Here is a 52,286-nt window from a genome sequence, read left to right on the forward strand (position 1 = left end):
CACAACAACTCTACCGGCTCCCAGAGCCCACCTGCGGCCTCACCTGGCCGACATCCTCACAGTGGTGGAGTGCCCAAACCAACTACACACACTAACAGGCTACACGCCCAGCCATTTCCACAACACTAATGCACCCATCCAAATACCATTCTTTCACCCGCACCACAGATGCCAATATCCAACCACAATTTACCTATACCCTCTACCTAACACTTACACTACCCTCCCCGGGTATTCATGATGGGGGTCCATCCTTCCCCCATTCACACCTTCGCACCATCCACTCCACTCCATAGTTTCCACCATACTCACTCCACGACCATCCATTCCAATACTCCATATATTCCATACCATTTATTTCATACAACCATTCTCCATTCACCTGTAGTTGCACACCTGTGCAATCTTACATGGTGCCACCTGCACCCTCCTTCCTTCCTGGACCATTTGGTCAACACAACACTCATCACCATCACTCACTCATACACAGCTCCATACACCTGTCCAGTTGCACACCTGTGCAATCACACCTGTTCCTCACACACTTTTCACAATATACTTCTGAATACACCTCCAACACTCACACGGCATCATCTGAACTACCTGTTGCCCTGCTAACTTAGTGCTCCCCGTCTTCCCTTTAAACTAAGCACATACCACGTCATTATCATCCACTCTAATCTACCTGCGTCCCCACTACAGGTATCATTGTCACTAACTAACCTTACCGTTACCTAAGGTCATCTTCTAGGTCCCTACACATTATCCAAACCCTCCCGGGCTAGTTTTCACTGCCATAAACCCCATAAATCTAGTGCTCCTTTGCCCCCGGCTGTGAGAGATGGCAGAGTTGCCATCCCATCACATCGGGTATCTCAAACTATAAATTTTGCTCGTCCAAATCCAACAAATCAAAAATTTGCCAATCACTACCAATCGTCTGCCAATCCTCACTCTGCCAATCATCAAATTTTGTTTTTCTAATTTCGGGGCCAAAACACTATCCTCATCATCAGTCTTCTCACTAGCGCCTCTCGGTGCGCCAATTCACTTCTACAGCCCGGCTTCGCACAGCCGTTTTCTTCTTTTTGTTTCTTGTGAGTTGCGGTTGTTTGGTTGCGGGTTGTTTGGTGCGAGATGGGTAACTGTGACGTCAGTGAAAACAAAGGGTTGTTGCGGTTGTTTGGTTGCGGGTTGTTTGGTGCCGGCGGCTGGATGCGTCTGGCACTCGGTGCAGGGACGGAGGTTTACCCGGGCCGAGATCCCACGCACCATCCCGGCACGGAGCCATCCAATGGCCCGATCTCGACCTGCCAGAACGCCTCAACAAAAAGGGGTCGCCGTGACGACCCTTCCTATCGAGCTGCCCGCTCCACCTAGTGGAGCACGGACGCGGCCGTTCAAAGCGCGGCCCGGCGTGGATCGCGTACGGCGGTTCTTTCGAAACCGCCGTGGTTCGGATCCCCGCTGGTCCTCGCGGCACGCGAAGCTGCCCGGCACGCACCGAGGGCCCGATTCGGCTATATGTTGCTCTAACCGCTAACCCGGTTACCGTCGATGCTTCACCTGCATGCTCACATGCATACGCTACCCCTTTCACCCTCACCGAGCTCGGTGCTCCAACGCCGCCCGTACACCCCGCGTACTTCGCTATTGTACTCGTTCTTTCGCTCACAGACTTGGTCACACACCCGACCACCGCACACCTTTGCACACACTCGTCGTTCGCACACCTCACCAACACACCTCTTCGCACCCCCTCCTCGGTCACCTCCTCGGTGACAACCACAGGTGTGCTCTCACCTGCACACCCAACCACGTGCCTCACTACTAACTCAAGTGTGCATTCCCACACACGCTCTACCATTCCAGGTGTGCATCCTTCCATTCCAGGTGTACATCCTCTCTCACCTGCCACAACCAACTCACGCTCCGTGTCACTCTTACTACTCTCACCTCCACACTCGGTCGCGCACTCACCCTTAGTCTCGACAGCGTACTCTGTACTCATGCACCCGTCCGTTACACACCTTTCTCGTGCACACTCTCCTGTTACACCCTCCGTAACACTCACCACAGGTGTGCATTCTTCCTTACTTTTGACAGCGCACTCTTTCCTCATGCACCTGTCCGTTACACACCTTTCTCGCGCATCCTCTTGCGCACACTCTCTCGTTACTCCCTCCATAACACTCACCACAGGCGTGCATGCTTCCGTTACATCCCTTGTAACACTCCCTACGACGCGCTTCCATGTGCTCCCTCGCACACGTGCTATGACCGACTCACTCTCGACAGCACACTCACTCCTTGGCGCGCACTTTTTCCTCACACACCCCAGAGTCGGACATTCTCACACACCTCCTCTTTCGCACACCGTACCTGTCGCATACTTCACCAACGGCCTCTCACGAACACCCGGGTCCAAACCAACCCCCAAGCCGACTGAAGCTCCCCTCACACCATATACATTTCCGCGTATATCGCCACTCACCTCGGCACCTCGTCTCCGCACCTCCTTCGCCACCTGCAAACTCTTTATTTGGTTAGCGAGCACACCATCACGATTTGAGCACCGACCTTGTACATATTCCATTACTTCCTCCTTTATCTCCCTCTTAGTTTCCCTCCGTCTCTTCTTAATTTCACTCACCTCCTCTTCCACTTCCTCTAACTTTTGCTTCACCTCTTTTATTTCCCGGTGCGTCTCCTCAATTTCGTCCTCTAAGGCTACCTTGACCGTTTCTATGTGCGTCCTCACCTCCCGGTCCTTCGTCTCCATTACTTCTGTCACCTCTTCCAACCTCGTTGTCAGTCCCTCACGTACCATCTGACATTGCCTCTTCGTCGCTATCAAGTCGTCCTTGATGTCTCTTTGTGTCGCTTTTAACCCTCCTAGTACCGCAGTGTTCTTTTGTACCTGCTCCGCTAACTCCGTCTGTCCCACCGTCAGCTGTTCCACCTCCTCCGTCAGGTCCTCTATTCCCCCTTGTAACCTAGCCGTCCCATTTCTCACCTCTTTCTCCATACGCTTTTCACCTTGCTTTACCTCCTCGCGTACCCCCGAGCCCTCCTCGCCTACACCTCGTCGTATCTCCTCCTTCGTCTCCTCCATCTCTTTTGTAGATGCCACCCTCATCTGTCCCAATTCATCCCTCTGAGCATCCAATTTACATTCTAACCCGATTTTCACCTCCTCTATCTGGTTCCCCATCCGTTTGATTTCCCGGGCGGATTGCTCCCCTACTTCCCGCAATTTGTCGTCCATTGTGTTTTCTAACCCCCTTAACCCATCTTTCACCCCCTCTATCTGATTCTCCTGGGCAGCCATTCTATTTTCCACCCCCGTTAACCCATGTTTCACCCCTTCTATCCCATTGTCTAACCCCTCAAATTTCTTGTCTAACCCCTCAAATTTCTTGTCTAACCCCTTAAAATTATTGTCTAACCCCTCAAATTTCTTGTCTAACCCCTCAAATTTCTTGTCCAACCCCTTAAAATTATTGTTTAACCCCTCAAATTTAGCTTCTAGCCGTTCCCCCATTTTGTCCATAAGGGCCCCCATTTGTAGCAAAAAAAGGTTCGAATCCACCGGCGGCGCTGCTACGGTCGCGGTCGCCATAGCCATGTGCGAGGCGCCATTTTGCGCGCCCGTAACCTCGTGCGCGAGAGCGCCATTTTGCGCGCCTGAAACCTCCTCAACCACCTCCTCATTGCCCTCCTCCACATACATTTCCCCTCTCTCGTCCTGGGTTACCCCTAACCCCTCTTCTAGCTCACCCACCTGCATCCGATCGCCTTGACTAGCCATGGCGCGATTTCAAAATTCGGGTTTGTCTTTAAAACAAATTTCGGTAGATTGTAATTTTGAGCGCGTTAAGCGCGCTTCGGGTCCGATCCCACTCCTGACACCAATTGTTACGGACCGCGGATAAGATGTTGGTTTGCCGAGCGGATGGCCCCGCGGCCCTAACAGTTACCCCGACTAACCCGATTCCCGAACGTTGGCCAAATTCGCGCCACAGATATTCAATATGGAAAAGACAAAAGCGACACGGATGTGAAGAAGAAGAAGAAGACGAAAAGGTTGGAAATACTACTAAATTTATTCCTATTATTTACATGCTCAAAGTAACCAAGGAAGAAGGAAAGATAAGAAAATAATTTACAGAAGAACTCAGAGACACAGTGCAATTATTAACTTATACAAGCTTAATTAAATACCCAGGGACAAGACTCACAGAACAAACTCACGTACACAAAAGGATGGAAAGGCAGGAGGTGGATGGCTGGAGGGAGAGGAAGGTCCAATGGGTCCTGCAGCACGATCGGCGCGTTTAGCAGCCGCCGTTCCTTCGCGGCCCTGCTCAAAACTGCCGTCCAGGCCCAAAGCTGCTGTTGTTGCTGCTGTGGCTGCCGCTGCTGCTGTGGCTGTGTGGACGTCGCGTGCTCCTTTCAGGAATCGTCTCTCTCGTCTTGTCAAAGCTCATCTGGTCCAACCACACGTCTCCACAACAACGTCTCCCTTTCTTCTTGCGAGCGCGCTTTTATAGCGCCTCAGGCGATCAAACCGCCGGCCTTCAGGACACGCCCATCGGTCAGCTCGCCTCGGCCCTGATTGGTCGGCACGGCTCTCTGGCTCCGCCCTTGATGACGATGGGTGGGCACGCCCTTCTTCCCCGAGCTGAGCACATGTTCAATGGCGGCTTTGGGGCGAAATCAGCAACCCACCGCTGTAACAAACCTGGCAAACTGCCCAGTGCGGTTGGCAATGGAGACTTGGAGGGGATGTAGCTGGAAATGGAGATTTTGGGAATGGGAATGAAAGGGGATCTATCTTGTTTCACTTGGTGCAATGGAGTGTCATCTTAATGGAAGACAAGGCCTTACCCTAATACACATAATAAAGATATAACTATCAACAAAGGGGGAAATCTATGATTGGCTGACGTGATTGTTTATGACCTAATTATGGGACGCCCTTTGACCTTTATACATAACTGGAGTAAGGAGGGTCCAGAATAAAGCACTAATAATAAAAAACACAATAAAAAAAACACAATCCTCATATCCATAACAATATTATTATTATTTTGCTATGTATGTTACGAACGAATGGAAATGTTATTTGTAATTGTATTCCCATCCCATTCATGGTTTCTCTGGTCTGTGTTTAAGATAAGTTGTTTCACACTGACTGTAATAAGTTGAATCAATGAGCAACTTGCTAATTATTCTGTTGATGGTGCTTACTTGCTTACTTACTTGCTGGATTTTGGACTTTGCAGGTGTTCGGAAATTCCAGTGAATAGCCTCGATTACCTTGCCGTGTGCCTTGCGTCATTGGTCGCGCCTTACTTTGGAGTTACTGATTAATTGAAAAGTAAGTTGGAAATGTTTGTGGATATGCAGGGTGGGTACAGAGTTATATTAAAGTCAAAAGTGGATGGTGATTATAAAATATGATTGAATTACTCAGAAAATTAGGTGGGGGTGATATAACTCCTTTGGTCGCAATTCAAAACTAACAATTTGCAGTTTTCTATGTAATATTATAATGGGATTTGAGGTGACATAGAGTTGAGTAGATAATAAATCCCGTCATCGTAACTATAAGTTATGTTTTCTTCGTTAAAACTTCTCAGTTTTCAGAGGGGTACTGATTATATTTAAGCATGTTCCTTTTTAACTCAACTGGACTATGTCCAGCTGGGACAGTGTCCGTCGACACCCAGTGTCCGTCGTCCGTCGTCCGTCTGTCTGTCTGTCTGTCGTCTGTAAACAATTCGACGTCTACACTCTAAAAGTCACAAATATTGATCAAATTTGATGAAACTTGTTATGCAGCATCTTTAAGACATAAACTAGTTTGGGATTGCATTTGGGTGTTGCACGGCCAAAAATGGTCGTGGCAGGACGGCCACATTGAAAAATCAATTTTTGTCAATCTGGTACTTCCTAATGAAGCTAGAAGGCTGAAACTTGGTGTGTAGACAGTATGTAACAAACCTCAACACATACAATCACGTGAAAAAGTAAGTACATCCCATGTAAAGTTTTGACTTTTTCAACATATTTCAACATACAGCTATTTGATCTTCATTTCAACAATATTGACAGATAAAGGTGATATAACATAACAAATATCATGAAACATTTACATTTTGTAGTAAATTGTATAATTTAAATAAACATAAATGCAAATTTTGCATGTGGAAAAAGTAAGTACACCCTTGGCTCTTATAGGTGGTATTGCCCCGTTTGGCAGAAACAACCTCAAGAAGGCGTTTCTTAAAACTGTCTACCAGTCTCTGACATCGACTGGGAGAAATTTTTGCCCACTCCTCCATGCAGAATTCTTTCAGCTGTGTGATGTTTGCGGGGTTTCTTGCATGCACAGCTCGTCTCAAATCCCCCCACAAAATCTGGATGGGATTTAGATCCGGGCTTTGACTTGGCCATTCCAGAACCCTCCATTTCTTTCTTTTCAGCCATTCCTTGGTGGATTTACTGGTATGTTTAGGGTCATTGTCATGTTGCAAGGTCCACCTTCGGTTGAGCTTCAACTTTCCGACAGAAGGCCTCACACTATCCTCAAGCACCCTCTGGTACAATGAAGAATTCATAGTGGATTATATGATGGTGAGCTGCTCTGGCCCTGATGCAGCAAAGCTGCCCTGGCCCTGATGCAGCAAAGCTGCCCCAAACCATAATATTTACACCACCATGCTTTACAGTTGGTATCAGGTTCTTGTGGTCAAATGCTGTCTTTGGTTTTCGCCAAACATGTCTTCTGGTACTGTGGCCAAATAGCTCTACCTTTGACTCATCTGTCCAGAGCACATTGTTCCAGAAGTGCTGGTCTTTGTCTCGGTGTTCATTGGCAAACTTTAGTCTTGCCTTGATGTTCTTTCTGGACAGCAAAGATTTCCTCCTGGCACACCTCCCATGTAGATCAAATTTGTGCAGCCTCTTTCTAATGGTAGACTCGTGCACTTTGACATCAACAGTGGCAAGAGCTACCTGTAGTTCCCGTGATGACATTCTGGGGTGCTTAGAGACTTCTTTCAGCATCTTGCGGTCTGTTCTCAGGCTGAACTTGCTGGGGCGGCCTGACCTGAACAAGTTGGCAGTTGTTTGGAATCTTCTCCACTTGTCGATGATCTTCCGGACAGTTGAATGATTGGTTTCAGATTGTTTGGAGATCTTTTTAAAACCCTTCCCAGACTCGTAGGCATCTATAACCTTCTTTCTGAAGCCCTCAGAGAGCTCTTTTGATCGAGGCATGGTGACGCCGCACACAACAACAAAGAGCAAACCAAACTAAATGTCTGAGGTTTAAATAAGACAGGTTCCTCCAAGATCCTCTCTGACGATGTTCTAATCATTTGCACCTGAGCTGGTGCACCTGATTCTAATTTTAGGTATTTGAAGTAGTGATAAATGTCGGGGTGTACTTACTTTTTCCACATGCGAAATTTGCATTTATGTTTATTTAAATTATACAATGTACTACAAAATGTAAATGTTTCATGATATTTGTTATATTATATCACCTTTATCTGTCAATATTGTTGAAATGAAGATCAAATAGCTGTATGCTGAAATATGCTGAAAAAGTCAAAACTTTACATGGGGTGTACTTACTTTTTCACGTGACTGTATAATAAATTCATGTCTGAAATTTGAGAAAAGTAATTGTCGTTTTACTTTTCACGCCTCACTTAAAACTCAATTTTTTCTAGTTTCCTGTTTAAACATGAGAAACCTTCAACGTTACTGTACCTCTTTAGCACATATAAACTATATAGTTTGTGGTTCTATTATGCATATTCTAACCATATGGATGTTCAGGTTCCCTGGAACCTGTAGTTTAATTTTTGTCATATAATTATTTGGCCGAACTCAATGAGGATCAGTTTGTTACTTTTTTTTTTTTTTGCAGTACGTCGAGCAAAAAAGGAAGTGGTCGGAGGATTACGTGTGGTACGGGTTCACGTGTTTGACGGAACGGGCGGAAGTCAGCGTCCTCAATGCATGCTTTTCAATGTCAAGTTGAGCAACTCCAGCCTAGCACCAGCAAAACTACGGGAACACTTCAAAAAACTGCACGGCGAGGGGCAGTACAAAGACGCAACGCTGGATAAATTCAAATTGAAGAGAGTCCGATTCGACGTAAGTGCTACCTTGCCCACTCTCGGCTTCATTCCAATTAACAAACTGATCCTCACCGCAAGTTGTGTACCTGATCGCAAAGCAGGGCAAACCGCACACCGTTGGCGAGACACTCATCAAACCGGCCGCGTTGAAGATGGCCAACATCATGCTGGGAAAAGCTGCTGAAAACAAGTTGTCTCTCGTTTCACTCTCATATGACACCATCAGATGCAGAATCGACGACATGAGCGACGACATCCTCGCCCAGGTAGTTGCAGATTTAGTCGCGAGCCCAACAAAATTCAGCCTTCAACTCAACGAGACCACCGACATTTCGAATTTGAGCCAGCTCATCTTATTTGTGCGTTATGTCAAAGAAGACGAGATCAATGAAGACTTTCTGTTCTGCAAGCCTCTCGCAACAACGACGAAGGCAGCTGACGTGAAGAAGCTTGTGGACGACTTCTTCAGAAACAACGGCCTCTCGTGGAACATGGTGTCTGCAGTTTGCTCGGACGGAGCTCCAGCCATGCTGGGATGCAACTCCGGTTTTGGAGTGCTGGTGAAGGCCGACGCACCACACATCATCGTCACGCACTGCGTCCTGCACAGACACGCGCTGGCATCAAAAACCCTGCCTCCAAAACTGGCCAATGTTCTGAAAATCGTCGTTGAAACTGTGAATTACATGCGAAGCCGTGCTCTGAATCATCGCATCTTCAAAGAGCTGTGCAATGAAATCGGCTCTGAATTCGAAGTCCTTCTCTACCACTCTAACGTTCGATAGTTATCACGAGGGAAGGTCGTGAGCCGTGTTTTTGCTTTGCGTGTAGAATTAGCCCTGTTTTTGCGAGAACACCAGCATTGCCATGCAACGCACTTCCAAGAGTCAGAGCTCATCCTCGCCTTGGCGTACTTGGCTGACATCTTCGACGCACTCAATCATCTCAATTGCCAGATGCAGGGCGGTGGAGTGAATGTCATCGAATCTGAAGAAAAGCTGAGCGCTTTCCGAAAGAAGTTACCGTTGTGGAGGCGGCGAAAAGAGAACGACAACTTCGCGAACTTTTCGATACTGGATGAGTGCGTGAGCGGGATCGAAGACGAGTCTGAAGTTGGAGGCACTGCTGTACCGGGGGAGCTGAAGCGAGCGATTGCCACGCACTTGGATGAACTGGGAAAGTCATTCGACGGCTACTTCCCCGACCAAGAGCAATACCCAGCATGGGTGCAGCAGCCGTTTACTTTCGACGTTGCAACGGCAGATGTCAACGACCAATACCTCGACGACCTCATCGAACTTCAGCAGAGCCAGACTCAACAACAACTCTTCGGCACAACAATGCTCTCAATGTTTTGGTGCCGCCAAATGGAAGGGTATCCTCACATCGATAAAATTGCCCTTGAGATCCTCACGCCGTTCGTTACAACGTATCTCTGCGAGCATGCGTTTTCGAAACTGGTGGACATTAAACAAAGAAAAGGAGCAGGCTTGCATGCGAAAATGATTTGAGCGTGGCCCTTGCCAAAACAAAACCACGCATTTCCCAGATCGCCTCCCGAAAAGACGAACAGAAAACGCATTAAGATGCAATTCTTCTTAATTTTTTGGTCAAATTTGAGGGGTTCCGCGAGTGTTCGGTGGGTTTTGTTAGGGTTCGGCGCCTTTAAAAAGATTAAGAACCACTGCGTTGAACCAACACCAGGAAAGCGAAATGGGGGATGTCATGTGGGCTGTGAAGCACAGGCACAGCCCCTATAAAAGCGTAAGCGGAAAGTGAGCGGAAAGTGAAGCATTGAAGGCCGGACCTGTGTCTACGTATTATGTACGAGGCCGTGCTGAGTGATGTGTTCTGTGCTGTTCATTAAAGTTTTTCATCTCTTAACTTGACACTTGAGTTCGTCATATTACACCTGGGTCCCAGCACAAGTGCTTCGGACCTTCGGTCACCACAGGGCTTTCCCAGAACCCGGTGCTTCCCCTGCCCCAAATCACAACAAATGGCCGCTCCACGTGAGTCCACGGTATCGGTATCTGGGAAGGTAATGACAAACGACGCAGTATAAGTATAACCCTTGCCAAGAAACTGCTTCAGCAGCACCAACGCTCTGTAAAAAAAAAAGTACGGTACATCAAATCATATCTAATATAATGGAAGAATATACACAGATAAACACATCAATATGCATATATACACGCATCTACACATACATTTATATGAAATGTGTATTCTGTATACATATGCAAATAAATATTTGGTATCAGCTTTGATTCAATGCATGCTGGCCATGTCAGTTAGTTCGTGGTAGATTCCTCAACATTCGATCTTGGTTTGAAAGGTTTCTTGCATTTTTCCAGTACAGTTTTGTATTTCGGTTGTTAGCATTTATACGTTTGAAAATGTTATTCTCCTTGGTTGGTTTTGAAGAGATTATACAATTATTTTAGAGATTAATAAAAGAACGAAGGACACAAGAATGAGAAATGTTTTCAAGTCACAAATCATTTGTTAAACGAATAGTGAGAAAAGAAACCCAAAAGGAAGTTGGTGGATTAAGTGACGTTTGAGCGGAATGAACGAAGTAGGGAGAATGAAGGAAGGAATACACCCATATATAAATACACGACTAAATAAAGTGTTTAGTTCTCGGTAAAATCGATATTATCATGTTACTTTTTTTAAGATATGTGTGGAAATCCATTACATCTGAGCGTTTTTTTTTTTGTTTTTTGCTTTTCCAGTCAGGGTCCTCGTGGGGACGAGTGCCTGTGAACATCCAATTGTGGAAAGATAATAAACTACAAACGTCGGATTGCATCGATTTGGAAGATATAACTTAATATTTTACAAATAAACTGATGTTAGGCCGTAAATCGTTTCATAATGTGCCGAAAGGACTTTTTTAAAACCACGATGAAAGGTTAACGAACAACAACAACAACAACAATACCAACGAAGGACGAAAGAATGAGTTAAGACAGTTTTCAGCTCTTCCTGTGGAATTGCCATGGCTTATCCGACTTACGGACAGGTAGGCTTTTGGGTAAGGCGACACGCATTCATTTATCTAAGACAGGCACATTCGGACAAGCTCAAAGCTTTTAACAAAGATAGACACGAGTTTGTCCAGAGTGGACGAGAACACGGAAGCGAATGGCTCAATTTGTAGATGATGGGCGCTGCCTGATTAACTGGACCGCGTCCATCCCTCGCTGCATATATAGTATAGTAATAGTTGCGTTGGCGGGAATATATTCGAGGCTTCGGTGTCTGGAGAATTGTTTAACGCAGAGAGGACATGTGCCGGGCCTGGCCGCCTGTGCACTTTGAGTCATGGTTGGATAGGCTGGATTTTCGTGACGTCCTCGCCACAACCATTGTTAGGAAATGACAGCTCCTCGTACACGACAAGGGCCACATTTTACCACGTGGTCGAACACGTGACCCATGAAATTTCCATATTCTGCTGAAGAAAAAATCTCTGCGAAAGTTTCGATGGCGGTTCTACGCTGCAATTCCGTTATATATATATATATATATATATATATATATATATATATATATATATATACACACACACACACACATGTATTAATTTATTTATATACATTTATTTATATATATATATATATATGTATTTATTTCTATATATATATATGTATTTCTTTATATATATATATGTATTTATTTATATATATATATTTCTATATGTATTTATTTATATATACTAGGACGTGCCCGTACGTGGGTGCCCGTTCCGTGGCCAAAAAAAAAAAAAAAACAATTTCCAAATTTAAATCAAGTGTACCTCCCTGTCTTTGCTAGCCATGACATTCGATGCCATTGACCATTGCCACTCCTACGCCACGGTGAGGCGACAGGGTAGGATTTGTAGGAGACCTGAAAGTGCAGTGTCAGTATGTATTCCATGTTCGAATTGTATTAGTTTTAAAATAGTTAAAAAAAAAAAAGGTTTGCAAAGCATATCAGCAAATTGAAACAGAATTGAAACAGAGCAGAATTCGTTATTATTATTATATCTATTACTACAAATTATTACAAATTATTACATTACAAATGTTATTCGTTAATGTTAATTCCCTGCCATCACCCTCTGCCATCACCCTCTGCCATCACCCTCTGCCATCACCCTCTGCCATCACCCTCTGCCATCACCCTCTGCCATCACCCTCTGCCATCACCCTCTGCCATCACCCTCTGCCATCACCCTCTGCCATCACCCTCTGCCATCACCCTCTGCCATCACCCTCTGCCATCACCCTTCCATCACCCTGCCATCACCCTCCCATCACCCTGCCATCACCCTGCCATCACCCAGCCCCATCACCCTGCCCCATCACCCTGCCCCATCACCCTCCCATCTCCCCCCCATCACCCTCCCATCACCCTCCCATCACCCTGCCATCTCCCTCCCACCACCCTCTGCCACCACCCTTTGCCATCACCCTCTGCCATCACCCTCTGCAATCACCCTCTGCTATCACCCTCTGCCATCACCGTCCCATCACCCAGCCATCACCCTCCCATCACCCTGCCATCACCCTCCCATCACCCTCCCATCACCCTGCCATCTCCCCCCCACCACCCTCTGCCACCACCCTCTGCCATCACCCTGCCATCACCCTGCCACAGCACCCTGCCACATCACCCTCCCATCTTCCCCCCATCACCCTCCCATCACTCTCCCATCACCCTCTGCCATCACCCTCTGCCATCACCCTCCCATCACCCTGCCATCACCCTCCCATCACCCTGCCATCACCCTCCCATCACCCTCCCATCACCCTGCCATCTCCCCCCCACCACCCTCTGCCACCACCCTCTGCCATCACCCTGCCATCACCCTGCCACAGCACCCTGCCACATCACCCTCCCATCTTCCCCCCATCACCCTCCCATCACTCTCCCATCACCCTCTGCCATCACCCTCTGCCATCACCCTCCCATCACCCTGCCATCACCCTCCCATCACCCTGCCATCATCCTCCCATCACCCTGCCCCATCACCCTCCCATCTCCCTCCCAAACAAAGAATAATAAAAATTGTCTACATGTACATTGTACACACCTTTATGTCGTTAGCACCACTTCATAAGGCACCACGTACGGGCTTCTTCTTTGTTTCCTCGTCCTGGGCAAGAATGCGGAGGCTGCTGGAACTGCCAACCCTAGAGGTCGCCACGTAGAACTGGCAATGGCTGAAGAAGGCCCTTGGGCAGAAGATCCCAACATGGTGTAGCGACTGCCAAAAGAAGTTGTGCACTTATTTTGATGAAATCTTTTCGTAACAATTTTTCTTCAAGTAATAAATAAATAATAAGAATTGTCCACATGTACACACCTGTATGTCGTTAGCAGCTCTTCATAAACAACATTGCTGAGGAAACGGCACTTCTCCAGGAGATCCTCACATGGTGTACAACTGCCAAAAGAAGTTGTGCACTTATTTTGATGAATTCTTTGCGAAACAATGTTTCTTCAATCAATAAATAAATAATAAGAATTGTCCACATGTACACACCTGTATGTCGTTAGCAGCTCTTCATAAACAACATTGCTGAGGAAACGGCACTTCTCCAGGAGATCCTCACATGGTGTACAACTGCCAAAAGAAGTTGTGCACTTATTTTGATGAATTCTTTGCGAAACAATGTTTCTTCAATCAATAAATAAATAATAAGAATTGTCCACATGTACACACCTGTATGTCGTTAGCAGCTCTTCATAAACAACATTGGTGAGGAAACGGCACCTCTCCAGGAGATCCCAACATGGTGTACGACTGCCAAAAGAAGTTGTGCACTATTTTTGAAGAATTCGTTCGAAACAATTGTTCTTCAATAAATAAATAATAATAAAAATTGCCTACATGTCCATTGTACACACCTTTATCTCGTTAGCACCTCTTCATAAACAACGTTGCTGAGGAAACGGCGCTTCTTCTTTGTTTCCTCGTCCAGGGCAAGAATGCGGAGGCTGCTGGATCTGCCAACCCTACTGGCCGCCACGTAGAACTGACCATGGCTGAAGAAGTCTCGTGAGCAGAAGATCCCAACATGGTGTAGCGACTGTCCTTGGGATTTATTCACAGTCATGGCAAAGCAGGGTCGTACCGGAAACTGCCGACGCCGCAGAGTGAACGGGAACATGTTGTCAGATGGACTCAAGGTTATGCGTGGAATGAGCAATGTGCGTCCAGAATTGACACCCATCACAGATTGTGCAACCAACAGATTTGGAAGGATCTGAAGTATGATGTACCTTGAGCCATTGCAGTGCCCGCTCTGCTGGTCGAAGTTTCGCAGCAGCATGATGACCATACCCACCTTGAGAGAGATACGATGAGGCGGCATACCAGATGGACAGAGGGTGTTCAGGAACTCAGGCGGATACAAATGATCACCCTCAGATTCCGCTGTATCGACGCTACAGCAAACATGTTCCTCCCCTGGAAATATGGTCGTCATGTAGGCATTTACCTGATCGACTTCAGAATTGGTCGGACATAGTATAACACGCTCGCAAAGCCACTTGGGGTTGCTAATGTTGTTATGCAAGTCTTCGTACACCCAAGTGACAATATCCTGAAGTTTTTCACCAGGAAGAATGAGCGGTTCCCTGAGCTCAATAGCAAATTCACCCTCTTCTGGATTGACAGGAATCTTCCCTTCACCCAGATCCAGCAGGAATTTTGCAAAAGCAGATTCGTCCTGTTGTTCTCCAGCACCCTGCATGATCCTCATGTTTACTCTGAGACGAAGAATCTGCACTTTTCTCCACAGGTATGAGCTCTTGAAGCACCTTCCAACTATGTCAATACGGCTACCGTGTGGCACAACAGTAAGGATTTGCCTCCAGTCACCACTGAAAACCATTGCGATGCCGCCAAATGGTTCCTCGGAGCCCCGAAGCCACTGGAATGTTCGATCTGCTGCTTCCAATGCGCGACGATCCATCATTGAAACCTCATCCACCACCATCAGATTAGTCATGCGTATGAGTGCTGCAGTGGTGTCATTTTCACTGATGTTGCAAGTGGACTCATCAGTGAGAATGAGAGGACACTTGGTCCTACTATGGAAGGTGGCCCCTTTAGGCAGCAGCGTAGCTGCAATACCACTTGCAGCAGTTGCAAGAGCCACTTTGCCCATTGCGCGCACTTTGTTGAGTATATGAGACAATGTGAAGGTTTTCCCAGTCCCACCACTTGCATCAACAGCAAGCATGCAGCCATGTCCGTGTTCCACACTCCACATCACTGTATCGACAACAACGCGCTGCTCGTCATTAAGAAGGCACTCTGTTTGAGCGATGTGAGCCTCAAGTTCTCCTATATTGTGCACTGTTTCGTGCTCGATGACGCGCGGAATGCGAGACTGGAAATGAACTGGGTCAGGCTCAGGAAGGCCAAAGGTCCTACTGAGCGAAAAGCCGTGGCACTCAACTTTGTTCCTCAGCTCTAGTAGCACTGCACTCACAATGCGTCCATTTGGAACATTCACACCTGCAGCACGCATGAAGTCCTCGCACAGCACATACTTGTGCCTTTCCCAGAACTGCACGTGGTTGCCTCTGAGAACGAATATGAGCATGTTGGCAAATACTTCGCGGACTGCAGGGCCAAAAGCAATATTTGCAGCCTCTTCCATAACAGAATCCACCTCCTGGTCATTGTCAACGATGCCATATGCAATGCAGGCTGCCAGATAGGTCTCCATGACCCTACCACCAACACGACGGAGATCCAGAAAGCATGTGGGGCCAGGCACGCGGTACAGTAGCATGCGGAGATAGTACAACTCGGCAGTATGGGAGTTGACGGGAATAATGGGGAGCCGCCCAACCGTATCAGCCTTACGGTTATCCTGGAAACTCAGCCTTCTCTTCCGCAATTGAAACCTTTTCCTCAAGTAGGTGAAGTGCTGGAATACATCTGGATATAGAACAAGACGCATGTGTGGATGGAGATTCATGGCTTCGAAAAAGGCGGTGAGGGTTGTTGCAGGGGGTCCTGACTCTGCCACGTTCTGTATGGCACCTTCGTCAGTGAACGTGATCACCTGCTCATCCTGTAGATGGAGTGCCAGCATCTCGACTGGTGGGTATTTGCGTTGAATGGGGAAATCGTATATGCGCCAGTATCCCTCAGATGCGGTGATGTAACGCCCTAGTTCGTAGCGTGCCACTTCATCATGTCGTAATGCCTCTCGCATCCTCTCATGAGGCTCTAGTCTGACCAGGCACTGGTCCGGGCCCTTTTCAAGGTATTTGTACAGGTACTTGACACAGGTGACAGCACAGACGATCTCAAGGTTGATGTGAGCATCGTACCTGAGGACAATATATGGATTGTAAGGCACAACCCATGCATTGTTAACTAATACGTTAGCACCGCCTCGTATTGTCTTCATGATGGGATCACCAGGTGCTGCTTCTGCCCGTCTTCTGTACAGGGGATAGGAGTCATCAGAGAAGCTTGTCGTTTGACGTAGGGCTTTGGGATAGTCCTTTGTGCACTTCCGGTCTGCCATGCAAGGGCTCAAGATGTTCCATTCCCCACAGGGGCCGTGAATCATGTGTGATGTCACAATACGGTGTAGTTCCGGATTTGTGAGGCTGTCAGGAATCTCAGCAGAGACCACGCGATCGACATCTGCAGGTGTTCTGGGCTTGTCGCGAGGTACCACGGTCAGGAGCATGTGTATATGGGGAAGGTGACGCTTTTGCGTTTCCTTCACCATCACGTAAGCGTCCACATGCCCCAAGATGTCATGCTTGAGGAGGTCTGCGAGGAGTGCTTCCACCTTCATATGAAACACCCGGGCGATGATATCAGGTCTTGCATTGGGTGGCTGACCCTCAAAAACCGATGCTTTAATTTCTGGCCACTTTGGGTTGCAGGTGAAAGTTAGGAAAAAGTCTGGTTTTCCCTTGACTCGGACTAAAGCCATTGCATCCTGAAACTCTTTGGCATACCAACGTGGCGACCCATAAATTGACGGAGGCAGAATGGTGAGGCGTCCAGGTAGCACCTCAGCATCACTGTTTAACGCATCAACGATGATCTTATACTTTTCTGCCTTAATTGACTTCTGGTTGCAGCGAATCCAAGTGAGACGGTGTGACTCAATTTTTGCCATCATGTCGCATACGTACTGCTGTGTCAACCTTCCACCACGAAGCAGTAGATTGAAGTGATGAGTAGGATCACGTACTTGTAGATGGTAGCGGTAGAAAGTTGTTGGCGTAGTCCCTGCCAACTCAGTGTGGTACCCCTGAGAGCCGCAGGGTAGCAGAAGTATGTATGATAGTGGGTCATACGCTGGATGCATGGCGTCTATTGTCTGTAAACCTCCTCCCCTGAGGTGAACAGCGACTGCCAGCCTTCCAAACTGCTCAGTTGTCATAGCCCCTGGAGCAATGACAGCCACATCGCTGTCTGCTGAGGGAAGGTTGACGGTACCATGATGAAGGTCTCGGCGCCGCGTGCGACCTGTTAACACAATATTCAGTTCATTGGCGCTATCATTATGAACCACATACTCAATGGCTGATTTGAATTGCTGGACGTATGGGTTGCACTCATGAATGGCCTGTTGTGCTCTTAGCAAAAACTGTTCATTCAGGCCACTGTTCGAGGTGTGGGCACGACGATAATCCAGCTCATGGGCTGGATCGTGAAAGTAGATCTGAGCAAAGCGTGGGGTACAACCCAGATCGGCAAGAGGAGCACCAATGTAATGGTAAACCTTACCTTGTATGCGCACTCCAGGATTGAAGCCAGGCATACGTATCTCTCGGACACCGATACTTGCCATTGCCAGCGCGTTGTTGTACTGTTTCGCGTGCTTCACAAAGTCCTGGTTAAGGAAAAGGTTTTTAATAGCATCTGGAGGTTGTGATGGAATTGAACCGGGTTTTGGATTCGTAGGATCATGCATAAGAACGACCTTGCCGTGGTTGCAGCAAAATCCTCTTCTCTCCTCATGCCACACCAAAGCAGCACAATGCGAGCATTTAGGGCATTGAAATATTGAGGTCCTGCTCAACGCGTGCCTGTACTCACCATGAAGGACCTCTCGGAAGAAATCGGTATCATCGAATCGAGCAAGGTTGCGATTGTCATGGTGAGCCTGCTCCAGTCTCACACGGTGTACAGCCTCATGACGCAGGGCATCCCTTACTTGCCGGTCTTCTCGCTGGTGAGGGATTTCTTCAGCACGACGCCTTGTCATGCGTCCAGTGTTGTCTGCCAAGCGAGCAGTCCGATCTTCATCCGTTTCAGCTGCACGACGCCTTGTCATGCGTCCAGTGTTGTCTGCCAAGCGAGCAGTCCGATCTTCATCCGTTTCAGCTGCACGACGCCTTGTCATGCGTCCAGTGTTGTCTGCCAAGCGAGCAGTCCGATCTTCATCCGTTTCAGCTGCACGACGCCTTGTCATGCGTCCAGTGTTGTCTGCCAAGCGAGCAGTCCGATCTTCATCCGTTTCAGCTGCACGACGCCTTGTCACGCGCGTAACGTCGCGTGTCAAGCGAGCAGCGCGTTCTTCAGCAGTTTCAGCTGCACGACGCCCAGTCACGCGCGTAACGTCGCGTGTCAAGCGAGCAGCGCGTTCTTCAGCAGTTTCTTCTGTACGACGCCTTGACATGCGTCCAGTGTTGTCTGCCAAGCGATCAGTCCGTTCTTCAGCCGTTTCAGCTGCACGACGACTTGCCACGCGTCCAGTGTTGTCTGCCAAGCGATCAGTCCGTTCTTCAGCCGTTTCAGCTGCACGACGACTTGCCACGCGTCCAGTGTTGTCTGCCAAGCGATCAGTCCGTTCTTCAGCCGTTTCAGCTGCACGACGACTTGCCACGCGTCCAGTGTTGTCTGCCAAGCGAGCAGTCCGGTCTTCATCCCTTTCAGCTGCACGACGCCGTGTCACGCGCGTAACGTCGCGTGCCAGGCGAGCAGCTCGTTCCTCGTCAGATTCCATTGCGCGTGCACTACGTGCAGCTTCGTTCCTTCGTTCGCGTAAACGACGACTCGATTGGGGCATTGTCTTTATCTACAATCTATCTATAAGATAGACAGTAAGTAATAAGTATATAGCCGGTAAGTATAGAGCACTTCCGTAAGGCCGGAAGTGAAGTCTACACTGTCCGGAAGTTCGCATATCGCATATCTATCTATCTATCTATTAATGCCCAATTATTCAATTATCGCCAACGTATTTTGGTTTTTTGCAATTTAATCGCAAGGAAAAGTAGAAAGAGAAGAGGGGGAAAAAGAAAAGCCTTCCCTTGCTGCAAACAGCTGCTGCAAACAACAACAACATGGAAGGCTGCACTGTCCGGAAGTTGGCATATCGCAGTTACGATTATTTTAGTGTTAATGGCCAATTATTCAATTAGCGCCAACGTATTTTGGCTGTTTGCAATTTAATCGCAAGGAAAAGTAGAAAGAGAAGAGGGGAAAAAACGAAAAGCCTTGCATTAACGCATTAACGCTTGCATTGCATTAACGGTTCGGCACACGTGATAGCTCGCTGCTCTCTGATTGGTTGAAGCGTTTTTTGGACATATCTCGGTAAGTAATTGTCCGATTAATATGAAACCTTGAAAAGGCACATCCTCGGGTCCCCAGCAATATACCTGGCAAGTTTCAAGTATATCGGACCCGTGGTTGTCGAGAAACAGCGGTCACAGACAAACAAACACACACACAGACAGACACACACACACACACACAGAGATTACTGGAATTATAGATAGATATATGTATTTATTTATATATGTATTTATTTATATATATATATATATATATTTATATATATATGTATTTATTTATATATGTATATATATGTATTTATTTATATATGTATATATATGTATTAATTTATATATATATATGTATATATTTATATATATATATATGTATTTATTTATATGTATTTATTTATATATATATATGTATTTATTTATATATATATATATGTATTTATATATATATATATATGTATTTATATATATATATATATGTATTTATATATATATATATATGTATTTATTTATATATATATATATATGTATTTATATATATATATATATATGTATTTATATATATATATATATATGTATTTATTTATATATATATATATATATGTATTTATTTATATATATACAGTATATATATGTATTTATTTATATATATATATATGTATTTATTTATATATATATATATGTATTTATTTATATATATATATATGTATTTATTTATATATATATATATGTATTTATTTATATATATATATATATGTATTTATTTATATATATATATATGTATTTATTTATATATATATATGTATTTATTTATATATATATATGTATTTATTTATATATATACACAAAGAATTAAGTTAAGCACCCCTACACAACGAATTAAGGTAAGCACCCCCTAATATATATTCTTTGTGTATATGTATACATTGGCATATATTCTAAGGTATGTGAGATCAAATAATGATTGGTATGACATTAGCAATTATCCATTGATGAAATTGAGTGATCAAAGTGAAAAAAAGTGATTGGTTGAGTCAGTGATCCGATCACGTGGGTCCTACACACGTTATTGACGCAAAGATCGCTAGAGGTCTTCTCAGAACAATGACTGTACGTTAGAAAACATAAACGTCATCCACACTGTCCGTGATGGACCTATAGCTCCATACTTAAATTGAGGTGAAAATATGCCTAAAATTCCCAAAAAATTTCACCTTAAATTATTCAGAATAAAATATTGACAACGGCATGATTGTTATGTTTTTATGTGACCATAATATCACTTCTCCAGAAAATATAGCAATATCATGGGTATATTACACTGTTTTGACGACAACAAACTTGTAATGTGCGAGGTTGTAAAAAAACGGGGGGGGTGCTTAACTTAATTCTTTGTGTATATATATGTATTTATTTATATATATATATATGTATTTATTTATATATATATGTATTTATTTTTATATATATGTATTTATTTATATATATATATATATATATTTATTTATATATATATATGTATTTATTTATATATATATATGTATTTATTTATATATATATATATATGTATTTATTTCTATATATATATATTTATTTATATATATATATGTATTTATTTCTATATATATGTATTTATTTATATATATATGTATTTATTTATATATATATGTATTTATTTATATATATATATATGTATTTATTTATATATATATGTATTTATTTATATATATATGTATTTATTTATATATATATATATATGTATTTATTTATATATATATGTATTTATTTATATATATATGTATTTATTTATATATATATATATGTATTTATTTATATATATATATGTATTTATTTATATATATATGTATTTATTTATATATATATATGTATTTATTTATATATATATGTATTTATTTATATATATATATGTATTTATTTATATATATATGTATTTATTTATATATATATATATGTATTTATTTATATATATATATGTATTTATTTATATTTATATATATGTATTTATTTATATATACTGTATATATGTATTTATATATATATATATATGTATTTATTTATATATATATATATATATGTATTTATTTATATATATATATATGTATTTATTTATATATATATATATATGTATTTATTTATATATATATATATGTATTTATTTATATATATATATATATGTATTTATTTATATATATATATGTATTTATTTATATATATATATTTATTTATTTATATATATATATATATATATTTATATATATATCATTTAATGTAACTTATGTAAATTAAATTTAATGTCAATTTATTTCGTGTAATTTTGCACATGACGTCAGCGTCATGTCATAGGGTCAGTGTGCTTCTTTGGTTAAATAGGCTGATAATAATAATAATAATAAAAAAATATATATATAACGTTCATAGATTCTGATCACCAGAATTTTTAATTATGTTTTGCGTTTGATGTTTCATTGCGTTTTGTGAGATACTTTATCAATATGTGAACCTGATTCATACCTGTCGGTATGTCTCGTGCTTAATGCCAAGCCCAAAATAGGTGTGTGATCCTGAATCCACCCACACCCAAATAAAGTCCAAACTTCTGTGCTTCAGAATATGGTAAATTCTTAATTTTCTTACTCAACTATCTCTCTGACTCTGTAACCAGCCTACCCAGTCACACTGAACTGATCCTCGACTCTATTGCACCCGAGAAAGTTCGTTTCAACCCTCGACTCTCGTCCTGCGGCTGGACTGGACTGCAACAGCTCACGTGTCCTAAGCACATGCTCTGCTGCTCCTGGAGATCCTCTTTCTGCCCGTTTCACCCTGTCATTTGCCCACTTACCCTCTGCTTGGAATTCTGCCACCATCGCTGCATTATATAAAAAGGTGAAAAAAACCAGATTCCTTTAACTACAGACCTGTCAGCTTACTTCCAATCATCAGGGATGTCATGTATTTATCAGGGCATCAACATCGCAGTTGATATGACATCTTTCCTTTTTTCTAATGGCCTGATCTCAGATCACCAATTTGGATTCAGACCAGGTCACTCCACCTTGCTGAGGGTTCTACTTTACCCAACAATGCATGGAGGCTCTCAATGCCAGATATGAGATTATGGCAGTCTCTCTGGACATGTGTCATGCTTTTGATACAATCTGGCATCCTGCCTTACTCTCCAAACGGTCTGCCTGTGGCATCAAAGGTCGACTCCACACATGGCGTACTGATTTCCTCTACTCTTGTAGCCAACATGGGGCTCTCAACAGAATCATTCCATCTCCTCTCCCGGTCAAGGCTGGAGGAGTACCCCAAAGCAGTGTTCTGGGCCCAGTCCTATTCTTGATCTTCATCAATAAATCTCTCTGACTCTGGAAAATTCTCTTTATCTCTGTGCTGATAACTCCACCATCTGCCGTGACATCTCTCATCCTTCAGACAGGCAGGCTGCAGCCTCTATCCTCTCTTCAGATCCTGGCAAAATCACAAGCCAGTCAAACACTTGGAATATGTCTTTCAATCCTCACAAATCTCACACTCACGATCTCTCCCCAAACGGACCATCTGGCAAACCCCCTCTTCCCCACCTCCCTTCTTAACAATCCTATGGAGGAAGTTCAGTCGTTGAAACTCATGGGTCTCATTAATCGGCCATGATATTTCTTGGGAAAACCACATTTCAAAGTTTGCCTCCAAAGCCAGCCGACTGGACATCTTACGTCGCACAAAGTTCTTCCTTGGCACACCTGACCTCATATCCACCTACAAGGCTTTTATATACAGCTCTATAGATTACTGCTCTCCACTCTTGGCTGGCGCCCCTGCCTTGCACCTTACTCAACTTGACGACGTGGAAACAGGATTATTGGAATCTCCTGCGATGAACGTGAATCTATGGGCCTATCACTTTCCCATCGTAGACGGGTCGGTGGACTCTGACTTCTTCCACCTCCTTTCTGGTCTTGCACCCTCTGCTCGTTCTGTGCTTTGCCCCCTTCCCTTCACCTCCATCTCCCATCTCCAGGTTTATACAGAGCACAACAGTCCACCATCAACTTCCTTTTGGTGAAATTTCCAAAATGTAGAATCGCCACTCATTTGCTTCTCTTTTTTCTGCCCGTGGAACGAACTTCCACATTCTCTTCAATCTCATTCTTCCCTCCAGATGTTCAAGACAGCCATTCACCAGTCCACCATACGCCAGATCATCCCCTGTCCAAAAGCACGATCTTCTCTACCTCCGTTAATCGTTAGTAATCCAAAAGCACTTTAATATTCCAAAACACCAAGCCCACCCCTTTCCAAATTTCCAGTTTTCTTTTTCTTCCTGAGAGTTTGCTTCTGTATCCCTCTTGTCCATCTGGTTTGTCCTCCTCTCCCCATCATTCTTCCCCATACCCCTCCTTATTTTTCCAAGTCTCCCTCTATTTTCCCCTCATCCCTGCTGTTGGTGTGTTCCCACTTCCCCTCTCCTACTGTTCCTTTAGTTCTGTTGCATCCTGATCCGTTCAATGTTCATGCTCTTCCACGAACCTCGACTCCGTATACAAAGGAAAAGGAGGAAAAAGTGTTAAAACAAACCCACACCAAATTATTGGGATGCTAGGATCATTATTTTGAAGGCCGAGATTATCTGTGCCCTCATGTCTTCAGTCGTAACTCATGATGCTAATATTAAAGTAACTGCTTTCCCCTTCCCCTGTTTAGATCAGGGCGGGAAGTTGTAATTTTTCCAAACTGAACCTATCAGGTAACTTTGTGCACTCAGAGGCAAGAACAGTGGTGCTGATCTGTCTATTAAATTCGAACCTGTTTTCATTTGTGGACCTCCGAGAGAAGCATCAAAGAGCAAAAAATAGCCCGGATGTTAAAACCGTTTGTTGTGTATTTCTCTTTCTCTCTCCAGTTCCCAGGATTTGGTGGCCAACATGCCGGAGCCTCTGCTCCAGGTGGCCCAGCTGGCTATCAACAGGGGTATCAACAGTCTGGAATTACAGCAATGCAAGGAATGCAGGGCCAGCTAGGGGTGATGCCAGGAATGATGGGAATGCCCGGTCAGCCAGGTGGCATGCACGGATTGCAAGGGCAGCAGGGAGGCTTCCCAGGACACACGGGCGGCTTCCCTCAAGCATCGCCATTCTCGGCTCAAGATCCACTTTGGCCTTACTTTACAGCGGTGGCAGGGCAGGTAATGGCAGTGTACCTTGAAAAACGAGTTCACTTTAAAAGGTTTGATTTTTCAGTTGGTGGTATTCTTAAAAGTTTGCTTCACCACCAAATGAACGAAAAAAAGGTTTTACATTTCATCCTTGTTTTTTCATGTCCCCATGCCTTCTCATTCTCTGCACAGCACGCCCAACTTTAAAGGGTTGATGTTGTAGTATAACTGATCAGGATGGGTTTGGTTGGGTGTCTGACATGGGATCAATCGTCTCGGGGTCTTAACGAGGTTATTGTTTTTAATGTGCCGTGTTATAGACCCTAGCGCTCCTTGCTGACTGCCCTTTGACTATCATCATCTCGCGCCTGTGCGCTGATTGGCTCTCCGTGCGAACCAACTGGTACAGCGACATGACCTCCATTGTCGTGGTGTTAGGCGGCTCCTCCCTTGTCATGCGGCGATATTTCACAATAAAAACAGCGCGGTCACGGTAAATGATGCAACTAATGGACACCAAAAGGACTGCAAGGAGCGCCGCCATGAGGGTCTACTGGCAACATCGGTTACTGCCAATTAGTAAAGCGTGCCGGTTGGCAAAACGCCGGTTGTACGATGTACACCTGTACTTCTTCATTAATTACAAGGACTTTACGATACACCTGTGTGCTTTTAAATAAATTATAAGGAATGCAGACATTATTGACAAGAATCTCCCCCCTCCTAGTTTTGCTTCCCTGTTACAATACCATGTTATTATAACACGGTACAACATGTAAATCTTACTGTCTTGTACATGCGTTGAAGATACGAACTGCTCACGAAAAAAAGTTTGTGATATTTAATTATTTTTCAAGAACTCTCAAATATCTAATTACCTTCACCACCTACTGTAGATGGAAGGTATGTTTTCACCCCCTGTATGTTTGTTTGTGAACAGGATATCTCAAAAAGTTGTGGACACATTTGGACAAAATTTGGTGAAGCTGGGTATGTGACAAGGACGAAATGATTAGATTTTGGTGAAGATCTGTATCCGGATCTGCATCCGAATTTTTTTTAAGCGATTCTTCATCATTGAGAGATGGGGCAAAGAACTATATATAGCACGATATCTCAAAAAGTTGTGGACGGATTTGGACTAAACTCGGTGGAGAGCTTGGGTGTCTGACAAGGAAGAATTGGTTCGATTTTGGTGAAGATTCGAATACGGATCCGGTTCAGAGAATTTTTAAAAGCGATTCTTCACCATTGAGCGATAGGACCAAAAATGATAAATAACATTATATTTCAAAAAGTTGTGGACGACTTGTGAAAAAACCTGGTGGATGGGTTTGGTATGTGACAAGAACAAGCCGATTCGATTTCGGTTCAGGTCCGAATCCAGATCCGGCCTATCAGTGGCATACAAAACGTAAACTGTTCAGCCTGGCGGAGGTATGCGCTCTACCGAGTGCCGTTCTAGTTTCCAATTGATTTTGCATACCTGCAGTTATTGTATTATCCTTGCTACAAGATCATTGGCTTCCAGACGATGGTCAGTGCATGGGATCACACCAAGTCAAATGATTTCAGCTGAAGCAATACATCTATATTTTGTCGTAACTCTTCAAAGAGACTTGACCTCTGATTAATGGTTGGGAAAAGGAGATGATTATTGAATGACTAGCCGAAACCCGTGGAACATCCACGGAAGGGAGGATGTGGTGTATGGATAGAGTGTACCATTATGGATGGCATAGGGGATTTGCTTGTCCGAGTAAGAGTTAGGAAGAAAGATGAGAATGAAGAGTGCGTATATGAACAACGATCGCCGACACCGGCACAAATGCATGCTCTGGATTGTCCACTCGGTGGACGGCTTGCTTTCGCCTTCGCCTGTCCAATCAGCGGACGGCTTGCTTCGCCTTCGCCCAGCAGACGCCAATACGATGGCGTCGTAAGATGGCGTCGTATCGGCAGTTAATCGGATGCTTTTGGGTCCCAACGTCGGCTAATTCAGATTTTTCGAGTATGGCTGTACGTGATAAACAAAGAGTGCGGTTCGTAGATCGCAAATCCATTAGTGCCGTGGGCATCGGGTCACTGGGTGCGGCGTAAAAGGGATAACAAAGTCGAGTCCTTACGCTATTATTATTATTGAATGATGATTATTAAATGCAAGCGGTCGCTGCATTGGAAATACCCATGATGTAATCTGTTGCTGCACAGTCGTACGATGTACAGTATGTCGTCATCATATTGTGGATCAAGCACAGACAGAATAGCCAACTGGCCGATAATTATCCTTCAAGTGGCCTCTCAAATGTGACCACCACTGTCAGAAAGGATGGAAGATTCGTCCATTTATTTCTGCCTGGTAAACCTCGATATAAATACAACTCGACTTGATGAGGACGCATCAACTAAGAGAATCGGAAATCGTTGAATAAGTCATGGTTTGTGTGCACAGAACTCCTATGTTCCACTTCCAATCAAGAATCATGACCATCTGCGGTGGACAACGGCAATATGAGAAGTCCATCAGAGCACCTGTAACATTTTGGGCCCCTAATCGACAACATGCTTCACCACTTATTGTTTTAAACGGTTTGGTCAATGACTCGATGGACATTTGTCTCATTTCAACGGTTTATTAGTCCCCTACCCGAAAGAGCCTTTAGGTTTGCTCTCCATATGACTGTTCATCCGTCCGTCCCACCTGTGGTTTTCTGCAGTTTTCCCCATACCCTTCAACATATTCAACTGAAACTTCAACAATTCAACCTGGCTTTACCATGACGAGTTACAGCACAAGTTTGACTTTCGGGGTGTTTCACAAATTTTTCACTTTGTGGACTTAGAGAAAATGTCATATATTATACATGGGTAAGTTTTCTAGACTTTTCCACTTACCCTTTCATAACATATTGAACTGAAACTTGGTAGCAGACATGGATTGCAAAGCCATTCTTCCTCTAGTTCTGTCTCTCTGTCTCTCTGTCTGTCTGTCTGTCTCTCTGTCTGTGTCTGTCTGTCTGGCTGTCTCTCTCTCTCTCTCTCTCATTTTTAGCAAAATAATGAATGTGCTATTGTATTTGTTTAATTACCTGTAAGATAGACAATAATTGGATTTATCTGTATTTAATTTATTAATTATTTTATATTTGATCTGTATTTAATTTATTATTATTTATTTATAATTTATTTTTATATTTTGTCTGGATTTTATTTTTATTTTATTTTTATATTTTGTCTGGATTTATTTGTACTATAAAAGTGAAATTGTATATTTATGTATTTGCTTGTTTTACTGAACCAAAGGCAAACAAATTTTGCATAAGGAGACCCCAAGTATGGTTTCTGTCTGGGCAGCATATCTTGGGGTGAGGATTCAGGGTGGGGGGAAGACCCCAATTCTCTATACGTAAATGTGTATCGTATAGCTCCATCCTGTGGTAGCCAGTATTAGAAATCATAATCGTGTATAAAGAAAGTTTAAAAACTTGATAATATGCATTACAGAAGATGTTGAAATATGAGTGAGAATAATTCAAAGTTTTCAAAATGTTGAATTTCACTCATTTTGAGCGGAGCTTCAAACCAAAGAAAACAACACTGAGCATCGCAGCATTTTTGCTCGTGCCATATATAAGCAGCACGGATAGTTGACGAAGGTGGTAGCCGACTTCCAAGCAGATGGAAGATAAACTTTGAATTGAGTGTGCGAACAGTCACGTAAGTCTCCGTGTCCGCATGCAATCCAACGATTGCTTCGTAAATCTAACTTTCCTGCCAACATGACAGAATGAGAAGGCATGCTCATGACTATCGCAAACAATTAAATAACCATAATTTCAATAATAAATTGGGACACTCACACATGAGGTACAACATTGTCGGAACCTCTATGGAGAGCCGATGTGCCACAAATCCGATAACGACCAAAGGGGATAGCGTGGAAGGAGGAAAAGCAAATCGAGGAAGTAAAATACCACACCGATATAATAAATAAATAAATAAATGAAAACACTATCTCAGAGGGAATATGGTGCAGCCTCGTGCACGGCCTGGGGAAACTCGTGCTTTGTGTGATCGAGGCCGATGAGTTATTGGTCCACAAGGCTCGTGCTAGCCTGGCCGAGACTCCACTCGGCAACTCAACTGCAACTCGACGGTTCTCTCGCTGTTCTGCTCTCCTCGCCAGTCCTCCCACTGGTTCTCGGCCGATTCTCTGGTGGTTCTCTCCAAGCTATCTGGTTACAGCACCCGACTCACGTTTTCCGTCCTTCTCTCCATCTCTTAAAGAGGCCGAATCGCACCTCGTCCACCCGAACAGCCTTACGTGGCTTTGTAGCCATAAACGTCCTCCAAGGTCAATATGTCCAGGGAAATGTGGGTTGCCCATTCAAATGAATAAAATAGCAATACATGGGAGGTGGGGAAGAGGGCAAAAGGGATCCTTGGGGCATGCGGCATCCTAATGTGTTCCCACTATAAATAGGTCCACGCATGCTCATTCACAAATTATGTACAGAGCTGTGGCTTTACCACTCCTCCCTTCCATGTTTCCACATCACTGATCATGGCATCGGTAATTAACAATGTAAAAATAAAAACAAATGTTTCCAACTGCAAACCAACCGTCTGGAATACCTGCTTTCTTAACCGAGAACTTCCCATGTGCCTCACTGGGAATATGCAAGCTGAACAATAAGAATCGAGTCATTTCATCATCCTCGGCTTTAACTGCCTATAGCTGCTTTAACCTGCAGAGTGAACGAACATACGGGTACTTTTGATTCTGACCTGAAACATTGATTGTTGGTTGTTGGATTGATTGTTGGATTGAAACCTCCTGTCTGTGTTCACACAGGACGGGCAAGTTGATTCTGAAGAGCTACAGCGATGTCTATCCCAGGCAGGAATTTCTGGCTCGTACCGGTGTAAGTGCAGTCGCTGTTTCATTGTTTGCCGTTTGGAGAATCGCTTACTATATGAAATTATGACTATCAAAATGTGAATCGAGACTCTGAGTTGAAGTCTGTGCACTTGCCTCCTAAACTCCCCCCACACCCCTCCCCTCCGAGACTCTCCCTCACTCCTCCCCTCCAAGACTCCCCTCTCACCCCTCCTCCTCAAAGCGTCCTCCCCGCTTCTTCCCCCTTCCAACTTTCACCTTCATCTTCCTCAACCTTCTGCCTCACTCTTCCCCCTCCTCAAACAACACCTCACTGCGCCTCACCCAAACACCATCAAACCTTTTGTCCGCCCCATTCTTCCCTTTCTCCAAGCTATTCTGTAATCTCTGACACACCTGCAACAGCTCTCCCTACCTCTTCCTCCTCTTCCACATCCTGCCCTACCGCTCCCCCCCCCCCCCCTGTTCTGTATCCGATGCTCCCCCTTCCTCTTCCTTAACAGTATGGACCTCAAACATCCGGGGCCTTCGCTCAAACTTAACTGATCTCTCCATACAGGTTGCTTCTGACAAACCAGACGTGATCTGCTTAACAGAAACCTTCCTCCTTAATGATCTCTGATTCCTTGGTATCTCTCCCAGGTTACTCCCTCCTCCGGTATGATAGACGTGAGCCTCGTCCTGGAGGTGGGGTTGCTATCTTTATAAAAAACTCTCTTCCTCACTCGCCCTGCACTGCCCTCTCTCCACCTCACCCCCAGGAATACCTTTGGCTACGGCTTCCCCTTCGCTCCCACCTTTTGTTCATATGCATGTTGTACCGTCCACCAAACAGTGATGACTCCATCTACATCTCGCTGTCTGATAATATGGACCAACTTCTATCTACCCATCCCAACTCTCTCTTCCTCATATGTGGTGATTTCAACTGTCACCATGCCAGTTGGCTGGGGGTGGGTACCCCTCTCACCAGCCATGGCTCTTCAGCAAAGGACTTCTGTGACTCACTGGGACTGACACAATCTGTCAATTTCCCAACCCGGATCTCAGTCAACGGAGAATCTTCTCTTCTGGACTTGGTTATGACTAACTTCCCTGAAAATGTCTGCTGCTCTTCTTCTGCTCCAATCGGCTTTTCTGATCATGTGCTTGTTAAAGTGGACATCTCTCTGACCATTTTCAGAGAGCCTCCTCAGCGTCGACGAGTCTGGCATTTCACTCAGGCCAACTGGCACGGTCTTCAAGCAGCCATCAATCATCTGGACTGGTCTCCCATCTCTACTGCCTCTGACATCAACTCATCCTGGGAATTCTTCCAAAGTAAATTGCTCTCTCTCATGCACAGATTTATCCCTTCTCATCTTCAGTTGTAATACCCTTCCTCCCGTCCATGATACACGGAATCTTGTGGTGAGGCTATTGCCCAGAAACAACTTGCTTTCGTCTCCTGGAAAGCAAATCCAACGGAAGGAAATCTCATTTCCTTTCACAAAGCCCGAAACAAGTGTGTGTCCACCCTCAGGAGAGCCAGGAAACAATCTCTCTCCGTCCTCAGGACCGAACTCTCTTATCTGTCTCCCTCTTCCAAATCCTGGTGGCGTCTGGTAAAATCTGTTTCTGGTGTTTGTTCCCCCTCCATCCCCTCCCTCACCTTAAATGGCCACACGGCTGACTCCGCACGTGAAAAAGCTGAATGCCTCAACTCAGTGTTTGCCTCTAAATCTTGTGTCCCAAACCCATCCCTCTCTGTACCCACCGTACCCAGTCGTACCCAGCTGCTCCTCGACTCTGTGTCCTTTCCTCCTGACAAGGTGGAAAAGTTTCTGTCAACCCTCGACTGATTCTGCAACTGGACCTGACGGCATCAGCCCACGGGTCCTAAAATCATGTTCTTCCGCTCTTTCACTCCCTCTCTCTGTTCTCTTCACCCTCTCTTTTGCTCAAGGTCATCTTCCATCTGCTTGGAAATCTGCCAACATCACCGCTTTGCACAAAAAAGGTGCAAAAACAGATCCCAGCAACTACAGACCAATCAGCCTTCTCCCAATTATCAGCAAAGTCATGGAATCCATCATTGCTTCAGATATGAAATCTTTCCTCTTCTCCAATGGCTTGATCTCTGATCATCAATTTGGTTTCAGACCTGGACACTCCACTCTAGACATGCTGCTTCTGCTTTCTCAACAATGGATGGAGGTCCTCAATGCCAAACAGGAAATTAGAGCAGTCTCCCTTGACATATCACGTGCCTTCGATACGGTCTGGCACCCCGCTCTGCTCACCAAACTCTCCTCTTTTGGTATCCATGGAAATCTCCACGCATGGCTGGCGGACTTCCTCTCTAGTCGTAGTCAACGTGTGGCCCTGAATGGGTTTCTCTCATCTCCTCTTCCTGTTCAGGCTGGAGTTCCCCAAGGCAGTGTTCTGGGCCCTGTGCTTTTTCTGGTCTTCATCAATGATCTCTCTGACTCTCTTGAAAATCCTCTCTGTCTCTTTGCTGACGACTCTACTCTCTGTCGCTCCATTCTTCATCCCTCAGATCGGCAGTCTGCAGCCTCCTCACTCTCTGCAGACCTTGACAAAATCACAGACTGGGCAAACAAGTGGAACATGTCTTTCAATCCTGCCAAATCTCACACTCTTACGATGTCTCTCCGAAAAGACCGACTGGACAACCCTCCCATCCACTTTCTGAATAATCCTCTCCAAGAAGTTCTGTCACTCAAGCTTTTGGGTCTCACTATCTGCCATGATCTTTCCTGGAAAAACCACATTTCAAATCTGGCCTCCAAAGCCAGTCGCCGACTGGGCATCCTCCGTCGTGCGAAGTCCTTCCTTGGCACACCTGAGCTCCTCACCACATACAAGGCTTTCATCCGCAGCTCAATGGAATACTGCTCTCCCCTCTGGGCTGGTGCTCCTGCCTCACACCTAGCTCGCCTTCGCGCTGTTGAAACCAAATAGTCTAGTAGGAAGACTAGGTCCCCCTGCACCCCCCGGAGATATACTTCTAATCAGTGTTTCTAGATTGGAAAAAATGTGTAGAAAATGACTAGCTATGGCCCCAAGCTGAAAAAATGTCCCACATACCATTTTTATGCAAATTACTGCTGCCATTATCAAAAAAACGATTTTTGACATATCTCAGCCAATATTGCAGATAATTGAAAAATGAAGGTGTCTAGACCCATGTTTTGAAGGGCATAGATCATGATAGAACTATTCATAACATGATTACATGTGTCTATGGTATACTAGTATGCTAATTAGTGCTTTATTTACAAAATAATCACAGTTTTACGAAATAATAGACTCATATTAAGGTCCGTCTACACAGACGTTAACACAAAGTTTTATTTTTCTAAATATTACAACTGTCAAAATAATCCTAGCACTCAATGTGACCACTCTTCTCTTGCTTGTTTTAGATAAACATCATTAGCATTAGTGATTCTACACTGAGTCAGTCATCATCATTTTCATCGAAATCGTCAGAGTCAAACTCTTCTTCTCCTTCCTCTTCCTCCTCCTCTTCGTGCTCTCCTGTGTTCAGAAGATCCACCAGTGAGGTTGGTAGGATGGGACCACTGGACCACATTGGTTTCAACAGTCCTTCATCAGTCCTTATCCATCCTTGCTCCTCATAAGGTTTTGGCTTTTCGATGATAGGTTGATCGGCTCTTTTGTACAATGCTACGCGGTGGTTCACACGCTGGATGTGCGGCTTCAGGGCAGACTGGCATGGAGGAAGGCGAGCCAAGACAAGATGGCAGTGGGTAATGAACGACATCCAGAAGGCAGCTGTCTTCCCCAGGTGGCCCTTGCGCACCTTTTCCTCAAAGGCATGGTACTTTTTGATGAGGAGTAGAGTTGAGGGGTCTTTGAGGGCTTCATCGAGGTGCTCTCGGTTGCAAGACTGGGTCATTCTGAGAAGCACAGCAGGGTCAGAGATCATGATGTTCTCCTCCTCAGTGAATCTCTCCATCAACAGCCTCTCCATTGCCTCACACACTGTTTTGAGGCAAAAGAGGGACTTTGCGTAGGCCTTTCCACTGAGAACACCTTTGAGAGATCCACTTGTTACTAGTTGTGCCTCAAAGAGAATCTCTGCATATCCAGAACCACGCATCTTGTGTCCAGTGAGCATCCCGATGTAGTTCATGGATGTGTGGAAGGGTCCAATCGTTACTACATGACTAGCAAATTCATTTGGCCAGCGCCAGATGATGGGAAGGGCTTTCATGCAGACACCCAGATCAAATGTATTCAGGACCCATCTCTGACCCACCTCAGCAGTTGCTGCCTCGGAACGCTTCAGTAGCTCACGAACAACTGCGTTGTCTGTGATCGGTTGGTGGATAGGCGTGCAGTAGTCGACTGTTGATTTGCTGGGTGGGGGAGAACCAGTTGCAGAGGTGAAACCCCCTAGCCCAGGCACAGGCTGCAGGCCACAGCTTCCGATGTATCTGATGAAGAGCCAGATGTAGTACTCTTGCATCGTAGTGGCATAGACTGTGTCATTCTCTGCTGGCGGTGTGAATGATGAGCCTTCAGGGAACTTCGGGCCAACGCGAGTAAAGTGCAAGGGTGGGAGAGTTTTTGGTGTGTCGACCTTCAGGCTACGCTGTTGTGACCTATTGATGGTAGGTAGCATTCGGTCCTTGCTGCTCTCGAACCCGGGCTTGACCTCCTGCACCATGATTCCTCCAGCACTGTTTACAATGTTGCTGCCGTGCACACTGGTAGTGGTTTTATTCAAGTTGTCCCACTCACAGTGGAATACAAGGTTGCCCTCTCCTGTCACAATTTGTGGTGTACGATAAGTTGAGACTTCATCCAGGACCTTGGCGAGAGCAGTTTCCAACTCCAAGGCGAAATCGTAGCTCTCAGAGTGTCCAAGCCTGTGTAGTATTGTGGTGAGCTGTTTGCTTCGGAACAGGTGCCTTACAGTCACACAGAGGAGAATGTGCTTTGGTAACTTCCATTTTCCATCTGACACTGCACGGCACAGATCTTGTCCAATGGAGAAGACCAGACGCTTCACCTTTTCTGTCTCGATGCCCTCCTTGCCAGTCATTAGCACGCTGAGAAAGCGGACAAGGTCTGGAGGTAGGATGTCTTCAGGATTGAGCTCCATGTCTTCAGCTGTTGGTGGCCATGGTTGGTCTTTACACTCTCTGAAAGCCTGTAGAATACCCTGGCGAAGTTGGAGGGCAACATTTTGGTTCTTGTTTGTGCTTCCGAGTGTGAATGCTCGTGCGAGAGCATTGGAAACTGTTATGTTTGAGCTGTGCACAAGCCAGAAAGAAATGACATCACATTTGTCATGATCAACCTTCGTGAAGTGGATATGCTCCTTGATTGGGTCATTCTGTAGGCGTTTCAGTAGTTTCTCTGACCGATAATTTGAGTTCTCATATCCATTCAGTTTCAGTTCCTCGACATAGAGCAAGCGCAAGGAAGAAAGCTGTAGAACTTTATTCTGCTGGATGACCTGGGTTTGAATGTGTTCCAGTACTGAGTTGAATGCCTTTTCATGGGCGGCTGACATGCAAGCCTGCTCCTTTGGTGCTTCGGCTCTGTGAATCGCACGCTCATAGTTGTAGAATGCTGTGCGGAAAGCTTTAAAACATGACGGATGGTGTTTGGCCTCACATGCAAAGAGGTCTTTGTTTTTCACCTTTCGATGGAGTCGATAGAGACCCATTTTCTCAGCCCGTGTTTCGATTTGCTCCCATGCATTTTCTTTGTTTTTAAAGGATGGGAAGGTTGTAGGCCTCTCAGTATTGCGATGAGCATCTTTGGTCTCAACTTTCTCACAAAATATACACTCTGGCGGGAAGATGGGTTCAGCAGAACCTCCTGGTTTACGAGGAGAGTGATGCCATGATGAGGTTGATGGCCCTGGTTCTGTATCATCTCCCAGACGATGAAAGTGGCGGACAAAGTGCTTATAACACTTGCTGTGATATCCTACTCTTTCTAGGTCATCAGGAAGAGTTGCCGGGATCTGATCACATACTGATTGCATACGACATGGGGAGTCATGCGGTTGGTTGAGACGTCTATCCCGGATCTTTTGAAGCAGTTGCAGTTTTTCTGAAGCAGATCCTTTAATTTTACGGAGGGGCGTGAAATCCCCATGATCAGACATGGATGGTACATGAAGGATGCATGTAGGAGGAGAGCTTTGGGCTGCAGGTTCTACACTCCGTTTTCTTTTGGGCATGCTTGCTGTCGATGTCTACCATCACTGTTAAATGACAAATAAGAAATCACGAATGATGTTAAAAGTGCCTGTGAAAGGAGGCTCTGAGTTTTCAGTGAGGTAACAGAGGTTCTGAGTCATGTTCTACACTAGGGTACTTTTTAGCTGACTAAACCATGTTTAGTGGCATCAAAAGTGCTAATAGCTAAAACATCTAAATTCTTCCACACTAACGTTAGCTATCTAGGCCAATGAAACATTGTGCTAAGTTACTGTAGCTAGCTCAGCTGTCGTGCCTCTTTCTGGTTCAATTCATATACAGAAGTCAACAGATATGTCTCATGTTTGGCATTAACAAAAGTTTAAGTTACACCGACATTAGGAACATACTGTACATAGATGAGGCTAGCTTTAACGTTAGCTAACATGGTGCTAGCTGGCTCAGCTGTTATTCTGCCTGTTTATGATTTCATGCAGAAACTGAAGTCAAGAGTGTGAGTAACATTATAGTTAGCATCTTACCTGGCTAGATTGGAGGATGAATACCAAGAACAACACACAGATGGAATGGAAGACTGAACTTTCAACTGAGGTATTCAATAACATCAACGTTACCAATTGATACGAGCGCGCGACATTACCAATTGATACGAGCGCGCGAGCGCGCATGTTACATGGATGGAAATGTAAAATGGCAGCTATAGCAGCACTAATTTGGATCTCTAGTCTGTCATTTCTGCACTGTGATTGGATAACATAAAAAAATATGTTTGGGAGTTAACAGCAGGAGTTGGTAGATTTTACGTGGGCTGGGTGAGAAACCTTTAAATAAGCAAGTGAAAATCTCTCGCAATACAAAGTCAATGGTGGGAAGAAAAGTTGAGTGGTACCAATGTTACTGCCAATGTCCCGCCCCTATGCAAGACTCAGGAGCATCTTGTTGACATTTAACCTTGAAAATACCTGGGTTTAGACCCCTTATGTACCATGTTAAGTTATCTGCAGTATTAACGTATCCTTATCATTTGTAAAACTGATTATTTTGTAATTACAGCATTAATATGCATACTAGTATACCATAGACACATGTAATCATGTTATGAATAGTTCTATCATGATCTATGCCCTTCAAAACATGGGTCTAGACACCTTCATTTTTCAATTATCTGCAATATTGGCTGAGATATGTCAAAAATCGTTTTTTTGATAATGGCAGCAGTAATTTGCATAAAAATGGTATGTGGGACATTTTTTCAGCTTGGGGCCATAGCTAGTCATTTTCTACACATTTTTTCCAATCTAGAAACACTGATTAGAAGTATATCTCCGGGGGGTGCAGGGGGACCTAGTCTTCCTACTAGACTAAAAGCATTCAGAATCATTGGAATCTCCCGCGATGAAGCTAACTCCAAGGGCCTCTCACTCACTCACCGCAGGCAGGTTGGTGGTCTTTCCGTCTTCTACCGACTCCTCTCTGGCCTTGCCCCCCAGCTCTCTCTGGGCTCTGTCCCGCAAATATTCCTACAGGTCGCACAAGATCTGCCTGCAACCCTCTTTTGGTTAAACTGCCAAAATCAAGACTCTCTGCTCACCTTCACTCCTTCATTCCTCTTTTCTCCCGCCTCTGGAACAAACTCCCTCACTCTCTTCATTCCCACTCCACCCTCCAAGTCTTTAAAACAGCTGTTCACCACCATCTCTTATCTTCCCCCATCCAAAACCTTGATCTTTTCTACCCCCGCTAATTTCACCCCAATTCCACTTTTTGAAATACCAACTTCTGTCCTGGAAGTCCTTGGTGTCCTTGTGCTTTATACTTCTCCCTCCCCCCCCCCCCCCCTTCCCATGCCTCCTCCCCCCGGTCCCTCTCCCTTCCACACATCTCCCTGCTCTCGGCTGTTGTGTTTGTGTGCTTCCCCTTTTCTCCCCATCTTGTCTTCCGCTCCCTCTTTTTGTGTATTTTGTTTGTCTGGTCGATTTGTTTGTGAAGTAAATGTTAGCTCTTTCACGAGCCTCGATTCAGTATACAAAAAAACAAAAAACAAAAAAAAAAAACAACTTGTGATAACAGTGAATGAATAAGAAAAGGCATTTTCCTTCCCCTCAGATTGAACACACTTGCCATGTTCCCAACGATTGCATCGTGCCACTTCGTTTCCAAATTTGTTCCTGGGGGCTTGCATTTTGGGTGCCGTCAGTCTTTCCGTGTATTTTTTCGGAACCTCGACTCGAAAATGACTGGACCCACTTTTTTGTATTCGGCAAATGCATGCAATGATATCTGGACATTAGGCAGGTCAAATGATTTTGGGATCAAAGCCGATTTGAAATGTTGAGAATCTTTTTTTTTTTTAAATGGAGAATGGTTCAGGAATGTATATGCTTGCGAGAACCATTATTTATTTATAGACACTTTACCATTTCCCAAAACACAATGTTGAATTATTTACTTCACCATGATCGCTACCTACATGCCACCTTCAACTAATTAATTATGTACAGTTCACCATCACCACTGTCGACATACCACCTTGATTGATTATTTATTTATTTATATACACTTCACCATCACCACTGTCGACGTACCACCTTGATTAATTATTTATTTATATACACTTCACCATAACCACTGTCGACATACCACCTTGATTAATTATTTATTTATATACACTTCACCATCACCACTGTCGACATACCACCTTGATTAATTATTTATTTATATACACTTCACTATCACCACTGTCGACATTCCACCTTGATTAATTATTTATTTATATACACTTCACCATAACCACTGTCGACATTCCACCTTGATTAATTATTTATTTATATACACTTCACCATCACCACTGTCGACATACCACCTTGATTAATTATTTATTTATATACACTTTACCATCACCACTGTCGACATACCACCTTGATTAATTATATTTATTTATATACACTTTACCATCACCACTGTCGACATACCACCTTGATTAATTATTTATTTATATACACTTTACCATCACCACTGTCGACATACCACCTTGATGAATTATTTATTTATATACACTTCACCATCACCACTGTCGACATACCACCTTGATTAATTATTTATTTATATACACTTTACCATCACCACTGTCGACATACCACCTTGATTAATTATTTATTTATATACACTTTACCATCACCACTGTCGACATACCACCTTGATTTAGTTATTTATTTATATACACTTCACCATCACCACTATCGACATACCACCTTGATTAATTATTTATTCATATACACTTCACCATCACCACTATCGACATACCACCTTGATTAATTATTTATTTATATACGCTTCACCATCACCACTATCGACATACCACCTTGATTTAGTTATTTATTTATATACCCTTTACCATTTGAGCAACTCGGCACCATCTGTTTTGATGCAATGCTACACTTAGGGCCCAGTTGAGTACCTGGATTACGCCATGATTTGCCATGCTGTTTCCGATAGGATTTGTTTTGAGGACAACGTTGTGAATCTGCATTGTCGAGCTTAGAGCCCAAAGTTAAACCAGATCGAACCACTCCGATCGCCTTGGAATATTTCCTTGAAAGCCAGAATCCAGATAGCGCAATATAGTTATTAACTCACACTTGCTCCAAATTATGAACGCTGTAATTCCTGATATTTCCCACCATTTGGTACAATGTTGGTGACAGAGACACCTTCTTGTAAATCAAACTAGAGCAAAGTCGATGGCGCGCCATCGTAAATCCCCACGATTCCCACCGAGAGCAAGGTTAAGGATGGCGTAAAGTTTCACCGGGAATAACCCAATATCAAATTGAGTTGAATCTTTCTCCATTTTTTTCCGTGATCCCAAGTCCCAACCCCCTGGAGCATCACCTGGGGATTGAATCCAAACCATCGTTACATATTTCATGCATCCCCCAATGTTGATTGCACACACAAAGTTTAATCAAAAAACGTTTTAAAATGTGCCCGCAATTATATTTTTCGGTATTTGACTTTTTGACCACGCCCCAAGGAGTGTGACCAAAAGTGATACCGTTCTCACACCTTATTGTCATGTGGTGATCATAACTACCAAGCTTGGTGAATTTCTGCCTCACCGTTTAGGAGGATATAGCATGACGTATGGACCGACAGACGGATGGAGCTGATTACAATATCCCCCGTTGCACTTATTTTTGACATGTATTTCATGCATTGTGACAGTTAACAATCAAGAGTAGCAATGTGAGCACCTTTGTTTTTGTTTGGTTTTTTTTTTTTCAGCTTTCAGTCTGGAGACCTGCAAGATCATGATTGCGATGCTGGATGTATCCTTTTTTTAAATAGTGCTTTCATTGCACTAATGATTGCCCTTCGTAACTGAACACTGCTGCTATTCATAGGTGATATGCAAACACCCGGGTGCATTAATCTGTTTATAGTGTAGGAGCCGCTTCCCATCCAAGAACCACAATCTGAGATAGCAAGCAGTGTAACCAAGTGTCAAGGAAAATCTGACGAGGCCAGACCACCTGCTATATCCACACCGTCAAAGCAATTACCCCGGAATTACCGATTACCCTGCGATCAGCCGCCGATTGACCCACCTACTTGGTGGAAGGTAAACAGAGGCTTCAATGAATCAAAGCCAGGTCCTCTCACTTGTGAGGCGAGCTCACTTTCTACTACGCCAAAGGACTCCAACCTTTCATCACTTTTTTATTTGCAAGATCGAGGCTCATAGAAGAGCCTGCCTGCCATAGATGTTTCATGACTAGGAGGAAACTTCATTGTTGTTTGTCTGCAAACTTAATGTATACTCGTGATAGCTTTGGCATACGGATATTGAAATTGTAAAAGGCACTTCGACGCTAAAGATCGACAATCGGCTTCACCAGCAAGTTTAGTTCTTCATTCCACTTCAATCCTAATAATATTGTCCATTCCGCTGACGGGATAGCTCAGAGATGGTGGACTCACTTTGGAGCTATCTTGGCCGGGTGCGATTGCCGACTTCACTATAAATTGTTATCCTGATGCTTTGCACGAATTATTAGGTCATTCTGCAGAAAGACGTTAAGCCAACCATCCCATCTGCTAGCACTCACTGGTGAAAAATTGCTTTTCAAAAGGAGTAGGCCCGTGTGCCATTTATGTCAAAATTCTAAGTTCCTGCCCGAATCGATACAAAACGGGTGTGGGGTATTGCCTCAGCAAAATTGCTGCATCCCCAGAAATGACGCTCATGAATAGATTGGCCCAGATTGGCCCATTCGATCGTTTTGTGTTGAATAACTCGTTTGATGCCACATTGTTGCAAACTGATTTGTACACCCAATCTGGTTCTCTCTCTCCCTGTTTTTACCCCACACGCACGGTGAAAAGCGGGGTTAAGCATTCGGTTCACTTTGTCTGTCTGTCCACAAACATCAGTTAATGATCGAGGAACAACTTGATTTCAATCGAATGTTATATTTTGAACATGAATCGGAAATGTACCGGTGTGTACCCCGGTTTAGAATAGGTACACCGTATCCCTGCGCATCGTAAGAGGCGACTAAGGGTTGGCGCCAGGAAGGGCATCCGGCCATAAAAACATTGCCTCAAACAGGGAACCATGATTGTCATGGGGCCCGCAAGGCTAACCCCCGCTCCAGCGGGGAAAATGGCCTTAAAACGATCATTCATTCATTCATTCAATCGGAAAACCAACCTGCATTTTTGTAGTACTTTGGCTCTGAAATCTGTCCCATTCGCCCATGCGGAGGGAGGAGTGAGATATTATTTTTACTGTCTGCCGTATAATATTTTTACTCTGTTTACCCTGTCTGGCAGTCAAACAAAATTTAAAATCATTTCAAACGGGAAACGGTTTTTGAAGATGTCATAAAGGCACGAAGAACTAATGTAACGTGTTAATAATGTAATGTAAGACGCATCATAATAAGGCATCAACGGCGGTAAACTTCTGAATTTTTTTTTTCCTACAACCGTTAAAATTTCTTATTTCAATTGAATAATATACCTGAAAACTAGAGCGTATTTTTGGCACTTTCAAAAGCCTTCCATTTAGCAACATTTGGAAAAATATTCTAGCATTTTACATCATCTCGACCAATCAGCCGATCCCGCCCTTATCCTTCTTTTTCCTCAAGACTGTGCGGGCTAAGTTATTCAATGATCTCTAGTTTTTTTAGTTTTTTTTTACCGTAGCCATTTTGCTCACAGAGATTAGTTGGCATTTTTTTTTTTGGCTTTGCATTTCCTTTACAACTCCGCAGCGTGACATGTCTGGTAAAATGGGCTTCAGTGAATTCAAGGAGCTCTGGATTGCGCTCAACGGCTGGAAACGAAACTTTATGGCATTTGATCGAGACCAGAGCGGTTGTGTTGATCCAGCCGAGCTCACACAGGCCCTCTCTTCCATGGGTCAGTTATGGCATCAGCTCAGGCAGGGTGACGATGCAGCTGCTGCAAATATTGGGGAGGCCGATTTTAGTTTGTAATTGTCAATCTCCAAATGTAATAATCCTCATCGCATGATATTTGACTTTTTCACCCGTAACGCTGATGCAGGCTACCGGCTGAGCAACCACACAATCGGTGCCATTGTCAAACGGTTCAGCAGAGATGGAAAAATCTTCTTTGATGATTACGTGGCTTGTTGTGTAAAGTTGCGTGCCCTTACAGGTATGTCTGATTTGCAGAGCACATGAGGTGTATCTATATACGTATTTGATTAGGAGGGAGAGGGATGTGGGTCGGATTATATGCTTCGAAGAAGTTTACCCACTCCAGCACGATTACATGATCTCTTGCTTGTTCACAGATCGGTTTAAAGAAAGAGATGTGTCTCAACAAGCCATTGTGAACTTCCCATATGATGATGTAAGACTTTTTTCTCATCAGTTTTAACGCTTCTGAGATTTTAATCCCTTTAATATTTTGTCATGCTGACATCTTTTTTAAATATTTAATAATTCCTTTTGAGTTATATGTAACACAAGGGTCATAATAGTAAAATGAGCCCTTTTATTTTGCACACAAATGTGTTTTTTCTGATCTTGTGGGTGTCCCGCACAGGTGCAGTCGGCGGCGCATGCGCAGTATAAAGTTTTGAAGAGCATGTCTGCCAATTAATACGTATTGAAGCAATCTACTCGCAGTCAATGATATTTTTTTTTAGGCATATGCATCAAATTAACCATTTTAAGGGTCACCGTTTTAAAATGAAAAAATACTTAGCAGATTCAACGCTACTACTATTACATGTACTGCACTTTAGTGGTTCCAATTAATCCCACATTTTAGTAGGGCGTTGGGGGTCAGCCGGCAATTATCTTTTGGCCCAGGTCTTTCATGAACCACTGGGCCAGGCCCAAAGTTCAACGGAAAGATGATTTGGGTAGGGATTTGTAATTTGTTCAGGGTACCGGTGATAATTCACCTATTTTTAGCCAGACACTGTGGAAGTTTTATGGTCCGCCAACTAATGGCCGCAGACAGACACACACATCACCCAGTTTAACGTTCCTCTGAGGGATGTGGGCCTTCGTGATGCATCACCCGGACTGCGAAGTATTAATAGGTCAGTGTATCATTGGATCGGTAATCGAACCCAGACCACCCATGCAAGTTTACTTTCACCTTTTCTTATTCTATTATGACCAATGTTCTATTTGTGGCCGTTTCATTTTTGAACCGCCTGGTTGGCATTTTAATAATTATCATACATGCGTTAAAAAGTCAAATGCTCTTAGAAACTCCATTTGTTTTTCTGTCACGACAGTTCATCAAGTGCACCATGTCCATTTGAGCCAAACTGCATCAGCTGAGCCATACTATCGTGCCTTCACAACTCTCTTCCAGAAGCCGACAGCAGGAATACACCATTGTTCTTTAGTTAACAGAATGTTTAGCACGCACAGCACAGAATGTTGTGCCAGGTAATGTTTGCAGATTTTGTGCCAGTATACAAATTTTTTTTTTTTGCTCTGTCACATGACGAAGAAAATAAATGTTCGTGCAGGGAGTTTTTAAACCCTTATTTTGTGCCAGATTGGTAGTTTTTGATTTCTTTTATATCCCTTTTCTTTCTTTGATCTATTGTAGTCGTAACTGGGCTGTATTTCTATCATCGGTTTTGAAAGCATTGCAAGGGATTTATGTACTAGCTTCAATAAAATATGCAGTTACCTTTTGGCTTTGTATCTCAATTTTTTCTCAATGCACTGTATACTTTGCTAAAAGATTTCTTTTTTTTTTTTAGTTATTAACCACTACCCTTACCCTGGTGTTGGGCTAGCGGCTAGGGTGCCGGCTTAGGATCCTAGGATCCTGGGTTCGAATCTCGGTCGATCGCCGAATTAATGCCAGGGGAGTTGACTCAGCCTGTCATCCTTCCGAGGTCGGCTAATTGAGTACCAGTTCACTGGTAATTCCCTGTTTGTCGTTGAAGGCGGCAAAAAGGGTTGGCGTCAGGAAGGGCATCCGGCCGTAAAACATTGCTTCAAAAAGGGGACCAAAAAACAACTACCACGGTCCCCGAAAAGGCCAACCCCCGCTTTGCGGGGGAAAATGGCCTCTAAACGGTGTTTTTTTTTTTTTTTTTTAACCACTACCCTTGGAGAAAATAAACGTAGCACCGGCGGATCTCTCTAATTTTAAACTAGTTCAAAAGTGCCGTTAACACCGAACCTGTATTGAACCTGAAATGTTCCCTCACGGCAGTGGTCCTCAACCTGTTTGGGTGTGCGGACCCCTTCCGAATTCCCACGGATTTTGCGGACTGCCACGTACAATTGTCATAAGACGAACGGCCTTCCACAAATTTGCTTCTGAGCAGTAACGAGTCGTGATACCAGGCACGGTCTAATGGTGTTCCTCCTCTTCCAACCGTAGATCCCCACCGATAGGTTTACTGATCCCCGGGGTTCACAAGGACTGTTTTATAGCGCTTAACTAACTTTCGGCCCGTGCAATGGAACAGACTAGTTTCCTTTGAACACATGCTGTGCTGGATACTGAGAGTTAAAGATGTGAAGATATAATCTAAAAGTGGTATACTTTTCTCTGACAGAATTTGGGATAAATTGGAATGCAAGACTGTTTAGTGCTTTAAGGACACTAGTGAATGGTGCATAATCTTTTTTTTTTGTATACAATATCGAGGTTCGTGTAAGAGCCAACATCAATCCCCCCCAAAAAAAAAAAAAGAAGCATACAAGAAAGGGAGCGGGAGACAAGATGGGGAGAGAGAGGGAAGCACACAAGTACGACAGCAGAGAACAGGGACATCGGGAGATCTGTGGGATGGAGGGGTGGGGGGGGGGGGGGGAAGAGAGGTATAAAACACATGGACACTGCTAGAACTTCCAAGGAAGAAGACGGAATTTCAAAAAAGTGGACCTGGGGTGAATTAATGGCGGTAGAAAAGATCAAGGCTTTGGATGGGGGAAGATAAGAGATGGTGGTGAACAGCTGTTTTGAAGACCTGGAGGGAGAAGTGGGATTGAAGAGAGTGAGGGAGTTTGTTCCAGAGGTGGGAGTAAAGAAGAATGGAGTGAAGGTGAGCAGAGAGTCTTGATTTTGGCAATTTCACCAGAAGAGGGTTGCTGGCAGATCTTGTGCGACCTGTAGGAGTATTTGGGGGACAGAGCACAGATAGAGTTGGGGGAGCAAGGCTGGAGAGGAGTCAGTAAAAGACAAAAAGACCACCAACCTGCCTGCAGTGAGTAAGTGAAAGGCCCTCGGAGTTAGCTTCATCAGGGGAGATTCCAATGATTCTGAAAGCTTTGGTTTCAACAGCGTGAAGCCGGGCTAGGTGTGAGGCAGGAGCACCAGCCCAGAGGGGAGATCAGTATTCCATTGAGCTGCGGATGAAAGACTTGTATGTGGTGAGGAGCTCAGGTGTGCCAAGGAAGGACTTCGCACGACGGAGGATGCACAGTCGGCGACTGGCTTTGGAGGCCAGCTTGGAAATGTGGTTTTCCCAGGAAAGATCATGGCAGATAGTGAGACCCAAAAGCTTGAGTGACAGAACTTGGAAAGGGTTGTTCAGAAAGTAGATGGGAGGGTTGTCCAGTCGGGCTTTTTGGAAAGACATATTAAGAGTGTGAGATTTGTCAGGATTGAAAGACATGTTCCACATGTTTGACCAGTTTGATTTTGTCCAGGTCTGCAGAGAGTTCGGAGGCTGCAGACTGCCGATCTGAGGGATGAGCTATGGAGCGGCAGAGTGGAGTCATCAGCAAAGATCCGATCTCTTTGCTCTGATCAAAATCAAAATTTTGATCTGATCAAAAGAAACTTCCCTTATTCAATTGCATGGGTTTAGAAATGTTTGCAAACATGGCTAGATTAAAGCATATACAAGTGGGAAACAATCGGTCAACAATCGGGCCAAAGACAAAAATAAATCTAAAAAAACAGTCACAATAAGGACTCCCAAGGAAATTAATGTAAAGTCAGAAAATTTAAATTGTAGAAATAATTATTTTTTTAAAAGCTGGTAATATAATTATTAAATGAGGAACATATTTGTCGATGGCATGCTCGTATGTACGTATTTGTACATAAGTGTGCTGCTCCCATTTTATGAGTCCATTAGTTTTCCAAATTAAATGGCAACTAGAACGGCACTTGGTAGTGAGCATGGGCTGAACAGTTTACGTTTTGTATTCACTGATGGGTTAGATATGGATTCAGATCTGAACCAAAATCTAATCAGCTTGTTCTTCACACCTAAACAACTGATCCACCAAGTTTTGTCTTAATGCGTCCACAACTTTTTGAAATATCGTGCTATATTTCGTTTTTGGTCACATCTCTCAATAGTGAAGAATAACTTAGAAATTAAATAATTCTCATATCCAAATCCATATTCAGATCTTCACCAAATTTAATCGATTCGGTCTTGTCACATACACAACTGGTCCACCAAGTTTCGTCCAAATCCGTCCATAACCTTTTGAGATATCCTGTTATGTATCGTTTTTGGCCCTATCTCCCAATGGTGAAGAATCACTTCGAAAATTCTAATAGCCGGATCCGAATCCGGATCTTCACCAAAATCTAATCATTTCGTCCATGTCACATACTGCCAAACAGTCACATACTGCCAAACTGCCAATCTCTGCCAAATATCGTCAAAATCCGTCCACAACTTTTTGAGATATCTTGTTCACAAACAGACAGACAGGGGTGAAAACATAACCTTTCAATACATTTAACCCTTTTGGGTACGGATGACGTCCAGTGCCGCAACCCGCGAAAAAGTTTTGTGTAGGGATGACGTCACTACACGTCATCGACTATACCTATAAATAGATCGTCAGTACGTGGTTGCATTCCCGTACCAAAATGCCGAATTAATCCCGTACCGGGGGTACTTTTATCAAAAAAAAAAATCGCGTACTCAAACGGTTAATAACCTTCGGTGGTGGAGGTAACATGGTATCATACTTTTGATGCAATTGAACGTAATCGACCAAACCCGTCCATGGCAAACGGCATCTTGTAGTGAGGCAGTTGCCATGAAACAACTTGCCTTCGCCTCCTGGAAAGCAAATCCAACTGAAGGAAATCTTATTTCCTTTCACAAAGCCCGAAACAAGTGTGTGTCCACCCTCAGGAGAGCCAGGAAACAATGTCTCTCCACTCTCAAACCTGTCTCCCTCTTCCAAATCCTGGTGGCATCTGGTCAAATCCGTTTCTGGTGTGTTTGTTCCCCCTCCATCGCCTCGCTTACCTCAAACGGCTACACAGCTGACTCCGCACGTGAAAAAGCTGAATGCCTCAACTCTGTGTTTGCCTCTAAATCTTGTGTCCCAAACCCATCCCTCTCTGTACCCACCGTACCCAGCTGTTCCTGGACTCTGTGTCCTTTCCTCCTGAGAAGGTGGAAAAGTTTCTGTCAACCCTCGACTCTGATTCTGCAACTGGACCTGACGGCATCAGCCCACGGGTCCTAAAATCCTGTTCTTCCGCTCTTTCACTCCCTCTCTCTGTTCTCTTCACCCTCTCTTTTGGTCAAGGTCATCTGCCAAAATCTTGGAAATCAGCCAGCATCACGGCTTTACACAAAAAGGTGCAAAAACAGATCCTTGCAACTATAGACCAATCAGCCTTCTCCCAATTATCAGCAAAGTCATGGAATCCATCATTGCTTCGGATATCAAATCCTTCCTCTTCTCAAATGGCTTGATCTCCGATCATCAATTTGGTTTCAGACCAGGTCATGCTGCTTCTGGACATGCTGCTTCTGCTGTCTCAACAATGGATGGAGGTCCTCAATGCCAAACAGGAAATTAGAGCTGTCTCACTTGACATATCACGTGCCTTCGATACAGTCTGGCACCCAACTCTGCTCACCAAACTCTCCTATGGTATCCATGGAAATCTCCACGCATGGCTGGCGGACTTCCTCTCTGGTCGGTCAACGTGTGGCCCTGAATGGGTTTCTCTCATCTCCCCTTCCTGTTCAGGCTGGAGTTCCCCAAGGCAGTGTTCTGGGCCCTGTGCTTTTTCTGGTCTTCATCAATGATCTCTCTGACTCTTGAAAATCATCTCTATCTCTGCTGATGACTCCACTCTTTGCCGCTCCATTCCTCATCCCTCAGATCGGCAGTCTGCAGCCTCCTCTCTCTGCAGACCTGGACAATATCACAGACTGGTCAAACAAGTGGAACATGTCTTTCAATCCTGACAAATCTCACACTCTCACTATATGAATGAATGATCGTTTTAAGGCCATTTTCGCCGCTAGAGCGGGGGTTAGTCTTGCGGGCCCCATGACAATCATGGTTCCCTGTTTGAGGCAATGTTTTTATGGCCGGATGCCCTTCCTGACGCCAACCCTTGGTCGCCTCTTACGATGCGCAGGGATACGGTGTACCTATTCTAAATCGGGGTACACACCGTGATCATTCATCCCAGCAAGCTCGTACTCAATTTGCCGACCTCGGAAGGATGACAGGCTGAATCAACCCCTCTGGCGTTAATTCAGCGATCGACCGGGATTCAAACCCAGGATCGTAGGATCCCAAGCCGGCACCCTAACCGCTAAGCCAACACCAGGCTAGTCACGATGTCTGTCCGAAAAGACCGACTGGACAACCCTCCCATCCACTTTCTGAATAATCCTCTCCAAGAAGTTCTGTCATTCAAGCTTTTGGGTCTCACTATCTGCCATGATCTTTCCTGGGAAAACCACATTTCAAATATGGCCTCCAAAGCCAGTCGCCGACTGGGCATTCTCCGTCGTGCGAAGTCCTTCCTTGGCACACCTGAGCTCCTCACCACATACAAGGCTTTCATCCGCAGCTCAATGGAATACTGTTCCTCCCTCTGGGCCGGTGCTCCTGCCTCACACCTAGCTCGTCTTCACGCTGTTGAAACCAAAGCTTTCAGAATCATTGGAATCTCCCACGATGAAGCTAACTCCGAGGGCCTTTCACTCACTCACCGCAGGCAGGTTGTGGTCTTCCTGTCTGCTACCGACTCCTCTCCGGCCTAGCTCCCTCTGGGCTCTGTCCCCCAAATATTCCTGCAGGTCGCACAAGATCTGCTGCCTGCAACCCTCTTATGGTTAAACTGCCAAAATCTAGGCTCTCTGCTCACCTTCACTCTTTCATTCCTCCTTTCTCCTGCCTCTGGAACAAACTCCCTCACTCTCTTCAATCCCACTCCTCCCTCCAGGTCTTTAAAACAGCTGTTCACCACCATCTCTTATCTTCCCCCATCCAAAACCTTGATCTTTTCTACCCCCACTAATTTCACTACAGATTCACTTTTTTGAAATACCATCTTCCTTCCTGGAATTCCTTAGTGTCCTTGTTTTATACTTCTCCCACCCCTTCCCCCCTCCACCCGCCTCCTCCCCCCAAGCCCTCCCACAGATCTCCCGATGTCCCTGCTCTCAAATGTTGTGTTTGTGTGCTTCCCCTTCTCTCCCCATCTTGTCTACCGCTACCCTTATTATATGTTTTGTTTGTCTATTTGATTTTTTTTTTTGTGTGATAAATGTTAGCTCGTTCACAAGCCTCGATCCTGAAAAAACCCAAAAAAAAAAACCGATATCAATAGCTTTGCCAATGTGAATTGATGGTTTCAATACATTTAATAACGCAAGTTTTATATACTCTAGAAAATGTAACATCAGAATATTAAAGGCTTTAAGCAGAATGCCATGGTACCACAAACAGTTGACGATACCATGGCAACAACAGGCATTGTGACATCATATACTCACGATTCTAATACCTGTGCCGGATTGCAAGCCGACAACTCATGTGCACTGTCCAGCTGAGTAAATCGTATATCTGAGAGGTAAGACGAGGCAACTACCGAGTTAAACTACCTCGTACGAATGCTGTGTTTGCCCAAAAGGTTAACTTTTGGATGCAAGTGTGATTTTGGTCCTGGAAGTATAATAGACTGGAAATAACGGTTTCAACAATTACATATTTCTATTCTTTAGGACCTCGACACAGATGTACAAGTCTTTCGGAAGTTCGTCAAAATATCAGCCGGTGCTACTATCATTTGCGAGAAGGCAGCGAATGGACTTGCATCCACACTCGGCACCAATGCAGAGTCAAAAAATTTTTTTTACGATCCATTGACCGACAGCTTCCTGAAGCTGAAGATGTACACGTTTGACGAGTGGATAATTGAAAATTTCGCCAAGCAAATATCAAATTTAATTCTGGAGCAACATGATAAGTGCTTTTGTAAAAAAACAGTATTTCAATAATCATGACTCTTCCTGTGAGTCAGATGCTGCCACAAAGCTCAATACCGAACCCTCAACTTCGAAACCAAGTATCAAAATGCAGGCCCCAGAGTTTATGGTGAACGATTACAGCTGCATACCGTACCGGCCGTGTACCATGCCCTACCCAAAACAACAACTGCTCAAGCGTGCGGTGCTTCGTGACAAACGCTACTCCACGAATTGTCAAGTCCACGTCGACAACGTCCGGGATACATACGACGTCCTCACCCCTGAATAATCCTGCTCGAAGGTGATCGGTATTGGCAGCCAATAAACGTAGACAACTCAAGCTCTGGACTATAACAAGGGGCTTGGGATTCTGCTGGAACTTGTGATAAGGATGTGGATGAGTACTCACCCCGTTCCAAGTCACGTACATAAAAACGTCCGGCGGAGGTCGAATCGCACAATGGAGCGAGATTTTGAAATAAAGAAGAAACCATCAGTCGTGTTGCTATTTACCTTTTTATATCGACAATAACGCTGCTTTTACTTGCACATCAATCAATCATTCAAGATGTTTCATTCACATCCTTAACGAGGAAAAAAAAAATGTTTGAACTGCATTCCTCGCAAAATAAACTTTCTTTCAATACTCAAGATTAATTGAACAAGTTAAATGAGATTTGTTGCTGCATAATGGAGTCTGCTGTTCAAATCAAGCCTTGACCACCAGATTGGGCAGCTTTTCAAAAGGAACTAACTATTGTTTAACAGCACTGCCTGATAGTTTGGAATTTGCTGTTTGCCTTAATCAGCACTGGTTAAGAAAGAAACTCGCACTGACAGCACGTGGTCCGTTTGGTGTCCCCGTGAATACCTGGCTCACAATACCTGGATACCAAATTGAAATGCCAACGCGTCGATTTGTCCAAAGTCTCCAAATTACACTGATTCATGCAGAAGTCAACTAATGTTAAAGTAGGAAAGTATACCAATGTGTGCACAAGATCTTCACTGAGCCTCGAGAAGAAAAAACAAACCCAGAGTTCAAAATTTAAGGAACTACCGTAGCAGGTAGTTCATGTCACTGCCGAGCAAGTGAGGATCGGGCCCAACTTTGCAATCACAGTGGTTTCTCCATCCGGGACTGTGCGGGAACCATGTGACAGGTGTTGGCTATCCTTCCAAGTGGGAGCGGTGCAGCATTTTGCACAGCATGTGCAAATATGCAGGCTTTTTTATTTTTTATTTTTGAAAAGCCAGACTTGCAAAGACGAAAAAATAGGGGCAATACCCTGAGGCACTCACCTGGTACAATAAAGCAGTATTCTACACTGACTAAAGGTGTTTTAAACAGTATCTTGGTATTCTAAACCATAAAAAAAACAATTTAAATTTCAATGGTTGCTGGAAGACAGGGCAGCATGTACAATCATATTAACGTAATCATAAAACTTTGAACAAAAACACACAAAAAATACCTATTTCGGGGGACAAATCCAACCCTCCTTCCCCCCCCCCCCCCCTTCCCCCCTCCCCACCATACCTCCTTCGACCC

General features: G+C 44.2%; 1 protein-coding gene across 2 annotated transcripts; it reads left to right on the top strand.

Annotated features, from left to right (window-relative positions):
* Positions 1–10,913: 10,913 nt before the first annotated feature.
* LOC137434018 (sorcin) lies at positions 10,914–44,209 on the top strand. 2 transcript variants are annotated; one of them, XM_068126611.2, is made up of 8 exons: positions 10,914–11,190; positions 24,649–24,930; positions 29,756–29,825; positions 40,294–40,337; positions 42,291–42,438; positions 42,586–42,699; positions 42,839–42,897; positions 43,799–44,209. In XM_068126611.2, exons 1-8 carry the CDS (start codon positions 11,167–11,169, stop codon positions 43,823–43,825), a joined length of 768 nt encoding a protein of 255 aa, XP_067982712.1. In that variant the 5' UTR covers positions 10,914–11,166; the 3' UTR covers positions 43,826–44,209. The 2 variants fall into 2 exon arrangements, with proteins under 2 accessions (XP_067982712.1, XP_067982710.1); XM_068126609.2 differs by having other exon boundaries at positions 11,105–11,202.
* The last annotated feature ends 8,077 nt before the right edge of the window (positions 44,210–52,286 follow it).

The sequence above is a fragment of the Myxine glutinosa genome, chromosome 10 (genome assembly GCF_964187855.1).
Source record: "Myxine glutinosa chromosome 10, kmMyxGlut1.1, whole genome shotgun sequence".
In the NCBI taxonomy this organism is placed as follows: domain Eukaryota; kingdom Metazoa; phylum Chordata; class Myxini; order Myxiniformes; family Myxinidae; genus Myxine; species Myxine glutinosa.

What these genes read in the sequence shown, in the direction of transcription:
- LOC137434018 (XM_068126609.2), top strand. Translation starts at nt 11,167, where the DNA reads ATGGCTTATCCGACTTACGGACAGGTAGGCTTTTGG. An exon ending in ACGGACAGGTAGGCTTTTGG is followed by an intron (nt 11,203 to 24,648) that starts GTAAGGCGACAC and finishes TTCTCTCTCCAG; the next exon opens with TTCCCAGGATTTGGTGGCCA. An exon ending in TTACAGCGGTGGCAGGGCAG is followed by an intron (nt 24,931 to 29,755) that starts GTAATGGCAGTG and finishes GTGTTCACACAG; the next exon opens with GACGGGCAAGTTGATTCTGA.